The sequence below is a fragment of the Cyprinus carpio genome, chromosome A16 (genome assembly GCF_018340385.1).
Source record: "Cyprinus carpio isolate SPL01 chromosome A16, ASM1834038v1, whole genome shotgun sequence".
Taxonomy (NCBI): Eukaryota; Metazoa; Chordata; class Actinopteri; order Cypriniformes; family Cyprinidae; genus Cyprinus; species Cyprinus carpio.
Genome location: NC_056587.1, coordinates 10,847,897 through 10,919,985, shown reverse-complemented (window position 1 = coordinate 10,919,985; position 72,089 = coordinate 10,847,897). Strand labels below are relative to the sequence as shown.

At 37.2% G+C, this 72,089-nt stretch overlaps 4 protein-coding genes and 1 long non-coding RNA gene across 12 annotated transcripts in view; 2 read left to right on the top strand and 3 right to left on the bottom strand.

The window, feature by feature from the left end:
• Positions 1–2,277, bottom strand: part of invs (inversin) — a 22,558-nt gene extending 20,281 nt beyond the window's left edge. The window contains exons 1-2 of the mRNA XM_042771905.1: positions 2,074–2,277; positions 917–1,027 (exon numbers count right to left, since the gene is read on the bottom strand). Coding sequence (XP_042627839.1) covers positions 917–919 — 3 coding nt within the window. The 5' untranslated portion in view covers positions 920–1,027; positions 2,074–2,277. The remainder of the gene's footprint in view (positions 1–916; positions 1,028–2,073) is intronic.
• Positions 2,278–2,382: 105 nt separating this feature from the next.
• On the top strand, positions 2,383–19,057 carry LOC122148001 (endoplasmic reticulum resident protein 44-like). 2 transcript variants are annotated; one of them, XM_042772595.1, is made up of 11 exons: positions 2,383–2,577; positions 6,921–6,993; positions 7,162–7,201; positions 8,237–8,352; positions 10,416–10,600; positions 10,735–10,850; positions 11,791–11,965; positions 12,457–12,568; positions 15,838–15,979; positions 16,593–16,695; positions 18,191–19,057. In XM_042772595.1, the coding sequence occupies exons 1-11, from the start codon at positions 2,398–2,400 to the stop codon at positions 18,293–18,295; spliced, it is 1,347 nt and encodes a 448-aa protein (XP_042628529.1). In that variant the 5' UTR covers positions 2,383–2,397; the 3' UTR covers positions 18,296–19,057. The 2 variants fall into 2 exon arrangements, with proteins under 2 accessions (XP_042628529.1, XP_042628528.1); XM_042772594.1 differs by having other exon boundaries at positions 18,188–19,057.
• A 3,151-nt stretch (positions 19,058–22,208) lies between these two features.
• LOC109104922 (syntaxin-17) lies at positions 22,209–34,946 on the bottom strand. 2 transcript variants are annotated; one of them, XM_042772596.1, is made up of 8 exons: positions 34,823–34,946; positions 34,017–34,209; positions 33,648–33,713; positions 31,017–31,239; positions 30,805–30,914; positions 30,668–30,718; positions 24,912–24,998; positions 22,209–23,237 (listed from the first exon to the last, which is right to left on the bottom strand). In XM_042772596.1, the coding sequence occupies exons 2-8, from the start codon at positions 34,140–34,142 to the stop codon at positions 23,001–23,003; spliced, it is 900 nt and encodes a 299-aa protein (XP_042628530.1). In that variant the 5' UTR covers positions 34,143–34,209; positions 34,823–34,946; the 3' UTR covers positions 22,209–23,000. The 2 variants fall into 2 exon arrangements, with proteins under 2 accessions (XP_042628530.1, XP_042628531.1); XM_042772597.1 differs by lacking the exons at positions 24,912–24,998; positions 34,823–34,946.
• A 7,188-nt stretch (positions 34,947–42,134) lies between these two features.
• Positions 42,135–66,571, bottom strand: LOC109105384 (nuclear receptor subfamily 4 group A member 3-like). 5 transcript variants are annotated; one of them, XM_042772589.1, is made up of 9 exons: positions 66,169–66,571; positions 63,327–63,479; positions 62,374–62,455; positions 58,652–59,493; positions 53,390–53,519; positions 52,375–52,538; positions 51,789–51,985; positions 47,376–47,554; positions 42,135–43,991 (listed from the first exon to the last, which is right to left on the bottom strand). In XM_042772589.1, exons 3-9 carry the CDS (start codon positions 62,435–62,437, stop codon positions 43,720–43,722), a joined length of 1,848 nt encoding a protein of 615 aa, XP_042628523.1. In that variant the 5' UTR covers positions 62,438–62,455; positions 63,327–63,479; positions 66,169–66,571; the 3' UTR covers positions 42,135–43,719. The 5 variants fall into 5 exon arrangements, with proteins under 5 accessions (XP_042628523.1, XP_042628525.1, XP_042628524.1 ...); XM_042772591.1 differs by having other exon boundaries at positions 58,652–59,490; positions 66,169–66,570; XM_042772590.1 differs by lacking the exon at positions 66,169–66,571 and adding an exon at positions 64,352–66,119.
• On the top strand, positions 61,607–70,360 carry LOC109104952. 2 transcript variants are annotated; one of them, XR_006161982.1, is made up of 3 exons: positions 61,607–61,682; positions 70,077–70,191; positions 70,313–70,360. It is a non-coding gene; the product is annotated as an uncharacterized LOC109104952 (long non-coding RNA). The 2 variants fall into 2 exon arrangements; XR_002020325.2 differs by lacking the exon at positions 61,607–61,682 and adding an exon at positions 67,293–67,538.
• The last annotated feature ends 1,729 nt before the right edge of the window (positions 70,361–72,089 follow it).

The following is a 72,089-nucleotide window of genomic DNA, read 5'->3' as shown; positions in this document are numbered from 1 at the left end:
AATTATAGCTGAAAAGTGAAATTTGCCAAAAGCTGAAATCTTAAAGTTCTGGTATACCTTTTAATTAACAGCTTTTTACATTCACACCTGCTATATTACTGTGTGAAATGCATCTTGTTAATGTGACAAAATATTTAAAAAGAGTCATTTTTAGCTTGGAAATCTCCAAAGGCATTAATGTGTCAGTTATATACAAGCTTCTACTCTCAGCAAAGTTTCTTTTTATAAATTTAGCAAAACTTTTATGTCAATATTAATTATATAACAAAAAATGCAAGTATACTTTTAAAGGGGTCAAATGATGCTACATGCACTTTTACAAGTTGTTTGAACTGAAATGTGTGTTGGCAGTGTGTGTACACAACCACCCTAAAATTATAAAGATCCACCCGGTGTTTTTTTGTTTGTTTGTTTTTTATCTGCTCAAATCTTTTCTCCTTTCTCAAATCGAGCCGATCTCAGATGCCTGTCTGTGTGACGTCACAAAACCAGGCCCCTCCTTAGATAGTTTGATTGACAGTAGCAATTCTAAGCAATTGAGGTATTCTGTAGTTGGATGTAATAATGAACATTGCAGTCGTAATTTACTCCCGACATCTGAGCCGCTGAAGACGCAGTGGATTACGTTTGTTTCTGAAGGGAATGCACCCCGATCTACATAAATGCATCTATGTTCGTGTGAATCATTCGTGATCCAGCTTCACCAACAGAAGAAGTGAGTGTAAGGTTTTTTTAATGAATGGTTTTTTACACTACCATTGAGAAATTTTAACCAAACTATGTTACAAACTTTTCATTAAGACCCTAAAGAATCATATCAACTTGTGGAAATGAGCATCCTATGACCCCTTTAAAACTCCTAATACGTAATACAATACTTATACTGATACAATACATATTCTGACTCGTCTCTTACCATGGTGAAGACCGGAGGCAGGGAAGGCCTCAGCAGATGTTACCCAGCTAAGTGAAGCCTTGCTGGGCTTGGCGTAGCCACAGATCCCCCTAGCAGCTCTGATCTAGCCTTCTGCAGAAGAGAGAGCGGATCACTCACACACAGAGCACAAACCACCTGCTCTGACCTACTGTGCCAAACATTACTAGTGCTCTATGCCAAAGCCGACTTACAGGAGTGCACTGACATAAAACAGTCAAACAACACTGGAGTCTTGCAAAAAACTAAAGCCCACTTTGACTTTCTGACACATTGAAATTTTATTTTTTAACTAATTACAGCTGACAGCTATGTACGATTATATGATAAGATTAATAGAAATTGAATCTGCCATATTAATTTTTGACACATCCTGGTAGTCTGTTGATGCACACCCTGTTAAATATATGCTGTAAATAGCTGACAAACTTAACGGAAAAAGGTAATTAAAAATTTAATAGAAGTTCTCTGTTGTGTGTAATTTAAATATCAACAATCTCAGATTTTTCTCTTAAAGCCATTCAGAAGAAATCATAACAGGCACAAATTAGCTGATGACAGAAAGTGACACTATGATGCTTAATCTGGATAACAAAGCTCTAATATTTACATTTTGGGTTAGGGTTAGGGGACATTTGTTTTAGTTCATAATGATATCTAGAACAGTGGTAGCCTACCTTAGCAAATCTGAGCGCAATTTGAGACATTGTATATGCACATATATATAACAAATAGAATCAAAAACTGTACAACAATAAGAAACCATTCTACCAGCTCACACACTTTTTTCAAACTAATGCACAACGTGCCTAAATTAACTGTGTTTACCGTTTATTTATTTAGATTGTACGTGGTGGGTTTGGATTGGTAGATAAATCACTAAGTAAAGTATATGAATCAGCTGCAGTATTCACTGACATCTTCATGAACACTTTGTGTCCAAGCTGCAAATAATTAAACAATTTTAACAAATGCAAACAGTTACATAACTGCTATAATACTTTTACAACAACAAACGACTGTGTCAGCGATTCATACAATGAATACATGTATAACTTTGAATGTGTTTGCATTTTAGCTTGATTGCTAAATACTATAAAATCCCCGTTATACAGTTGCGAAACGATGATGCAACTTACCACATTCAAGGTGAAACAATTAATCTGATACGTCCATCTCTGACTTTAAACGTCACAAACTTTTCCAACGCACTGCAGGGGTTTCGCAGTTTTCATGCTTTTTGGGACTTCATTCCCGCTCTTGGTCAATGATACTCCAAAATAACTTGAGACCGCAAACACATCTGGGCACGTAGGTAAATAAAACTACAAATACCATAGGTCACGTTCTCGCCATACGGTCTTTAAAGGGATTTGTAGTTTTTTAATAAAAAAAATCTAGTTGACTGAACGACACCCGTCCCAATATGAAACTACATTTCCCACAATTCTCTAAAACCCGGAATGCCAGTTCCCGTAGTCCTGGCCGTATGTACTGCCTGTTTCCTGCAGCAGAGGAGAAGGAGGTGGTGTCGAGAGACTTGCAAGATCCAACAACGTCGCAACCTCAACCAACATCACTGTACAATGAAACTGTCATCAATAATACCCGCTCCCGAACTGCGCTACTTCACCCTCCTGCTGGTATGTGGCTGAGTGATCGCGTGCTCTTTTAGTAACACGCTTCTCGCAGATTTACTTCGGATAGCTAGCTCATATAACGCTAGCTATTGGAAAGGGTTTATGGACTAGGATGTGATGCTCTTGATTTGCACCGGTAATTAACGGGTGGTGATTATGAGGTCTTCAGATTTACTTTTACTGTGTCATTTCTGAATGTGTCAATAGGCCTATGATGAATGTAGGTTAGCAACAGAAAGTGCTAAACAGCTGGCTAGTGTGGCTAACCAGCTATTAGAGTTACCGGGCTTGTACTCATGATGCATCTGCAAGTATGGGACGTTTTGAGAGTTTATACAATGTTGGCCATCTATTCCCATTTAATACACAGCCACACTCGCACATAAACACGCCAACTTTACATGGCCATTTAGAGTGTTTGTAAGCAAACTAAGGGTCATTCAATCATACAGCATCTATTTTTAGCAGTTTCAAATACAGTATTGAAAGGTCCAGGAGAGTTTTGCTACCTAGTGACGCTAATATAGGAGTTTTGGATGAATATGACACCATGTCACTCTCAACGCAAGTTTGGGAAAGTCCTTCAACAAATGAATTATGCACTTGAAATCGGTTTTTAACAATTGGAGCCATACAGTTTTCAGGTGTCAACAGTGATCTTTATAGTCCTAATGTAAAGGGATATTTTGGGATTCATTTCATCCGAGTTTACAGTGAAGAAACCGGCTTGTGAACTTCTCTGTTGTGGCCGAATCCTATTGGCTGTCAACCCGGAAGTGACCCGCGCTGATGGGCTCAGCACAGCATGATGTGAAAACCACAGCAGCGGTGTTTTTGCTGCCAGTGTGGTGCATTTTAACAAGCTTTTAATTGCTTTTCGATTGAATTTTAGCAGGGCAAGTATACCGGTTCATGATCATCTATTATGACATTTGCTGTTTTTTCCTTTGTGAAAGTAATATCTATCACCCCAGAGCAGAGGTAACTAGCTTGAGATTGACCTTTAAGCTTCTTTCAGTGTTTTATTAATCATGTCAATAACATGAGTGAAAATGCTTGTAATCCCATCACAGTGCATACTTGTGTGACATAGTTTGTACCTCACTCTGATATTGTTTAATACAACGTGAAGCATTACATATTTGTTTATGATTTTAACCAATGTTTCCAGGGTTATCACAAGTCATTCTCCCAAATGTCCGCTAGCTACATAACACAACTTTGATTACATATTGGAGGTTACAATAAAACATAAGTTGCGACAGATCATTACTTCCACATTGTGACATACACTTGAGTGTAACAGATTACCAAAAAGAAAAATATCTATAACATGCATTTAGAAAGTAAATTTTCATTTCATTTTAATCGTGAAGTCCACACCACAGCTGGAACAATATAGTTGGGATCATTGTCAGAGCAATTTTTCTTTTTTCAGCTGATAAATGATAAAAATTGGAATCATCCAACTTTAAAGAGCTCAAGCATTTAAAGCGGCAGATCATCTGTAGCGAGCGCTAATATTAAAAAGAATTGTATTGTCTGTTGGTGTGGACACTAATATAGTTTTTATAATTCTTTCACCAACCCTGTGTTTAAGCCATGAACTGAGACTGCAGCATACAATAGAAAAATACTCAGGAACTTTAGGATGTGAAAAATGTGACCCTGTAGATTGTAGAACCTGCCGATCAAACCTTCCTTTGTTTATCTGAGTAGAAACTGCCCATATTAGAGCTGGGAAAGTCTTTGTGATGAATCTCATTAAGAAATGCATATGCAGTGACCAAATTTGTTTACCGAAAACATGCCATATGTTGGGTCTAGCTGTGATTTTGTACTTTGTGATCTGAGCGGTTGAGATCATCTCATGTGGAGCCGTGTGTTTGTTCTGTTTCTGTGGCTGTGTTGTGACAGTTGGAGACTTGAGTTCTCTGAGAGATTAGCCATTGAATTTAGGCAGTGTTGTTTAGCAGATGCCAGTTTTGTTGAGGAGGATCACATATGCCGCAGTGTGTGTGTTTGAAATTATTTTAGTCTGAGCGTTTTTTTTCTTAAAATAGTCTTATTATTTGATCATGGACTTTACGACACTAGTGTGAGGAGGTCTGCATCTTATAATTTGTGCCGTTCAGTGTTTTTTACTTGTCAAGTAAGTTTGTTTCTCAGTGTTTATTTAAGGAGGGGTGAAGATGTCTTCAGACTGTCTTTGACACAGTGAGTCAAACAGGATGTAGTCAAATGTAGCAACAGCAGACTCATCCATCCAGCCAGCCTCTGTAACACGTGACATTATCAAACCATGTTAATGGTCTCTTTTGGATTTATCACATATGTTAGATAGCCACGTTACTTGGCTTCAATGAACTTTGGTAGTGATGTGATAATTTCAGAGTAATAACACAGAACATTTATTTGCTAGATTATTCATCATAGATTCATAGAATCAGCCAGACTAATACCAGACTAATTATGCAAATTGCTGCAATTAATTGTTATGATTGACAAATGAATTGTGTGTTTTTCTCATGTCAGTTACACCCATCTTAAGACACCATTTATGAAGATTTATAATTAAGCCAGTAAAATATAGTCATATGTAATTTAATTAATATAATAATTAATTGATAATAATTGTTTAAATTAATATAATAATTGATACTTTTGACTTTTGAATAAATTTTCTTAAAAATGGTTTTAAAAACTAAAAACTTGTTTTTGTGAAAACCTGTATCTGAATTCTCTATTTTGAGTATGGTTTCACTAATAATAAACGTACATTTGTATAAAGCATCCATATTTGTCCACGCCTATGTTAATTAGAGTATTAAAAACTTGAAAAGTATTAAAGCTACATTTAGAACAGATAAAAATGTGCAATTAAGATGTGAATAATCACGAGTTCACTCATGACTATCATGCGATTAATCGTAATTAAATATTTTAATCGATTGACAGCCCTTATATATATATATATATATATATATATATATATATATATATACATGTGTAGAATCAGCCAGACCAATGATATGACATGGCTTTATTTTTTTATATATTTTATGTAATTGTATCAAAATTCTCTTATTTGAGTGGTAGTATGTGATTGGAAGTTAAAGAACACAATGATCACGGTTATTTTAAATGATCACAGATAGATTAGATAATGGAAATTTATTGAGTCAGTGAGGCCTAAATGTACTTTCCTGTTAAAGGGGGCTTTTGGGAAAGAAAAAAAACCAAGAAGTTAAAGAAATAGAAAATGATTGTTTTCTTGGTGAGACATTTGTGTAGTACATTCTTTCTTATAGCTACTAGACACTAGACTTTAATCTTTAATCTAATAGTCCAGTGGTAAATCCATAAAATAATGAATATGATAGATCATTAAATATAATATATGATAGATAATTAAGATGGAGTACAATTCAGTCGAGGTTAGCGATGGAGTAACACTCTTCAAATGAGCTTTACTAAGAAAAACAGGTCAGCAAAGACTCACTTTCCATTCGTCAATTAATATCCCATCTCTCTCAGAAATGTTTTGCTATGAATGACATGTTAGATCTTTAATGATTTTGCCTGAACTGATAGCATCAGCTTTCCTGTTTGTCATTCAGATAAACAACATCCTAGTCTAACTTTTCCCATTTGCAAATGTGTTCTGTTTAATGCTAGTAATTTGATGGAATAAATAAGAAATATATATGAACCTTCTTGGTACTTTGCTCTGTTATATATGTATGAACATAAAAATATTTAACAACCGAGACATAAACTGAACAAGTTTCACAGATATTTGGTGGACAGAAATGGAATAATGAGTCCCTGAACAAAACAGGGGTCGAAATCAAAACCTTTTGACCTATATTGTTTACTGTTGTAAACGTGTAAACAATAACATCATGCGCCTTGTTGTACCCATAGATGTATAGGTAGATTCCCAATTTGATCTCTCCAAGCACGTAGACACGATCCGCGATCTAAATAATAGGGAATCTACCTATTCATATCTATGGCTGTACATGGGTTTTAGGTTGTGTAGTGTAAACGGAGATTGTTTCTGAAACGCAGCAGTAACGCCAGTGTAGACGAGGATCATTTTCATTCTAAAACGCCGTTTTAGTTTGAAAAGGAAATGGTGTAGTTTGGGAGTGGGTTGAGGTTGTATGTCTACAATTGAATCGCTTACATCACTTACACCAGAAGATCAGATTGTTGTTCTTATAATTCAACTTATGATTATAGATTATGAATACAACTGTCCAAAGATAATGATTTATCACTGTTACTACTGACATGCACACATAAACAGTTTACCAATGAACCACCTCTGTTGTTGGCAGGTAACGGGTCTATATACTCCAGGAAGAGGAGAGATCACCAGTCTGGATGCTGGAAACATCGATGACATCCTTAGTGAGTTCTCACCCTGTTTATTTGTGTTTTTGAAGGAGGCTGTTTCATCAGTAGTTTCAATCAGACAGTTTACTGCACCTGTGTCGTGCGTGTGGGTGCGAGTTATCTAATGACGCTTTGTCATTGTAGTAGATCAAATGAAATTAAACCACATGCTTTTCTCCACAGACAGTGCAGGGGTGGCTCTAGTCAACTTCTATGCAGACTGGTGAGTGTTCCAGATGTGTGTTTGTTAGAAAGGGTAATGAGAGTTCCCCATATGGGTAGATGACATGAATACTTAAATAAGTTGAGGGATAATGATAAACCAAAAAGCATTAGGCTTATAACCATATACGATTCAGTTCGATACACAGTACTGAGATCACAATACAATACTCTCACAAAACCAATAGAGTTCTTTGATTATTACTTCTATGACGTATAATAAACAGTTAGCAAAAAGTACTGTTCATTAACCAGAATAAAAATATTCCTGATTCTGCTTAGCTAAAAACACTGAATTATGTTAGACTTTTTTTTTTTTTTTCATTTATTAGTAATACATTTAATAAGCATAGAATGTCTAAACTTTAATTTTTGGGGGTGAACTACACACAATACGTATTGTCGTTATCCATGATACATATTATTGCATTTTTGCATTGCGATATATTTTGACACAATATCTTGTTACACCCCTAGATTGTATTATTATTATTCAAATACCTTTATTGATCAGTCATCATTGATTACTAATTAAGAAACTACATGGGATATTGGTAACATATTTCTACTTAAAGATGTATTTTTTATACAACAGAACCATTTAAAATGGTAACATGACAAAAACAATTTTTCAAAGAAATTGTGAGCATTTATTGGATCTTAAATATTAATAATAGTAATAATAATATATTATTATTATTATTATTCATGCAACTTTAAAAATATATATATTTGTTAAACCATTTAAAAAAGTAAAATGGTCAAAAGTGAATAAAAATCAAAAACATTTTAAAAGAAATTGTGAGCATTAATAGAATCTGAAATATACACTTTAAACAAAACGCAAAGTAGTGGGATCTCGTATCACCATGCAGAGGTTTATCTTATGCCTTGCTTATTTTATTGTACAGCTTATTACATGGAATGATCAGACCTGAAATATCCCTTTAGGATGAAAAACTTGCACTAGCATCTCATAATTTAAAGTATCTGTATCCTGTACTGAGCTAATTTTTTGTGCGTGTATTTTCCACAGGTGCCGTTTCAGTCAAATGCTCCACCCCATCTTTGAGGAGGCATCGAATATAGTGCGGGAGGAATATCCAGACACTACACAGGTGGTGTTTGCCCGGGTGGACTGTGACCAGCACTGTGAGTTTATATACATTTACACACACACACACACACACACACACACACATTGGTTTAGCCTTTGAGATAAAGCAAATTAAACAGAATTATTGATGTCTTGTAAAGTGTTTGATGGTTTAATGACAAAACTGCATCTTTTGTGAAGTCAAGGCGGCTCAAAGATACCCCACAGTGTGGGTGTGTGTGAGCGAGAGAGACCGCGCATGACTGATTCCAGCCGATCGGCTTTGGAGTATTTACCCCCCACATCGCTTGACTTTCATGTCTCGGCCCCTCCCCCTTTCTTTCTTGCCTTCTCTCTTTCTCATTTCTCTACTTTCTTTAGTTTATTCCCTTTTTTATCTCTCTTCAGCTCTTTTTTGGCTCTGTAGTTTGACTTGAGTCCATCTTTCTCTTTAAAATGAAAAACGAACTCTGACCTTTTGATATTTCCGTCTCATAACTTAAAAAACAAAATATTCATGGATTGACCCTTTTTTTTTTTTTTTCAAAGAGCAAAGCATCTCCAAGGTTGAAGTGTTCTTTTACATTTGGGTCCCAAACTTGCTGCCTTTCAGAAATTCAAATGACATCTATAAACACTTCCGTTCAAAAGCGTGGGGCCAGTAGATTTCTTAGAGTTGGTAGTACTTTTATTCATTGATGATGAAATAGATTCATCAAAAACGACATACACGAGTGGACATGCATTACGAAACATTTTTATTACACATAAATGCCATTCTTTTTATTCATCAGATAATCCTAAAAAAACAACAACAAAGTTTCTACAAAAACATTAAAGAATTAGTTCACCCAAAAATGAAAATAAGTCCATAAATTACTCACCCTTAAGTCATCCTAGGTGTATATGACTATATGACTTTCTTCTTTCAGACGAATCCAGTCGGAGCTGTTTAATGGCACTCAGCGGGTGTTGCCATGCATCAGTCCAAAAGAAGTTAAATAAAAAGCCCCCAACCATAAAAAAGTGTCTCACACGGATCTGGGGGGTTTAACAAAGTCCACCTGTAGCGAATCGATGCATTTTGTAAGAAAAATATCCATATTCAAAACGTAATAATCACTTTAATGTAGCTTGCAACAAGATGTACATGGAAGCAGCTCTGGGAGGTTGACGTATGAGGTCAGCGTTGCGCATGTACCGGTGAGTCTCGTGAAAACCACCGTTTGTTAACAGGAGCAAAGGAAGCAAAGTTACCTTCCTTAAACTCCTCTTGGCTTATATCGAAATCCTCCAACATTCTTCTTTACAAACCCTCTTTTGTACTTCTAATTAGTGACCGTTGTTTTGTTTTGATCTCTCCCCTGCGCTTCCGCGTTCGTCACTTCTGAGCAGCGACCTCCATATGTCATCCACCCCGAAACGGCTTCTGTTAACAACAGTGAGCGCAAGCTAGATTCAATTGATTATTATGTTTTAAATATGGTTCTTTTTCTTACAAAAACGCATCAATTCGCTACAGGAGGACTTTGTTCACTCTCCGGAGCCATGTGAGACACTTTTTTTTTTTTTTATAATGGATGGGTGCTTTTTATTTCACTTCTTTTGGACTGATGCATTACAACACCTGCTGAGTGGCATTAAACAGCTTGAAAGATCAAAGACCATTTTTAATATAACTCCGACTGGGTTCGTCTGAAAGTGGAAAGTCATATACACCTAGGATGACTTGGGCTAATTTTCATTTTTGGGTGAACTAACCCTTTAAGCAGCCCAACTGTTTTCAACAATGATAATAATAAGAAATGCTTCTTGAGCGCAAATCAGCATATTCGAATGATTTCTGAAGGATCATGTGACACTGGAGTAATGATGCTGAAAATTCAGCTTTGCCATCACAGGAATAAATTGTATTTTAAAATATAATAGAAAATGTTGAAAAATATTTCACTATATTACTGTTTTTACTGTATCTCTGATCAAATAAATGCTGACATGGTGGACATAAGAATTTTGTTTAATAAACTTAAACAAAATCTTACCGACCTCAAACTTTTGAACTGTGGTGGAGCCGATAGAAAAGAGTTATAGATATATTTTTCTTATGTTCCCCTGATAGCTGATATAGCCCAGCGCTACAGGATAAGCAAATACCCCACACTGAAGCTGTTCAGGAATGGGATGATGATGAAGCGAGAGTACAGAGGTCAAAGGTCAGTGACCGCCATCGCTGATTTCATCCGCCAGCAGAAAGTGGATCCAATCAAAGAGATAGAAAATCTGGAGGAAATCAGCACTGTAGATGTGAGTATTTCACAATCACAATACTATACAGTTTTATTTCTGTAGCACATTTGAAAGGTCTACCAAAGTACTTTTTAGGTATAGTGACTAAGAATGATTGCTGTGTCTTCTTAATGTCCTTCCTTCTCTTTCAGAGGAGTAGGCGCACCATCATTGGTTATTTTGAAAAAAGGGACTCTGACAATTACCATACTTATGAGAAAGTGGCCAACATCCTGAGAGACGACTGTGTTTTCCTGGCAGCTTTTGGGTAAGAGAAGCACTTAAGATACTTAAAGTCAGCCTGACATGATAATTCACAGAATCTGTTTTCTAAATGCATGTTATTGATCTTATTATGAATGATTCACCCATGCATATGTTTCCTGTTTTATTTTTTTTTTTTATTAATTTGTCATAACTCAATCTTCCAGCAAATTGACACTGGAAGTCCCTTGGGCCTCAAAAGGGATAAAAGATACAAATTCTGTTATCATTTACTCATCTTCATGTCAAACCTGAGTGCAAATATTTTTTCAGTGGAACATAGGAAGACAATTTTTAAGTCTTCACACAGCCCTTTTCCACAGTACAGTTGTGAGTGACTGTATGGCTTCAGAAGACATGAAATATGATCAACAAATCATATTAATTACTTTTATGGTTCCTTAATGGTGCTGTTCAGTCCTTTTTGGTGGCTAAATGGTTTTTAGTCCTTTTGTATTCACCCAAAAAAATAATGTATAGGTTTAAAATGTGGCATATGGTGCAAGAATAAATAATGACAGAATTTTCAGTTTGGGTGAACTAATTCTTTAAGTAATGACACTATAGCCAGTACTGATCAATTTTGAGATTTTGGGCTATTTTGCTTCCACAACATGTATTCTTTCAGGCTAGTGGAAAGAAAACATATAAGTGTTTATTTTAGTACACATATCTTTTTATGTCTGTAGATTTCAATTTCAATTCATATCTTTAAAGGCTCTTTTCTTAAAATTAGTTTTTCCTCTGCACTGTGATTACAGAAAACTTGTAATATAAAAGTTGTCTTAATGCACTGTGACTAATCATCTGAGGAAGTATGGTGATATTGACTAGTTAAAATGTTTACAGTATTCACCTGTAGCGTCTTACCTTAATTCAAGCCAGTCTGGTTTTGTTACCATAATTGTACCTTATTTTTTCTAGTCTTTTCTTGTTTTTTACAGGGATGTTTCTAAGCCTGAGCGGTTCAGTGGTGATAATGTTATTTATAAGCCGATGGGAGAGAATGCTCCTGACATGGTCTACATGGGTTCACTCACAAATTTTGACCTTAGCTACGCGTGGACACAGGACAAGTGTGTGCCGCTAGTCCGAGAAATCACATTTGAAAATGGAGAAGTATGCTTTCCTTTCTCAAAATATATATGTTTTATGTGTGTATAAGAGGTAGTGCATGTACTTTTTGTCTGCATTTGCTATTTGTGTACATCTAACAGACATAAGAAAAGTCCCCTCCCCCTCAGTGTACTTTTCCCACACTCGAGCACATCTGACTGTGTACGTTTCAAGTGTGTTTGTGTTTTAAAGTCGTCCGCATGCCATGTACTTTAGTGGGTGTGGGTTTTTTCTTTGATTTACTTGACCGCATGTTTTGAAAAACTTCGGACTGTGTTGCTTGGTGACAGGGCAGATTCTCCACCATCTGCTCCACTGACCCACCTCTGCCCAACTGCACTTCACCTAAACATCCTACACATTCTCAAACTCATTAGACTGCATTTAGTTTTGGCCCTCAAATCAGAGCAACGTTCCTTTAGTCCTAATATTGTATCTCTGCTTGACTGTATTTCTTGTCTGTGATTAGAATTTTTTTTTGTGTGTGTGTAAAGGAACTGACAGAGGAGGGCATCCCATTCCTGATCCTCTTCCATCAGAAGGACGACACAGATAGTCTGGAGAAATTTCAGCAAGAAGTGGCTCGCCAGCTTATCAGTGAAAAGGGTATGCATAGGGATGAGAAAGGGTCATGGGCGGGTCATTTTTCATATTTCATGGATTAGATACCGCTCATGTGCAGGGATGCAAACTATGAGAATTAATAAAACCCACTGAGAGAACATGCATCTTTAGCACTGCATTTCCCAAAAGCATTGTAAGCCAAAGCAGATCATTCAGACCACTGGCACCAGTAGTTTGTATGTGATACTCCGGTGTGAAAATTTGGCTTGATCTAACATTTTAATTTCAGAGTATTTCTGCTGTTCTAAAAGTGCCACCTATGCTAGAGAATGATTTTGCAGATTCATTTAGTCATTTAGTCAGTCTGCCATTTTTTTTACACTTTGAATGCAAGATGTCCAATGTGAGCACCTAATCTAATCAGGGCCTTCTTTAATGGGATACGCCATCAAAAAATGAAAGTTCTCTCATCACATACTTACCTTCATGCCATTCCAGATGTATATGGCTTGGTTTCTTCAGATGAATGAATATTTTTAGAAAAATAACCCATCTCTGTGACCCCATATAATGCAAGTGTATTGGACCTTCTTAAACAATAAGCTATCATTTCCAGTCATCTGTCGTTCGCAATAGGGTCTGGCTGCAGACATGCACTAGCACTCTCAGACACCTGCGCTTTTTTATTTATTTTTATTTATTTAATTTCTCAACATTTTACAAAAGTAGCCAGGTGGTGAAGACAAGAAAAAAGAAACAATTACACCTGTAGGAGAAAAAGACAAGACCCGCAAATCTGTGGCCACAAAACAGCAGAATATGAACAGAATGCACAAAGTCTCTCATTAAGAGTTTTCCTCCCCTGGAAAACCATAAACACTTATTATGGCTTAATGTATTAAGACAGTGGTATTAAAAGATCAAATTCGATATACAGTTTATTAATATAATGTTCTACAAGGCAAGCAGATGGCCAGTATATGCAAAGGCGTACCTTAATGAAGTGGGGGCCCAAGGCAAAATTAATCAGTGAGGCCCTTCTAAAAGATTTTTTTTTTTTTTTATGTATCTTTGTTACCTAGTGATATAATTACAACACATGAAATGTGGACAAAACACATCTAACAGTATATAACGCACAAAACAGGATGCGCACTCTCTCTTACTCAGATGTATATAATTGTCTTAATTAATGTTGCCAGAAGCCCATCAACCACCAGACTTTCATGACTGAAATAACAGAGTACCTTTCAGTTGTAAAAAACAAAAACAATGATGGATCCATCTTTGTTAGCATTTTCAAGCTGATATTGGTCAGTGAATTCTCGTAATTAATTTTATTATTTAGCCTAATAGTTATTTGAATTAAGTGACTATTCTAAATAGGAATTTATTGAATTATTTTATGTATGTGTTATATCAGCAAGTGAACGAGTTGCGGCGAAGCTCCTGAAAAGAATGTTTTGTTTAGTTGTGTATTTGTAGTCTGTGCGTTTCTCTTCGCGAGACACAAATAATATATTTTGTGTAGCCTAATGAATTCAAGCACAATATCGAACGGAGAAAAATATATTTCTCATATTTAATTAGGCTGTAAAAAATGGGAATGTTAAAATATTCAAGGCACAATTGTTGCATGACAACCTCATTTGCTCATGGAAACAATGATGAATAAAATGTTTTATATTTGATTTGGAGTGGAATAGAGTGTGGGCAGAAACATAAATAGGTGCCTATGCTTACTGTTGTTCTGTTTCCTCTTTTCCTCCTCTTTTTTTTCGCTTCATGCTGCCTGACAGATTTGTCCTTTTCTTTGTTGAACATGCGTGTTCGTTTGTGCGTGCAAACTTTTTCAGTTCATCCGTAAGTTGCGCAAGCTCAACTTCCATATGAAATGGATTAAAAACTCTCAGGTCCCACATTCTGCTCCACTCCAGATCATGCATTTCTAATCTACAGCACCACGACGATGTGCTGCACCTGTTTGAAAAAGGCGGCCGAGGCAGCAAAAGTATAACCAGTGTATCGAGAGAGGGGGCCCCATGGGGGGAATCGAGAGATGTCGCTGCATGTTATAGCTATTAATATTAATATTCCTGTTGGTTTAAATGGTCGGCTATTGGGGACATCTTTAAAATGCGGTGCCCCAGGCATTTGCCTGCCCCATTGCTACACCTTTGAGTAAATGAACACAATGCACAAACTTCCACTTTTCTACCCATACAGCAAAAAACTTTAATGTGGCATAATGGATGATAAACATGATAAAGACCCAAATTCAGTATAAGTCTTATTGTTGATGCAAAATATATACCAAAGACTATAGAATACCCAAGACATGTCACTCGTATAGTTTTGAATGGGGAAAAATGCAAAGCTCCATATGGCTGCTCAATCGCAGGAAGCCCCGCCTTCTGAATGAAGGAGCCAGTCGCTAATCGGTAAAGTCAGCGTGTCACTGCAGCTGCCGTTAGAAGCGTCCCGGTTGTTATAGAAACAGTCAGCGTTCTGAGACGTGAGCTCAGGACTGTGCATGCGCTATATAAAGTTAAGCAGATATGGACTTGCAATAAGAAATGCAGTAAGAAAGTGATATTAAAAGGATCAAATCCATACAAGCAAGCAGATGAGCTCAGAACGCAATGGATTAAATTGCTCATTAAATGTTTTCCTCCCATGGAAAATCATTATAAGTAAAACACATAAAGTAGCTTAATGGATGAAGACTGATATAAAAAGACATTATAATTTTGTTTCTTTTTCTTGTCTTCACCACCTGGCTTCTCTTGTAAAATGTTGAGAGATTTGATTAAAAAAAAGAAAAAGAAAAAAGTGCAGTGCCAGTGACGTCACTTGTGGAAGAGCAAGTGTCTGAGAGTGCAAGTGCATCTCTACGACCAGACCCTTCTCTTCATACGTGCATTCACTTAACGTAACTGCAGCATGTTGAGAAGCATGATGTAAGCTCATTGTGAAAGTGGTGGTTTTTAAAGCATCAGCTTCGGAGGTCATGTAGAGTTGCATTATATGCAATATAATAATGGATTACTTTTTTTCTACAAATATTTGTGTTCAGTTGAAGAAACAAAGTCATGTACATCTGGGATGGCAAATGGTTGAGTAAAAGATGAGAGGATATTTTAGGGGAAGTATCCCTTTATGATCAACCAATTAATTAATCATTCAGGTAACCCAATAGCAAGTCTGTTTTGAAAATGTGTTTTGCACATACCTAATCCAAATGCAGTTTTGATGGCCAAAAATGATGTTAACAGTATCTATAACACCTCTAAATTGACCTTTTCTCTCAGGTTCGATAAATTTTCTTCATGCCGATTGCGAAAAGTTCCGGCACCCTCTGCTGCACATTCAGAAGACCCCCGCTGACTGCCCTGTAATTGCCATTGATAGCTTCCGCCACATGTATGTCTTCCCAGAATTCAGCGACCTTGCGTAAGTATTGCACTTGTCCATGTGTATTTATTGCGGAGATTCTTTGAGCCTCCTCTCTGCAGGTTATCTCTTGTTCCAGACACCTACCAATTAAACGATTGTAGACTTTGGCCCCACAGCAACACATACTGTGTGAGTGATAGAGAATGGGCTTTGAGCTTCATCTCTCAGCCAGTTCTGCCAATTAATTTAGCAACACCTGCATGATAGTTGTAATGTGTATGAACATAGTAGCTTAGTTTTCATAGGTTTATAACTATGTTATTACTACTTTATTACAGCATCATAATTATTTATGACACCAGAGGCCATATATGATAGAAAGCATCATAATTCAGCGCATGCCTTATTTTATTAAGCACTCTGTGTATCCTATTATCCAATAAGGGCCTTATCAGCCTGCCTCTCGTCAGTCTTTGATACAGCTGATTGTCCAGGGGGTCAGTGGCGTCTGGGGCAGTACAGATGATGTCATTATCTTGTTAAAATGCTGTGGTTTTGGAGACTGTCGGCCCTCTCGGGGTCTTATCTGTTCACTCATTAAATCAATGATGCTGCTCGTGTTGTTGTTTGTTTTTTGGACTGTTTCATGATGCCTTATGTCTATGAACAGGGTTCCAGGAAAGCTGAGGCAGTTTGTATTGGACCTGCATTCAGGAAAGTTGCACAGAGAGTTCCATCACGGCCCGGACCCCACAGACAGCACTCCGGAACAGGTCAGAGTTCACCACAGCTTTTGGATGGAATTGCTTTGCAATGCTTGTAATTTCACGTTCTGTGATTAATCACGATTAATTGCACACTCCATGAAATTAACCATAGACCATTTATCTTGTTTCAAATGTTTATTTTGTCATCATTTGCTATATCCAGTAAAGTAAACCAAAAGATTGAAGGGTGATTCTCAAAAATTTGTATTTTCTGCAAGTTTTTTTCAAGATAAATTTAGATGTCTTTCCAAAAAAAGACACTTAGAAACTCCAAAAGGACACCATAGAACCAAATGATATAAGGACCCCATATATGAAAGAAAAAAAAACTGTACAGTGCAGTACAGTTTTTACATTTTAGAGAAGTCAAGTTGTGATACTGAACAGGACCACATGGAGATGCCAAAAAAAAAAAATCCTAACCCAACTGCCTGCTGACTGCATATATCAACTACAGTACACGGATCCATTCAGAATAACTAAACACAGCAACATAAACATGACAAATCAAAACATTATCGTGAATATGTGTGGAAACAACGTGAATGTATGGAAATGTCTGTGCCTGTGCATAAATACAATTCAATACAACTCAAGAGCACTCATACACGTATTATTATAACGGACTCACGGGTGCTTACTGTACGACTCCTGTACGCCACCACAATCGTCTTTAACTTGATTGCAGTCTTCAGCCATCAAAACTTTACTAGCGAGATTGGTTATCCAGTCGAGAAAGCGCAGTTTGCATCTCATCTGGGATGTTGACAGTCCGTTCAATCTGTACATCACACAGCGTGATGTGTGTGAGTGCTCGTGCTCTTCAGAGACAATCACTGAAAATTCACTGAAAATGCAATGCAAGTCTCTGTTCTTTCTGCAATCTCTGATGTAATCAGTCTGGTTTTCTTTATATTAGCACTGTTTTGGACAGATTATTTGAATGCATTTGCTTACTGGATTATTGGATCTTTTTTTTGCATTAATTGCATTAAATTATTTTAACACGTTAAATTAATTGTATGCGTTAACGTTGACAGCACTAATTATTAACAAATTACAGATTGGATATAACAGCACATCATTATGTGATGTTAGTTAATAATCAGCTTCTGCTTGGCCGGTACATATCAAGACATTTTGCTCAAAATCAGTGTTGTCCAATTTTCGGCTGATTAAATACCCCATTATGACAGGCACTTTACTCGGGTTGTGAGTTCAGCACACTTCCTGGTTCAAATCTCTGAAAAGAATATGTTCATCTAAACTAAACGGATGCAGGCGTACATTAATTAAGAATATGACTGAATGAAATGCACGTGCTGACATTTGAATGCGTGTGCAGCAGAATGAACCCGGTGGCCTCGGCACAGAACAGTCTGCTGACAGGAACGCATCCGTCTATCTGTGGTCTCAGTATTATGACTGTATAAACAGTCACTTTACAGATCCAGGTGATTTGTGGTTAATTATTCGCCTGTTTGTGTGTGTGTTCCAGCAGGAGGAAAATCAAGAGGTGGCCAGTAGTCCCCCAGAGAGTTCCTTCCAGAAATTGGCCCCCAGTGAGACGCGCTACACCATCCTCAGGGACCGGGACGAGCTGTGATGTCACAACCGCATCGAGACCCAACCCAGAACCCAGCAGTCAGCTGGTGCCTACCCAGCACTGCCGCTGCCTGCGCAATGTCTATTTTCATAATTTTTATTTTAGATAAAAAAAAAAAGTGAGAAGGTGAGCCCCTGAGCTTTTTTGGGGTGGGGAATGAAGAGGAGCGTTTTTACTTTTGTTTTTGGAGCTTGTAAATATGTTTGTGCTCTGTGGGTCTTGTCTAAATTAAAAACATGATTTTTTTTCTTTTCTTTTTTTCTTTTATTTTGGCCTACATTTTTGTCTACCCAAGTCCCTTTTTTTGTAGAAAAACATTGGTATATTGGCGGTCCTCTTTGTTGGGAATGCAACAATTGAGTTTCTTATGGATCTTAAGTGCAGGCAAGTGGAATCATGGGGAAAAAAGAACAAACCTGAAGTCAGCCCGTGGTGTTTCACTCCAGTCCTCAACGGAGCGTGCCCAGTGTGTGTGTGTGTGTGTGTGTGTGTGTGTGAGAGAGAGTATGTGCACATGTACATTACATGTGCTTATTAGTCTGTATTCGTATGTACTGTACTGTTCCAGACTTGTTTAAATTCACGCTCGCATAGATCCAGACTCGGTAGTCTCATATCATCCCATTCCACCAGGGGAGTGGTCAGGGGCAGGGTTATGTGGGGGTCGGGTTTAAAGGGGTGGGGATTATTTGTAAATCTGTCATCTCAGAGGGGACAAAGAAACCAAAAAAAGAAAAGTAAATTAAAAAACATTTTACAAGATTCTATGTTGTCTGTTTCATTAAGTGGCTTTCAATTTTGTAATTCATATTTTAACTACTTTTGCACTTACTAGGTCACATTACATCTGTACATTAAAGGGATAGTTCACATAAAAATGTAAATACTGTCATTAATTACTCACCCTCAGGTCATTCCAAACCCGTAAGTTCATCTTTGGAACACAAATTAAGATATTGTGTTTAACACAGATATTTTGAAGAATGTTGGTAGCCAAACAGTTTGAGTTCCTTTTGACTTCCGTTGTACTATTTGTCTGTACATTTGAATTCAATGGACCCAAAAATGTTTAGTTACCAGCATTCTTCAAATTGTCTTTTTTTTTTTTTTTTTTTTTTCATTCCGCATACAGGTTTGGAATGACACAAGGGTGAGTAATGATTTACTAACAGAATTTTTGTTGTTGTTCAGATTAACCTTGATCTAAAAGATCATGCATTTTAATCCAAATGTTCTGTCTTCGTGATCTAAAGTTGGGAAGCAATGACACAAAGAGGAAATATTGCCTTGTGAGCACCTCATACGCCATCTGCCCACCAACAGTGGGCTACCGCTTAACTGTGGCAGACCCAGATGACTAAACTGAGATGATAAAAAAAAAATTTTTAGGGTTAAGATAACAAATAAAGTGAGCCTATGGTTGCACAAAGGATGTAATTGCTCAAAAAGGCCTGATTTAATCAGTCATGTTTTCTTAAAATTTGTCAACAATCATTTGATTTTAGTGTAACAAAACTACATATATCCCAAAGTCAACAGGTTACATAAACACAGACAGTATGTCCTCAATGTACTGCAGAACCATACATTAAGGGTACAACAGCTTGTCACTATGGCAGTATCCTCAAAGATACATCTTTGTCACCTATCAAAATATTCATATTAGTGCCTTACTGTAAGACAAGATGAAGGAACAATTTTGCATTTCTGTCTTTCTGAGAGTATGGGGGCAGCAGCAGCATCTAAATGTCACTGACAGAGCTCATAAACAGACCCTACCTGAAGAGTGCATGCAGCAACATCTGCTACTTTAATCATAAACAACTAGATTCAGGCTGCAGTTTAAAAAAAAATTGCTACTTATAAGTGGCTTCTTTGAAAAATGAACTGATTACACTTCTTGAATGAAATTATTGGAAATGACCTACTGTTCATTGTTGTTATTGTTAACTAAAAGTATTAAATTCACTTTTAGTAATTGAAATAAAGCTGAAATTAAATCAAACCTAAATATTATATGAAGAAAAAAAAAGAAGCTTTCCATTTATGTATGGTTTGTTGGGACAGGACAATATTTGGCCGAAAAAAGCACAAAACTAAATTACTAAAAATTTAAATGAAAATTGAAAATGTAAAACACAACTCAAAAAAATTATAATAGTATATAAATAGTACTAAAATAAAACTGCCGTACACTTAAAATGCAGGTAAATTCAGTTTTCAGTAACCTTTTCAAAAAAGTTGATCTAATTTAAGTTACAATTCACCAAAAAATGTAAATTCCATTTACTTCAAAACCTGACTTACTTTCTTCTGTGAAACATAAAAAGACAAAAAAAGAACAAAAACAGATAAAATATTGTTTTGTGTGTACCACAGAAAAGAAAAAGTCATACAGGTTTGGAACGACAAGAGGGTGAATACATGGCAACAGAATTTTCGTTTTTGGGTGAACAGCAGAGAGATATTTAGGCCACAATCGTGTAGGGAAAACAGCTTTTTATATGTAGAATATTCAAATGACAGAGTACAAACTCTTAAAGCTGTCTTTCTACAATTTTTTTATTCAATATTTTGCAACTATTTCTAATTATAAACTTCTAGGGAAGCTGACCTAATGTGACTACAGTTTCCCCTCCACTATCCTTATCTTCAGACTTCAAAGAAGACTTTTATCTTTAGCTACGTCTTTATAGTAAAATGGAAATGATCTGAAGTGGGTGTTTAAAGGAGACGCAAGAAAAAGGGTCTCCGATGTCATGAAACATCTTCCCGCCCACAGCAGGAACCCATGACATCACACCTATGTAGATTACATCACAGAGCACCACAGATGGCCTGCCATATTTTCCATTTGAGTGTGCGAGTGTGTTCACACAGAATATGGAAAGCGCGACGTGTCTGGCACTCGACTGTGTGCAGGTCAGTCGCCTGGGACTTTCCCTCCCTGAGCAGCACAGCCGAACACATGCAGAGCTCAGCACTCGGGCTATCTCACTCGTGCATCACGCACAGGGTGGCTTGCATGTGCTGCTGGAGACGTTCATTCGCCCCTTCGTAGGGGAAGTCCAGTGTGTTGTGTTATGAGGAAGGCGTGGGGGCCAGTGTGTTTGTGAGGGGATCCCCCTGCTCACCCCAAAAAACAATGCGTGAGATTGGGAGAAGCAGCCGATCAGGACAAAAACAGAAAACAGATTTACCATTATTTTTCAAAAATGAGAAGTTGGTTTTTAGACTGCTTTTCAATGGCGCTGAATCTTTTGATAAAGCATACTTTGTGGTTCCTACAGACCATATAGTGTGAATCAGTACTACTATCAAATGCAAAAGAACCGAACGAGTGATAACAGACCATTTTTTGACAACTGAAACTAAATTAAGGGTCGATAAACCATAAAAGGCTACTGTTCTTTTCTGCTAGTCATTCAGGAACATAATCAAATAACATTCAAATGTTGTTTGTGCTAAAGAGGTCTCACAGTGCATTGATTTCAGTATTAGATTTCCCTCTCAGAGGTTTGTGTTATCAAAGCCTTCCAGGGAAACCTCACCCAAATCTATCAGCCACCCCAGCAGCACACAGAAAGATACATGAAACACATGAGCAGCCTGGGTAAACCCAGTTTAGCAGGATGTTTTATCTAAACCTGAGAGTTGTTGATCAGATTCATCTTGATCAGATGTGTTAACTGCTAAGAAAAACAGAAAAGATCATAAAGTGTGAAGCATCGGTATTTCCACAATTACAGCATACATCTTCAATGTGCAATTATAATTTATTCATCTCATCTTCTGTATGTATAGTTAAAAGCCTTAAGCTGTAAGTATTAAAGATAAAGATCTATTCTGTTATATTAATAATATTTGAACAAACCATTAAATGTGTATATTAATTATCCATTACAGTGGCTTATTAAGTGTTATTCAAATTTCATTTATTTTTAGCAGCCTGAGACATTATTAGATATCTGAAATATTTCATTCATCAAAAGTTAAGGCAAAGTAAGTATCCATGGTCTAGACACAATGAGCTCGTCAGACTATGGAAACTGTATCATAATTTTAACTTCATAAATTTTCATTGATAATGATGTGTATTAATAGTTCATTCACAGTGTACTGAATTTCTCACTATTGTGCAACGTATCATTTATATCTACTCATAAACCATGAACAGAATTAAAAAGAAATCCATCATAGTTACAATACTGCACAGGGGCATTTTAAGTGTTTATCATGGAATTCTGCAATAACTTTTACAATTTTAGCACAAAAAATTTACATAATTGTAGTAAACAGAACCATATCACCTACTGCAAATCCTCAGTATGCATAACAAATCTTAATGTAATATAGTTGACACTCTTATACAACAATAATCTATGATCTCTAACCACCTCTAACACCTACAGTAACATTACCGCTACAAAGGTTGATCAGCTGATCGGCAGCATGTCAGATGATGGAATAAGGCCTTGTTTGCTTTGGCATAGAAATAAATGATGAATTAAGGCAAAAGGAAAATTAGCAAGTCCACTCGTTGTAGCATGTCGCATATGCATGTTTGCACTGCGTGTAGGAGTTATTCTGCAGTTGTGGTTGTTTTATGTGCATTGAGCGTCTGGTGTTTATTTCAGAATGCGCGTGGGTCGCCAACTCCGCCGTCTCGTGGCCTCCTCTACAAAAACAAATGTGCTTGAGTGTGTCACTGAGTGTCGTTCTTACTGTTGTTGTTGCTCTTAAGCTGTTGTAGCTTCAGGGCGATACTTTCTTTCCTCTTCCGTTGGATCAGGTTGCCTCCGGCAAAACCAAGCAGTCCACCCCCCACGGCAGCAGCGACCCCCGCCATTTTAAATCCCGCTAAGAGTCCCAGCGGTCCTCCTAGCACTCCTCCGACCACTGCACCCGCCACGGGCAAAACCGCCAGCTTCAAACGAGCCGCCTGTGGAAAAAAAGCACACACACACATATATATAACAATTATTATTATTATTATTATCCTAGCTATGACAATTACTTAATTATTAGACAATAATTATTAAATAAAAATTATTATAAATTATTATTCTAATATTATTAGAAATCCTCTTTATTATATCATTTTCAGGTTTTTGTACACATTTCTGCATCTTTGTTGTACCACATGAATTTTTTCAAATATTAAGTAATACAATATTTAAAAAAAAAAAATTTAATATGCTTTTTTTCTTCATTATATCATGACAATTTTCCTCATGATATTTTTGACTTGATGTCTAAAAAAAAATTTAATTCTAAAATAAAATACATGCTCATTATAGAAGAGCTGTGTTCAACTCATTGTGTATAAATTGCATTCTGTATGTATTTTTGAGTAAATGAATACAAATGAGCCTCACGTCACTGACCCACATGCAGTGTGCATGAAAGCATCAAACAGGTTAGAAATGAATCATTTAGGTGGTATCAATGTCTCAAATCGGTGTTTGAACTAACACATTTTTCATGTGCTATTTTTCTGATAACCAAGCAATTATAAAGTCTTTCATGTCCAGTTTACAGCCAAACAGAAGCATATACAGTCATATGTAAACACACGCACAATATTAATCAGAGATCTGAGAAAAGAAAAAAAAAGCCACGATGAAATTGGATGTGTACAGATCAAACCAGACCTGGTAAATTAATTGATATCAGGTAAAAAGAAAAACACCTTTAGCCAGATAATTCTTTAATTAGCACAACGAATCAAGCCCCCCAACATGCGCACACACACACACACAATTTAATTTCCGTGAAGATATGTAAACTTTAAAGGCAGGGTTGGCCATCAAATGCCACCTTCTCATCTCTCCTTCACCCTTTCTCATGCTCTCGCTCTCTGTCATCTAATCATCTTCACAAGGCAGGGCTAACCGAGCAGTTAATTATGTCTGGAGAGAGAGAGATTGAGGAAGTAACTCATGTTATTCGTATACTCCTGAGCCAGCACTTTATGGACTGACTGTGTGTTTGTCAGAATATCTATGTCTTTAGCGGTGTGTGTGTGTGTGTGTGTGTGTGTGTGTGTGTGTGTGTGTGTGTGTTGACCACCCCCTGTCCTTTTCAGCAGTCACAGAGGTGGGTCCACTTTCTACATGGGCATCAAACAAAATGCTCAATAGAACTGCATTAACTCTCAACTCCAAAAAAGAGAAACATTTCAATTGAGTTTCAATCAATAAAACACATACAAACCCTCGATCACACGCAAACACACACGGCCAATGCCTCCATGTTTCACCCTTCCCTTGCGTTTTCTGTCAAAAGTTGGCACTCCGCAGCGTATGTATGTGTGTGTATGTATCGAACCCCCAGCAGGAACTCGAATGCTGTTTATAAACTCTCTTTAACACTCTTTAGACTTCCATGCGCTCACACACACACATCGACTCCCTGTGAGGGGCCAACCAACACACATCGATCCCTCTCCACTCCATGCCTTCCGCCACCATCGCCACCGCTCTCTCCTCTCTCTCTTAATTGTGGTTTCCTTGCGCTCTGAGGAGGATCAATGGGCTGATTGCGGGGTAGGCCGAGTGAAGCAGGGGGGTAGAGTGGAATCGATTCCCTAGCAGGAGTGTCCCTCTCCCCTTACCTTCCCTAGGCTCTGAGTCCCCTCCTCCACATTAGCGGCTGCTATGCTAACATTGGCCTCAATGCTGTCAATCTTCTCCTGCTGAGTCTAAGACAGAAAGTCACAAGTTACAGACTGTCCATACACACATACAAACTCCTTTTTTATTTATTTTTATATATATATTTATATGTTTATGTATGTATAAATAATTTGTATAGTATTTCTAACATTACATATATAACAAACATATGACATTATATAAACTCAACTATAAATTTACTAATGCATTATTAGAATCAAACGTTTGACCTGTTAATATTATTTAATGGACCTAAACTAACATGAACAATGAACAGTTGTATTTTTATTAACTAACATTAACAAAAATGAATAAACACAGCAACAAATGTCTTGCTCAATATTAGTTGATGCATTCAATAATGTTATTGTAAGGTGTTATTTACATTTAACAGAACATCGTACAGTGTGTGGGAAATATACTGTAGGAGTTGCAAGTGGTCACAATTTCCTGTTTTCACCAGTTCTACTTCATTCTCTAGTCTCTATTCATTTTTATAAGAACAAATATTACATAGAACAAATATTAGTTAGTATATAAAATTCAAACTTTACATTTTGTATTGTTTTATACAATATAAATTCAAAATATAAAATATATATTTTATACAAGTGTTTATATCAATTATATTCTAAACTTCTACATAAATAAAAGCTCCATATATAATAATTAAGAATGTACAATATTTAGAAAAATGCTGTTTAAAATAATTTTATATGGCATGTCAAACTGCAGAAAAGTGCTGATCAACTGCCCATATGTGTCTACAATCATTTAATAACCAATAATAAATACATAAATAAATAATTAGATAAAATTAAAACAAATAAATAATCTTTGAATCCCATCAAATATACAAAAAGCTCATAAACAGTAAAAAGCAGACAAAGACATGCTCAGTAATCTTGGTAGTGGGTAGCTGGGGGTTTAAGTGCTGGGGCAGAAGGATGAATGGGAGGGGGCTGGTTGTCGGGGGTAACTGGGTGGTCTGTCGGAAGCTTATGAAATATTCAAAGAATGGCAGCTGTCTCTCTGTCTAAATCAGTGTGCGCTCTAAGTAATCACTACACACAAGTGCATACGTAAACACACACACACACACACACCCAATAGGGACGGCTGGAAAAATCTTCTTTAACTCTCCAGCACAGAGTTACATGAGCCTGGCACCTGCCTCTGTGTAGCATGTGTTTGTGTGAAAAGAAATCTGTATTTGCATTGCTCTCTGCAGCTCATGGCGACTGTAAAGTTAGTGTTCTTCTTCTGCTTCATTTTGAAATAATTTGTGTGTATGTAAATGTGTCCTGAGTGTGCTTTCTCAGGGCTCAACAATAAGGACGGCTTTAGAGAGTTTCAGATCAGTTGATGGACTGGCTCTATCTGACCAGTGTTCCACTGCCATTAAATCTTACATGTGTTGATCCTGAATGTGTTTTTACGCCTTGCAGACTTAAACATTTGGTTTTCTGACATGTACTGTTCCTGAGAATTTTTCAAATGTCACCAAATGTTAGATTTTGCTGTTATTTCAAGATTGATAATCTTGAAAGCATCAGTGAGAAATTATGATATGAAAATGATAAAAAGAATATTAATCAGTAATGTTTCAAATTGCAAACCATTATTCCAGATCATATAATGTATATAAAAGACAGTCAGACAGACAGACAGACAGACATTTCACTATTACAACTGAAATATCGATAAGATTTTAGCTTCAAAAATGGACAAACGATGTGCCTGTGGTACTTGTTACACTGATTCCAGGTATCCTGAAAGGATGGGCAATGGAATTAATTTTATTCTATTTCCTAAACCCAAACAAAACAGAGCAAAATATCTCAAAGCATTCACCACTAATCCCAATGAAGAAAAAAAAAATCATTTTCTTGTTGTCATACGCTCATTAAGTTACAATTTAAATTTTATTCAAATTAATTATTATTACATTTTTATTGTTATGTTGTGCTTCAGCAAAGTATCACTTGCCAAAACTAGCTAACGTTAAAGTTAGTCACTCCATGCTGAGGTACAAACCTAAATAGCGAACTGTTCTTGTGTCTTGTACAGTGTAGGGCAAAAACACATAAACAAAGGTCTACATTTCACTGTCTCTTCATATTAAACTGGTTCAATAAATGTAATTGTACCCTGCTATACATGAACAGTGTTGATCCAGGATGTTGTTATCTGCAATCGTGATGAACGTAACATGAGGCTTCTCCCGCTTGCATTGTGATCTGTAAACCCTCGCTTCCAAATTAATACCCACAATATTTATTTTTTAATATTTTATATATCCCTCCATGGCATATTTAAGTCCCACTTGAATGGTGGTCCTTCTGTGTCCAAAATGTATCAAAAAGATATAGGGAAAAGATCTTCACACTGACAGCTATCACTGTAAGACAGCTAGCAACTGTTTGTCCGAGTTCACAACAGTAACTAAGGGGGGCGGGGCTTACTGATAGGTCAATTAAGCCTTATTTCTGTTGCTTAAATAATGGCACAATTCATCATCATCAGTAGAGGACAAGCCAAAACACTCATCACTAATCAAAATCCTATAAGCATTTATCATTTATAGTCATCTGCACACACCTTACCTCCTAACACTGTAAACAGACTATTTTAAGACACTCACTAATGACTGGGTACCAAAGCTATTGATGGCTTTCTTTATCTCTCCTCCCTCCCCTCAGGAGTAGATGATAATCAGCACCGTCTGCTCGCAAGCAGCATGGATACTCAAGAGAACACACAGTCACACACACAGACCTCCTGGGTTCATCTTTGGCTCAGTGTTAACGGAATAAACTATACTGTGGGTGTCCTCTACAGAGAGGCAAGCGCTAATAAGGCTGGCTATCATATTATACTTAGCACTATCCAGATCCCATCCTCGTTCCCCAAGAGTGTCAAGTGATTACTGACAGTCACGATCAACTGTAACTGATATTAATCTTTTGTTTTGTAGCCATGAATAAGCTTAAAGGAGCTTGCTGAATGACAGGAAACATACTCAAATGCTATATTAAAAGGGGTACTTTTGAAGCATTTTTCCCTTAAGTTCGCTATTAAGCGAGGGCTGGTTTTGCAACAAAAATATCTCATGGTGATGGGGATACTTTTAAAAGTCATGCAGTACATTATTACATTACCTATGCAGAACCTATGTAGTACAATTTAGTTGCCTGTGATATGCTCCTTAAAAGTGATAGTACACCAAAAAATGAAAATTCTGAAAATCATTTGATGGGGTTAGTGTCTTTCCCTGTACTGCAGTATCTTCTGAAGAGGAGGTAAATCATTGATTGAGATTTTTGTGAGAATTATTATGTTGAAACAGTTGCGTTTCCATTGACTTCCACTGTATGAACAAAAAATACGATGGAAGTCAATGGCAATCTATCTATTTGGTCACAAACATTCTTCTTCAAAATATCTTCTTTTGCTTTATGCTGAGAAAAGAAAGTCATTCAGGTTTCTCATAACATGAGGGTGAGTAAATGATGACAGAATTAAACTAAATGTCTCCAAACTAAATGTCTCCAAACTTATCCTGTCCAGTCATCCTACTACTTGCCCACTGGATCCGATCCCCACTCACCTCCTTCAAGCGATTTCTTCTTCAGTCATACCTTCACTTACTCACATTATCAACTCCTCTCTTCACTCTGGAACATTTCCCTCAGCATTTAAGCAGGCTCGGGTAAGCCCACTGCTGAAGAAACCATCTCTAAATCCAGCACTTCTAGAAAAACTACAGACCAGTATCCCTTCTTCCATTCATTGCAAAGACACTCGAACGAGCTGTGTTCAACCAGCTCTCTATGTTTCTTGTACAGAACAACCTCCTGGACAGCAATCAATCTGGCTTCAAAAGTGGCCACTCAACTGAGACTGCCCTGCTCTCGGTTACTGAAGCCCTGCGACTGGCAAGAGCAGCTTCAAAATCCTCAGTACCTCATTTTGCTGGACCTGTCTGCTGCTTTTGACACTGTTAATCACCAGATTCTCCTATCCACCCCTCAGAAAGATGGGCATCTCTGGAACCGCACTCCAGTGGCTTAACTCCTACCTGTCTGATAGATCCTTCATGGTGTCTTGGAGGGGTGAAGTTTCTAAGTCACAACAACTTGCTACTGGGGTTCCTCAAGGCTCAGTACTTGGACAGCTTCTCTTCTCCATCTACATGACGTCATTAGGATCTGTCATTCAGAAGCATGGCTTTTCCTATCACTGCTACGCTGATGACACTCAACTCTACTTCTCATTCCCCAACCAGATGACCCGACGGTAGTTGCTCGCATTTCAGCCTGTCTGAGTGACATTTCTAGCTGGATGAATGACCATCACCTTCAGCTCAACCTTACTAAGACTGAACTGCTGGTGGTTCCAGCTAACCCATCGTTCATCACAACTTCTCTATACAGCTGGGTTCGTCAACCATAACTCCTTCCAGGACAGCCAGAAACCTAGGAGTTGTGATGGATCATCAGTTAAGCTTCACAGACCATATTTCTACAACGACCCGGTCCTGTAGATTTGCCTTATTCAACATTAGGAAGATTAGACCCTTCCTGTCAGAGCAATCCACCCAACTTCTTGTCCAAGCTCTTGTTCTCTCTAGACTGGACTATTGCAATGCTCTCCTGGCGGGCCTCCCTGCATGTACTATCAAGCCTCTGCAACTGATCCAGAATGCAGCAGCGAGGGTTGTCTTCAATGAGCCGAAAACAGCCCATGTTACTCCTCTCCTCATCAGGTTACACTGGCTACCAGTAGCCGCTCGCATCAAATTCAAGGTACTGATGCTTGCCTACAAAACGACCACTGGCACGGCGCCAACTTACCTAAACTCACTAGTTCAATCTTATGCACCCTCCAGAAGTTTGCGCTCTGCAAGTGAACGACGCCGTGTGTTGCCATCCCAAAGAGGTTCAAAATCACTCTCACGGACTTTTTCCTGGACTGCTCCCAGCTGGTGGAATGACCTCCCGATCTCAATTCGAACAGCTGAGTCTTTACTCATTTTTGAAAAAACATCTAAAGACTCATCTTTTTCGCCTGCACTTAACCAACTAATACTAGTACTTACCTTTTTTCTTTTCTATCATATTCCCAAAAAAAAAAAAAAAAAAAAAAAAAAAAAAAAAGAAACTCTGGCTGCGTGTTCTGTACTAGACTAACTGAGACTTGTCATAGCACTTGTATACCGTTGTTGTTCTCGTTGATCTGATTGTTTCTACTGTTCTCATTTGTAAGTCGCTTTGGATAAAAGCGTCTGCTAAATGATTAAATGTAAATGTAAATTTAAACTTTTGGGTGAACAATCACTTTGAGACTGTGAGAGAGAGAGACAGACAGACAGTTTTCCAACTGCACATTGTTCTAATAATGGCTGCTATATCGCATGGCTTCTCATTAATCCTCGCTGGTTAGCACATGGCTGACAGACTGTCACCAATCTCTTTATGTCTTCTCAATCACACACACACACACACTGCTGGGATCAATACCACCTTGTTGGCTCTCAGGAGACAAAGCCATTTGTCTGATAGCTCTGCCAAACCTAAGGATTTTGGTCACCACCTTTTATCAACACACATACCACACATCTCTCTTCTTTCTTTCTTTCTTTCTTTCCAAATAAGCAAAGAATGAATCATTTCCATAGATGTGTGATACTTACATGAACAAGAGTGGCAAACTCATTTACTAAACCATTCAGCTCCAGTAGGTCCTAAACAAACAAACCACAACAGTCACACACACTTAATGTATTTGTATTCAAATATACTTGTGTTTGTAAGTGTTTGTGTGTATTACCTCAGCTAAAGAATCCCAGGACTCGGCAGCGTTCTGTTCTGGAGGGATTTCAGGCAGGAGCAGCTGTGTTTGAGTGACAGGGGAACCGGGTACACCTGTATAACAGTCTCCTAACCCATAACATGAAAAGTGAAAATGTTTGAAAAAAAAACGATAATTAAAACACATCCTGAATAACTTAATAAAACACAGACACTCTCAGAAACACATACTGTGCAACGTATCCGAGGCAGTGCTGGTAGTTTTGTGAAAGTCTTTGCCAGTAGTTGGAGCATCCGGCCTATTGACTGCATTCGAGTGAATCCAAAGGAACTCCTGAATGGCAGTGGAAGCTCGATCTTTGATTGGCTGAACAAGTTTCTTCAGAGCTTCAGCATCAGCACTGCGGACCCGCCCACACAACTTCTCCATCTCCCGCAGGTTCGATCGCAACTGCTGCAAAGATGAAAAGTGAAAGTCTTTGGGATAACAGGATCCATGGTTTCATTCAAAACCTCAATATAGTATTTTTCTTCATACGCAAATGTGACCTGTTCAATTGAACAAAAAATGCATATAAAACAAAATGGAATATATAACACTGTTAATGATAGTTTAACATCTTAGACCCTAAAATTTTCAAATGTGAAACCCAAAATTGTTCACACTTTTTTTCTCTCCATGCGAGTACAACAACACATTTCATCCACTGCCAACATCTCAGTGTTTGTGAGTTTGCAAAAAGAGTTGGTAAAATTAAAAAAAACAATAATTTCCCATTGCTTTTCCATGACCTTTACCGTTGTTCATGATTACTGGATAAGGTTTTTTTTTTTGTTTGTTTTTTAATAATTGTACAGAAATTACTGGGAAAGGGTTGTATTTGAGTTGTTGATCTTCTTTTAAATTATACTGTCCTCTCTTGATGGTCTTCATAATGTTTGACAAATAAAATATTGTTACCAGAAAATCTAGGGGGAAAAAATATATTCATTACAGAAATGCTCATGATTTTTCCCAATACTTTTTAAGGTTGTTTTTTTTTTCCATTATACAGGACTGGATATCACGATTTCAAAATTCTCGAATTTTTCTAGGTTTTCCATGTGCAGAAGCACTCTGTGATTATTTATTTTCTCATTAATTACGAACCAGATTTTGATGAAAACCTGAATCTATACATAAAAAAGAACTGGTGCTTTCCATCAGCTCACGTCCAGAAGCAAACATCTAGCAGGAATTACAGATCAATTCATACGTACTGAATACAGAGGGCCGAGCTAACAGCCGGCCAATCAAAGCTTTCAGCTCAACTGCTCTCATTTCACACTCTGAATAACCACACTCAGGGTCATCCCTCTTAAATGATTCACATACACACACAACACTAAAAGCATTACTAATGAATGCAGCTTGCGTTTTAATATAGGATGGGGACACAAAATAAATCTTAATCTGGGTCAGTCCACCCCAGCCCCCAAAGCTCCTTCTATAGGTGTGAGATGAGAGCAATCTTGGGGTTTTTCCTCTCTTGCTGTCCCTGGGGAGCTACTTTAACAACGTCTGTCTTGTTTCCGTCTATTGTCAGTCGTCCACATCTCGCTGACACAGAAACACTTGCAGGCTCTCACACACTCTCTGCAGTGGTGGACACAGGAAAGCTCTCTGGGATCTCTGGGGGGACCAGACCTGGGTGCTAAGGTCATACACACACACACACCCATGGCACATAACACACTCCAAGCATTGCCCCATGAGAGACCCAGACAGACTCTCAGAAACATTAACACACAGGTTACATGCTTGTCTGGCCATTAGATAGAGAAAAGACATCACACGTACACCATCACGTACACCAGAGACCTGAGTCAAACACGGCACCCATTCACTGCAGAGGATCCAGTGGTGAGCAAGTGAAGTAAACATACATTTCTCTAACTCTGTTCCGATAAGAACTTCATCTACATCTTAGATGACCTGAGGGTAAATACATTCTCAGCAAATTTTCATTTTTGTGTGAGCACTTCCTTAATATGTAATGTTGTGTATAAAAAAACAAGTTATTTATAGTAGAATGTACAAGCTGCTCTTTATCATACAATGAAAGTGAATGGTGACCATGGCTGTCAAGCTAGTTTTTAAGTTAACTATTATTAGCAATTTCTATTTCAAACCACTGTGATTGTATTGAAGGCAGCAGGGTGAGGTAAAGATGACAGAACTTCAATTTTTGGCTAAATAATCCCTTTTAACTGTGCCCATATGATGTTAAGATTTATTATGCAATTTAACCATGGCAACAGTCTGTTACATCACTAAGAATGATTTGTCTGAGCAACATTCCACAGTGCCTTGTGGCACATGGGAATATTTTCAAACCAGGTCACTACCCTGAGAAAACCAACAATAAAATGGAGAGATATTTTTTTGTGAACTGAAACAACACATATGAATCCAAATCCCACTAGTCGTTAATGGTAATTGTTTCCACACTTTGCGACCATGACTTTTCCAGTCATTTGCATGTGGATAAGGATTTTTACATTTTACGGAAATTGAACTCTAAAGAATAACTTATAGACAAAGAAATACTACGAAAGAGCATATCATGTCGGAAACAGTTGTGCTTCTTAATATTTCTGTGGAAATCATGATACAGGGTTCTTTGATTAACAGAAAGTTCAAAATGTATTTTGTAACATTACAAATGTCTTTACAGTCACTTTTGATCAATTGAACACATCCTTGCTAAATAAATATTTCAACTTCTTTAAAAAAAAAAAGAAACAGTGCTATAGTTATCATTGTAATTTCACATTTAAATGTGAATGTAAAAAAAATGCTTTATTACAATTTTGTTGTACCTGGACAGTGCGGCTGGAGTTGATGTGCTCTTGGTGGAGTTTATCCCACTGACTGTTTCTCTGAAACTGTGAAAAGGAAGCTTAGTTAATCTGACAGCTTTATCTGTTTATGTACATTTAATAAAATCTCCTCATGGTCACAACCTTCCCATGGCTGTGCAAGATCCCCCAAACCCTGTTATTCTATTCTATGTTCCTCGAGCAGGCTGACCGTGAGAGATTTCAGATACACCATCAGCTCTTCAGCACTCGACTCCCTATGGTGACCACACACACAGACACATGGCGCTCTCTCTGTTGACCATATGCTGAGTTTTGGGTGTGATGTGCTGGGCTTTGCTGTTGCTGTTCATGTGTGTGTGTTTGTACCTTTTCTATGTTGTGCTGGTGCTGGTGCAATCTCTCCAGGTCAGTGGGAATGGCCACTTTAATGAATTTCTGAATGGGGGGCTCCAGGCGCAGAAGTGGAAGCCTTCCAGCCTCCTCCACCATCATGACCGGCTCTTATGACCTCTTTTATAAGGTCACAGGCTTAACGAATCCATACGCACTCAGTCTTCCTCTAAAAGACAGACAGAGATAATGTGACAGTAAAACCATATATGAAGTTTTTTTTTTTTAAATATTAAAAATGTATATTAAAAGATAATACAGTATTAAGTTGGGGGAGGGTAGTTTGGGGTAGTTTTTCTCTATCAGAAAGTTAAATAAATTAATTAACAGTACTGGTTAGTATCATGGTACAATGATAGCAACAGGTGGTAATATTATGGTACTTTTGATATAGGCTTTTCCATGGTGAATGCATAATTTTGTACCATATTATTTACACTGTACTCTAAGATACTTCACAGAATATAGTCCAACCACATGGTAATGTGGTATTACCATGTTATATGTGTAGAAAACATGGTAAAACCAAAGATACTAAAGAACAAGTGTCACACGTCAACAACATTATGTCAGATGTCAGACTGTTACACTATCAATGTTAGTTGGACTGTGTTCACATTTTCATGCTCAAAATAATACTTTTAATAAGCCTAGGGCTAACAGATGAGTATAAGTTCAGCTAGCTTGCTACACTCCCTCAACAGAGACTTTATTCAGCTCTGTGATTGTAAACCACATACTGAAACTGTCTTTTTTCAGTTTCATTAAAAGTCTTTCCTTACCTGTCGAGAAAAGAGCGAAGCCCTGCTGTCGGTGATTTTAGTCACTGTCGCTAACTTTGTGTTTGTAAACAGTTGCGCTGTGTGCAACTACAAAATGTGTCCGTCTATGTCTCTTTGCGGAACTAAAACTGTTTTTAAAGAGTGAACGTGCTGGTCAGCTTTATCATCCAGGAGAGAACACACTTTACAAATAAACAATGTTTAGTTACGAAAAATGCTAATTGTTGCATATGAAATAGCAAAGGTAAATACTTGAGTTTTTTTTTTCTGGGAGAAGTAAACTATATAATATTTAATGTCTACATTTGGACTTGAAAAGCTATTTACAATACTTATGAAATGTTTATTTTCAAATTTTACCATTTGAATCAGCGTAGAGAGAGAGAGAGAGAAATTTGAAAAACGTGGCATTTTCTCTTTTTTACATTACATAACAATAATGTATAATCTGTCATAATCAACTGTACAAATATATTTTAGACCATTAAAAAAACATAGGCCTACTTCTTATGTGATGTCAGAGATGTGGAGTGTCTTTCTCACATATTGCCTTTTCTAATTCTAAGCTGTCCAAAAATATATATCTTCCTACAAATCATTATGTTCAGTGAGTTATGTAAAAACGTACAGTAGATAAAGTTTGCCATATCTAAAGAAAGTCTAAAACAAATTTGTCCAGAGGATTAGAATGAAGAGGTTATCAGAAAGTCATTAGATAATGTTTACAGAACTATATCACATACTTTGCAAATCCTACTCCAGTTTAAAGCATAGTATGCATATTAAATGTGCAATAAAGTAATATTAGTTACATTATTATGTAAACATATGAGGACTTTGAATGTGTTGGGTATAATTAAGGTTCAGACGCACTGCACACACCTGCTCTTCCCTCAGCGCCACAGTGATCAGTGTTTCCGGCTTTAGGGAACACCAATGGATTAACCACATGTGAGCACTGAGATCCAACCAAAGCCCACTGTGTGCTCTCTCCCTCCCGCTCTCTCTCTCTGGGTATCTTTATTTCTGTATCTCCCAAAGGCTTTTTGTAGGTTTATTTTTCAGCCACACACATATACAAACAGAAAGACACAGAGAGAGATGTAACCACCATTTCGGTTCATAAAGAACCTACAAAGAAATCACCCACACAACCAGCCAACCAGAGTGAAAAGCCACACTGCAGATGACAAGTTTCTAAAGTTTATTTTTCAGGTACAAACCACCATATCTACATGACAGATAATCACTCCTCCGCTCTCCAGATGACTGATTACTATCACAATAAAATAAATAAATAAATCAAATAAAAAGTATGTGTATTTTTTTGTTATTTTCTTTATGTATTTTATATACATATTTATAATAAACATCTCTTTTTTACATTATTAGATTCTTATTATATAATATTATTGTTAAAACTTTGGGGTTAGTAATATTTTTTAAGAAATGTATTTTTATTCAGCATTAAATTGATCCAGTAAAGACATTATAGTGTTATGAAAATATAGCTGTTCTTGTTGTACTTTCTATTCAGCAAAGAAAACTGAAAAAATGTATAATGTTTAAAAATGTATAAATGTAAAATGATAATGTGACACTGTAAGCATACTACAGTAAGCATTTGGTGTTTGAAACACAGAAAGAATGTACATTTCGAAATATATTAAAATCTTTCGATTTGTAATCATATTTCACAATATTGTTAGTTTCTACTGTATTTTTGATCAAATAAATGCAGCCTTGATTAGCATGAGAGACTTTTTTATTTCAAAAACATCCCAACAAAAATCTTACAGACACAAATTCATGATCTTAAAAATCAACAAGACACTGATTGAGCAAGACACATACAAAAGAGAGCGTGAGATACATAAAGGCAGAAAAGAAGGAGTGGGAGGATGGAAAAACTGAAAGTGTTTGTGGTAGAATCTAAAAGGGCTTTTGAGGGGAGAATCTGAACCTAACAACCTGGCAGGCTGCAGTTCATCAAATCGGTCTCAACTACCATCATGAAGCAGAGCTCTCCATCTCCCCAGACTGTCCCTCCCCTACCGCCCTCATCCCTCCCACTGTAGTGGGGTAATACCACATGTCTGTGAAGGGACAAGTCTTCATCAAATCACCATCATCTTCATTTCAACCCTATCACCCAAAGGTAAAACCCAAAAGGCCAGACCACATTATTTCAGATGAGATTAGAATCTGGAATACCCCCTTCATACATCAAACAGGCCAGTGCAGCCTACACCTGCGCTTCATACCAAAACAATATATGCGACTAAAACTAAACTAAAATTCTAGTTTAAAAAATGTTCAAAACTCTAACATTCTCTGAAGAAAATGCGATTGGTGTTTGCCTGTGACAAAAAGTGCTAAGGTGTTTGCCAGGTGTTGCTATGCATTCAGAGTGTTTTTAGCATGTTGCTATGATTGTTTTTGGTGTTCTGGGTGGTTGCTAACTGCTAGCTTTCTGTGATATTCTGCAACTTAAATATGGCTCAGGTTATTCTTTCATCGTAAATCTTTTTGATCTTTCACCCACTTTAAGTACATATTAACAATGGTATCTTTTCAACAAGCCGTGCAAGCTGAGGTAAAATTCAAGTTTGAGCTCAAACAGTGCGGGATGAGTTTTACGTATACACATATGATAAGGGCATTGCTTTATTAAAAAATTCCAACAATGGTGTCGGGGAGTTACTAGTTACATGTAACGGAACTACATAATTTACTAAATAAATGTAATTGTAATCAGTTACAGTTACTGAGAAAAAAATGAGTAATTAAATTACAGTTACTTATCAAAGTGTTAACGATTACAAAGGAACAGATTACATCTGACTTTGTTTTTACACACACCCACATACATATTTAATTGATTTTTATCATAAATTGCAGCGACTGTTCTAAAATATGAGACACCAAGTTTAGTACAGAGAACAGGACACATGTTTATTCGATAACTGTTAAATTTATTATTTGAGCTTATGTATATCCTTTTTTTCCAAGGCATTGTTAGATTCCGTGTTTCCTGTCATAGCTATGCAAAGATTTGATTTCAAAAACTTTATCATAGCTGTTAGACAATTTGATGTTATGATTTTAAATCTGTATTTAACCTCAGAATGATCTCAAAGTCTGAGTTTGTGGTGGGTGTGCTTTAAAATTCAATTATTATAGTCTTAATACAAGTGATGGAGAATTTTGGACCTCTGACAGTAATTACAACCCCAATTTCTAGAAAAGTTGGGATGTTTTGTGAAATGCCAAGTCAAGAATATGTTAGGCCTATTTGTTCATCCTCTTTAAACTTTATTTAATTTTACTAATGTACAAAGACAAAAAATCCAATGTTTTCACTGGCATACTTAATTTCATTTTGTAAATATATACAAATTTTGATTTTTGATGGCTGCAGCAAACTCCAAAAAAGTTGGGACAGAGGCACGTTTACCACTGTCACATCAACTTTACTTTTAATTACAACGTTTAATTGTTTGGGAATTGAGGATACTAATAGTTAAAGTTTTGCAAGCAAATGTTCCATCCAGTCTCGCTTCATATATGATTTCAGAAGCTCAGCATTCTGTGATCACTATTATCTGATTCTCCTTTTCATGACTGGTCATACATTTTCAATAGGAATCAGATCCGGACTGCAGACAGGTCTAGCACACTCATTCTGTGTCTACGAAACCATGCTGTTGTAACACATGCAGAATGAAACCTGGCATTGTCTTCATCTAATAACCATGTGTAATGGAGGCCAGGTAGGTGCTGTGCAGGTAAACCTCACTCCCCTGATCTCAAGATGCACACTGGTGACTGATATTAGAGGCTGCAGTCTTTAGCCTCCTTGTTATTGCTCCTGTCTCCCATTCCAGCGATCCGGGTTCAGGTCCCACTCAGTGCATCTATCGATGATGAAAGTCTGGATGGTCCCTTTGGGACTGAGAAGTCGACATCCATTTTACCCAGAAACCAGTTAAAATGTGGACTCATCTGACCACAGCACACATAGAGAAAAAGCATAGAATTGATGTATAGCTTTCTCCTAGAGTAACAGAGATTCAAGTTGCATTTATTGATGCAGCGGCACACTGTGTTAAGTGACAGTGGTTTTCCAAGGTACTCCTGAGCCCATGTGGCTATATTTAACACCACAGCATGATGGCTCACACATTTTACTGCGATATTTACTATTACTGATTGTTTATTTTTCTGACACTTCTCTCATGAAATTTGGCACAAAGTGATGAGCCATAAACCAGCTTTGCTTGCAAAGACTGAGATGCTCCTTTTATATCCAAACATGACACGCTCACCTATAACTTACTGTGAACTGTTTCAAAACAATTTAATTTGGATATTCTATAACCTTTTCGCTTTTATCTTGCCTCTTTCCCAACTTTTTTGGAGTGTGTTGCAGCCATCAAAATCTAAATTTGTTTATATTTACAAAATTCATGGTCAATGAAAACTTTGAAAATCTTTTCCAAAGTTAAAACAGATTTTTGATTTTATTGCATTTTACAAAACTTTTCAAAACACAACTTTTCTGGAATTGGGGTTGTGGTGTAAACCCTGTCTAGTTTAAATGTTTGAAAATGACTAACAGTTGAAAAAAATAGAAATTTAGAAAGGTATTCAAAAAGTAATCAAATGTAATCAGTTACATTACTTTAATAAAGTAACTAAAATAGTTACATGACTTATTACATTTTAAAGAAGGTAATTTGTAATCTGTAACCTATTGCATTTCCAAAGTAACCATCCCAACACTGCCAACACTAAATAATTAGGGGGACATATTATAAGTAATGAAGGTAAGTGATATGTTGTATTAAAGTTGTGAAATGCATTTAGATTTGAAATGAAATGTGAATTGGCTTTAGATTTGAGTTATTGGCACTTTTGTATATAGTTTTTAACATGTTTAAGCTATTGAATATTAAATATTTCTATATTTCTTTCCTGTTGACCAGCAATCATTTTAATGCAAACTCATACCTGGTTTTAGAGGGTGAATGTTTAGGCTGGGTTAATGGTCAATATTAAGATTCAATTTAGGGGTCAGGTTAGAGCTTTTGTCAAGTGTTTGATTATGTTGTTCAATAAATAAACACTACGTATTAATTTTAAGTACTGTAATTGTATAGATACTGTATATAAAATAAAAGTTTATTAGATACGAGATTTGTCAGGTAAATTTGATTTTATTTTTGGAACAGCTCTAGATCACAGCTAATACAAATGTGCAATTTGGCATTAGACATGATTTGCATGTGTGTGAGCACCAGTCTCGCTCTTCCGCTGAAGCTTTGTTTTCAGTTCACACAGTGTGTGTCCAGCCCTGCTGATCCCCTCAACACACTCACTAACAGCTAATCAATATATCATGAGCCACACAAACACACTACACCATACTTACAGGGAAATGAGGTATGTGTTGTATATGTGTGTGTGTGTGTGCATGCGCCCCTCCCCTGCAGCTCTAATACAGGGTTTTAATGAAGACTCCAGGGGGGTCGCTACCTGTCACTCTGAATCGATCTGGCCTCCCTCAGACTGACAGCTTCACCAACCTACCACCCACCTGTCTAAGTGAGTGTGTTTATAACATATTCTTTGAAAGCTTAATATAGTTAAAAGACACAAAATGACATAAAAAATGAAACAGAACTATCTATCTATGAGACAATCTGTCTGTCATATATATATATATATATATATATATATATATATATATATATATATTATATATATATAGATATATATATATATATATATATATATATATATATCTGTATATATATATATACACAAGATATATATATATATATATATATATTATATATATATATATATATATTATATATATATATATATATATATATATATATCTGTATATGTGTTATTTTAGTACCAATGAGAAACCAGTAGTTTTTAATAATATTTTAAATCAGTTTTTAATTTCATAATTTCCATTTTAATTTTAAAGTTTTAATAATTTTGTTGTGTGTTTTTGTAATTTTTAGTAGTTTTTTTCTTTATGTTTATATAGTCTTATTTCAGTTTTACTTTTAGTTATTTTAGTATATAAAGTAAAATGAAATTAAAATGGGAAATGTTGGCAACTAGCTGAAATAAAAAGTTTTTATAGTTTATTTTATTTCAGTTAATGTTTATTTTTATTTTGAGTATTGCAAATACTTTTTTAATGGTTTTAGTTTCAGTTTTAGTTAACTAAAATAACCCCGATATACACACACCCACATGCACACTCACACCACACGTGCACACACATATATAATTATTATTATATTATTATATATTTCAGTTATAAGCCATAACAAACGCCTTTGAGCTCTAAGTTATTGTCCAAAAAATAAACATTCACTGCATCATGCAGACCAGAAAGGCTCTATGTGAAGCATTTTAAAGTATTTGTGTGCGTGTATGTGTGTGTGTGTGTGTGTGTGTGTGTGTGTGTGTGTGTGTGTGTGTGTGTGTGAGTGTGAGTGTGTGTGTGTGTGTGTGTGTGTGTGTGTGTGCTTAAATATGTAGTTTATGAAGACACAAATGTATGTAATTAATGTGTGGTATTACAATGAAAACATGGTTTTAAAAAACATGTATTACAAAGAAAACTCTTCCTGTGTCCTCAAAAACCAAATGGCTTTTAAAAAAACATACTAAACTATGTTTTGTTTTGTTTTTAAATGAACTTTTCTGTGAGTAGGGTAAGAGTATAGAAAATGTAGTTTACCATTACCATTACACCTATGGATAGTCACCCTAAACCACATAAACAAGTATGTGTGTGTGTGTGTAGATACATTCATATATGCCCATGCATGGTTAGCTTTGCTCTCGACAATCCCAGACAAATTAGGAGAGTGATGGAGGAAGACAGAGAAAGAGCAGCCGTGTCAGTGTGCATGTGTGCGAGTGTGCATCTGCACTGAAATGTCACAGCGTGGATCGATGGGGCTTAATGAGGATCGCAGGCCTGATGTGGTCAGAATCCCCCAAAATGCTCTGAATCTGTACCCCAGCTCAATCCCATACCTGAAGCTCAATGCATTTGGGACCTTGACCAGAATCCCCACCCCCATACACATATTAGGGTACTTAATGGTATTAGGCTGTAAAGACACCTGGCACGTCGATGCTTTTTTGAACTTGACAAAGGGAGAGTCCCTCTGTCTCATCCTGAGTCGTGACAACAAACACAAGCTTCAAGAGAAAAACACTTCTGATGCTTTTACACAGAGGTGAACAGAAAAACGACACACTTTCACTCAAATAATCAGAAGGGTTTTTTTATGATTTCAAAGTGCTGAACAAAGCCTCCAGTGAATCAAAGAGAAAAAAAACTAAACAAACCAAAAGAGACATTGAAAAACATGTTTTTTTCTTTCTTTTTTTGTTTCTTCTCAAAAAAAACAATGCACAACTTGTACCACAAGATTTGAAAAAGCTATCAGATAAAAACACTTCAAAATATTAGTTTTGTATAGTATATATATATATATATATATATATATATATATATATATTTATATATTTATATAATTTGTACTTCCTCATCTGTTCAAACTGCTGCGGTATGATAAAGTAAGCGAGAACGCCCAGTCGGTAAGTGTGTTCAAGCCCTTGTGGAGCCAGCAGTCTTTGCAAAATAAATACAAGCAGAGGCGAGAAGGAAAAAACCATGCATATAATCCATTTTTACTTTTTTTTGTACATATAAAAGACATTTTTTGCAACAATGTCCTCCATATTAATAAATGGCGTAGACAGTATAAACATACAAAAATGAGCATGAACACGGAATGTTTCATTCCTTCCATCCTCTCTCTGCACCTGCATCTCACCTGCCTTATTCTCCTAATCCTCTTCCTGTTTTTTTAAGTGCTCAACGCCAATTCTAGTCTTTTTAGTCTGTAATCCTACCACTAAAATCCCTTGTTTTTATTCATAATAATAATAATAATAATAAAAACTACAGTAATTTCAAGTCTGTGGAACTTCGTCATTAAAAAGTTAGTGCGCAGACCGGGCTAAATCATTTCAATTGAAACCGTTACCTTACAAGGCGAGTCTTAGTATTAAAATAATTTAGAGTTTGAAATAGGACTGGAACAAACACACACACTCTCGTTCTCTCCTCTCTCTCTTCGTTTACAATAGCACTTAGTAAATTGCACTTGTTTGCAGGTTTCTGGGGTGTGATCAACTGTGATTCTGGACATTAATGCACTCTGTCGTTCTGTCTGTGTGGCGAAAGCCTCCCTCAGAGACACTCCTACATGTTTTCACACACACATCCACTTCGTTTCTGCCAACGACAGTTGATATGTCATAATCTGGCATCTGAAGCTGGCGTTTTGGATCTGTGCGTATGTGTGAAAGGACAGTTTGCGTGCACTTGTGTGTTTGTGACTGTATGTTTGTGATGAACACAACTGCTGTCACTGAGGTGGATTGTGGTGGAACTTTTGGACCGCCTGCAAAGGAGCCATTAGGTGTGCGTACTCACACACACACACACACACACACATATTATCGCACTGTAATACTTCTCCTAACGTGGCACGCTGAGCTATAGGCATCACGCTCGTTTCCACTGCGCTTTACGTCAGATATGCTCAAACCCCTCCTCGTATTTACACTTTCAGGCGCAGAGCAGAGATTAAAAGCGCTTATATGATTGGTTTCTCCTCAGACACATTTGTTTCCTGTGAGGATTTGGGGACTCATGGGAAATCGAGTTCAGTGTCACTGTAAGTTACTGGCTCTGTTCCTCCCAGGGTGAGTTTAAAGCCGCTGTGGGCGTGTCTGAGTAAACTTGTGGGCGTGTCAGTGGTGTGCAAAAAGGGGCGTGGTCATCAATAGGGCAAGGTGTCCAGAAACCTATCGATGAGCGGTGGGGGCGGGACCAGGTCCTCAAGCTTCAGGTAGAAGATCCTCTGTAAGCCTTGTGTACGCTGAGTTCGAAGCTCCGTCCTCAAACTCAGCACAGCTCCCACTGGGGGTGGGGCCTCGCCAGTTGAAGCCACGCCTCCTGCGCCTCCTGAGCTCAGATGATCTCGCAGGCAGCAGATTATTTTGGATTGCAGTTCCTCCACTTTTTTAGCCTCCTTCAGACCGGGACATTGTTCTAAAATGAGAGGAAAGAGGCTGAGTGGTTTTCTTTAAACTAAATATTGGTTAAAATGACACTATAACTGTTCACTCGCACCACTGAAACACACACCCAATACACACATCACTTACTCTAACAGTAACAATATCTGCAGTTGGTTTGGGAATCAGGAATAATTTTTTATTCACAACCGGTCCCATTTTTGAAAAAGTAATGAAACCAAATCAATTTTGTGACATTTGAATCACCGATGCTGATAGATCACTAAACATATAGAGTGCCCAGTGCTGTTTTTCAGTATTTGTGAACAAATGACTCTTGTGAACCAGTTATATATATAAATAAGTATTTTGGTCCCACTTTATATTAAGTGGCCTTAACTAATATGTACTTACATTAAAAAAAACCCACCAATGTACTTATTGTGTTCATAATGTATTGCAAAACACTGGTAAGGTTAGGGACAGGTTTGGTGGTATGGGTAGGTTTAAGGGTGGGTTAAGGTGTAAGGGATGGGTCAACATTGTAATTATAAATGTAATTATAGAAATTAATTATAAATGTAATTACATACAGGTATTTTTTAAAGGGGTCATATGATGCGATTTCAAGTTTTCCTTTCTCTTTGGAGTGTTACAAGCTGTTCGGAAATAGATAAGATCCCTAAAATTGCAAAGACCAAAGTCTCAAACCCAAATGTTTACGCAAAGAAAGAAGGCATAACTATGATTCTGCTGTAGTATTTTTGCCGCCGACATCATGTCGTGGAGACGCTGTGTGTTTCGTTGTGAAAGTGAAAATACTTTGTTTGGTCTTCCAAAAGAGGACAGAACTAGAAATCAGTGGTTAAGTTGTATTTACAACACTTTTCCAGAGCAGTTCAAACCAAATATACATGTGTGAGCAACGCATTTTACGGAGGACTGATTCCTGATTCTGGAAGAGTAGCCTACAATGCCATCTGTTCTGACTCACAGTTTGTAAGTATGTTTTCATATTTAAAGATTTGCCACTGATGATTCAAACGCGAGTGTTAAGCAGTGAAGAGCAGGGCTTGTTGTTTGTCGTTTCTCCGATCACAAATGCAGACAAATGCATGGTATTATGTTTACGAGGCGCAATGCAACGTAACACGTAAAAAGACAATATAAGTCATTATAATCAGTAATTATGTTCACACTGGATGCAACAAATGCCTCGTTTGTAATGGGTTTTATTGGTTTTGTCTCATCGCTCCGACCGGGACACGGCATCACAATATGGTAAAGGGCGTAAAATTTCCGTCACACGCTTGAGGCATTCGGCCAATCACAAAGCACTGAACAGCTGGCCAATCAGAGCACACCTTGCTTTTCAGACCAATGAGCTTTGTAAAAATCGACGTGTTTCAAAAAGGCGGGGCATAGAGGAGAAACAATAATGTACAGTATGTGGAAAATAATATGTTTTTTAAACCTTAAAGAATTTCATTACAACAATTACACAAAATAATGTTATTTTTAGCAACGTCATATGAACCGTTTAAATATAAGTACAATGTAAAAACAATATATGTAAACAATAAGTGCATTTTACCAAATGATTAATTTAAATGTATGTGCATAGTAGTTAAGGCAACTTAATATAAAGTAGGACCAATATTTTACTAAGTTAATATGTTTTTAAAATGATATATTTAATTATAAATTGTATATTATTAAAGTAAATAGATATGGATATATAATACATTATATAATTACATTAAATTAATAATAATAATAATATTCCATATTATTCAATAATATTTTCTAATGATTCCCATCCCCAATCAGTTTAGTGTGTATTTCTTTCACACTTCCCACAACTTCATGTTGCCCACAGTATGGTAGAACAGCCATAGAGCGGAAGTGCAAAGGGATGCTGGCTTGCTTTGGACATATCTGTGTGTGCCTAGAGCAGATCCATTGTCACTGCATTCAACCTACGTCCTCTCTCACTCTTACTGTTTTTTCCCCTTGCTCTCTCTGTGTCTCTCCTTCTCTCCTGGGGAATGATCGATGGTGCTCTTTCACCACAGACACTTTTAGAGGGTCGATAGACTGAGTGGAGGAGTGGAGAGAGGGAGAGAGAGAGCTAGAGAGGAGAGGTAGGGACCTGAGCTCTGCTGAGTAGCGCTCAATTTCTCTACAGAGTTAAGTGCTGCTCCATGGGGGCTACCAAACAGACATGCACACACACATATTTACACACAACGCTGTAAATTGTGGCTGAAAAAGGGGAGGTGAATATTGGGCACAGGATGGGCAATTGAGTAAATTGATTGACAGATATATCTCTCTCTCTGTTTCTTTTTGCACACTTAAGTATTCTTGCCATCTTTAAAATTAACATAAGATCAAAATTGTTCCTATCTTGATCTTTTTAAAGTGTTTTCCCAACATTTACATGTTTCTATTTAATTTAAAAATTTACTTTAATGGAAAAAATGTGAATATCACAAAAACTTTTTTTTTTTTTTGCAAATAAAGCAGTGTAAATACAGAAGCATGTGTTTTTTCTTCTCTGAGCAAATTATCCAGGAACATGAGTTGTTGAATTTAATTTATGCGAAAATCTGAATATCGCAACATTTTTGTGAATAAAGCAGTGTTTTTATCCAACTTGATATTTTTTCTTTAAGTGTAAGTCACAATAATTATTGAATTTAATTTACACAAAAAAATCTGTTATATTTACTTTTAAATGCTGATAATTCAGTCACATGACATTTGAGGGCTTTAAAAAAAAAGCATCTATAAATTTATTTAAAAAAAAAATTCCATCATAATTTATGCGCATGTTTTCTTACCCCCCTTTATGCCCATTTTTGAAAATTGATTTGCAACTCTATGTTTTCATCCAGCATTATTTTAGGCAATATTCCAAAACACGTGGATAGAAACCCAGCTGACTTTACTCTCTTAATGTGCCTGTGTTTTTGTGTGTGTGGTGGAAAGTGTGTTTGTCTGTATATAGGTCGGCCTGCTGTTAAGCCTCTGTGTTAATAATGCATGGTAAGACTCAAGCACCTGCTGACCCAAGCACACACACTGTCCTACTTTGTTAACCAATAATCAACTATCTCCACCTGCACTCAAAGAGGAGATGAACACAAACCTCTCACAATCTCTGTGTCTCTACTCTGTGTGTGTGTGTGTGTGTGTTAAATGGGGATTATTTCTGTTGTCCAGGTAAACCTAATCTCTGTCAGCACCTGCCTCACACCTGTGATCACTGTGACGACCGCTAGCAGTGGGACAAAAGATGTGTAAATATACAAATACAAGAGCGACAACAGGAAAAAGCAACCGGGAGGAAGTGACAAGTGTTTGTAATTCATAGAAAGGGATTTCACAGTGTATTTCAGAGGTTGTATGTTACCTGTGAGCAGCACAAGGGCGCACAAGCAGGAGAACGCAGGCATGTCAAGGTTGAGACTCTGCAGGTGAGTGCTGAAGTCTCGGATGGAGTCCAACCACTCGCCGAAGCCGCGCAGGCACTGCAGCCGATGAAGGACCAGGCCTGTGCAAAACACGAACTTCTCATCCGCCAGCAAAGACCTGGGCAAAAGAGAGGGAGAAAGGGTTTAGATGAAAAACTATTGTTATTTATACTGCTTCAAGGTGCCGTTTGAAGCCACGAGTTCAGTCGCAGCCTTTCATCTTTTAATTAATCTCCGTTCTTCTCGTTCCCTTCAGAACAGGTACCTGTTTCAATTTAACAAGCCTCTAATTCTGTACGTAGCCACACACGCTATCAGAGAGCACACAGTCTCTGCTGTGACACACACACACGCTGATTATCACCTCTCTCTGATTCATGTGATGACGATTTGCCCTTCGATTGGCTACCGAATCTGTGTTTAAGGCATACTGCACGGAAACAATTACCATAGCGACAAATGAAAGCCAGTTCAGGGAAGAGCACATCAAAGATAGGAATGGACCTAATTATGCCAAGCTTTCCCAATTAAAGCTTTTAAAACATTCCTGAGATTATACTCTTTATTTCTCTCTCTGTCTCTCTCTCTGTCTCTCTCTCTGCTCTGTCCTTCAGTGTTGGATGGTTTTGGGTCAAAGCAGTAAAGTTTTATCTTCATGGTCTCACTGTATTCTCACGAAAATCGTTTGTGTGAAATTGCAGTGAAACACCCAAACACTCACTCTCCACTCGTCCGTCTTCTTGTTAATCCACTTATCCTCTCTCTCTTTTTCTCTTTTGGACTGTCTTCAGCCCTTCACTCTCAACCCTGCAATTTAGGAAGAAAAACTTCCTCTCATTTTTCCCGTAGAGTGCTGGCTTCTGCTGCGTGAACTGTTCTTCATTAGTCTGCACGAAAACACACACTCGTATAGATGAGGAGATGAGGAGAGGAGGAGTAATGGAAAGGGGATGAAGGGAAGTATGGTGAGGAGGAATATTCAAGAGTCATCTTCCGAGCCCAGAGGGCTAAATAATCAAAATGTGTGCTTCATTAATGCAGTCTAATGGTTTTACACCACTACACATGAATGCATATATACAGAACCCACAGACACGGCACTGGTGATGTTATATTGGAAAGAGAGCAGCATTTTGCCCTATTCACTCCAGGAGAGCACTTGAAGTGAGTACTATGAAGGGCGCAGGGCTCTTGTATGTGGGTGTCTGGAACACCCTACATGAAAACATACATCACTGTTTCTTTATTTTGAAGTGGAAAGCTACCATGATAACATCAGCAATATAAATGCTAAAAACTTTTAGTTTATTGTTTGTTTTCTTATGTATATTTATTGAACATACGATGAATATATGAACATACTTTTTTGACAATAGGTGAACCATCCTTTTAAGATGGCTGAACCAAATAAAAAAATATTGACTCTTTGTGTCTTAAATTAAAATGTATTTTAAGCAGACTATCTTCCTGTCTTCCTGTGTTACATTTGATTAACATATATATATATATATATATATATATATATATATATATATATATATATATATATATATATATATATATAAGCTATATATATATATATAAGCTATATATATAAGATTAATGGTGCTGACAATTCAGCTTTGCATCACAGGAATAAATGACATTTTTAAAGTTATTAAAATGGAAAACAGTTATTTTAAGTTGCAATTATATTTCACAATATTACTGTTTTACTATATTTTCATTAAAAAATGCAGTCTTGGTGAGCATAAAAGACTTTTTTCAAAACTTTTGAACGGTAGTGTAGTAGGCAATACTAGAGAAAGTGAGGGTTTTGGCTATAGGTTTTAAAAAGAATCATGATTTTCATAAATGGCAAAATTACTACCTTGCATGTACCCTTCATTAACAGCCATGCGGAAGGGCCTGCATGAAGGGTTTGCAATCGGTCCATTATCTACCGCTGCCATAGAGAAGGGAAAACAGGAAGTGAACACAAAACGAGTGAATGCTCTTCATTATTACAGAACAAAATTAACAACAGCACCCTTGAGGAGGGAAACACAGGCATTCCTTTCAAATTTGCATCAGAGCTTAGTCGTCTCTTTGTGTCCATTCATTCGTTAGGCTCAGTGCGGCCGCATGACCTAAGAATATGTGCATGTGTGAGCCACATTAGATACCATTCTCTGGTGTGAGTTTTGGTGGTGTATAATCTATTTTCAAAATATGTGAGAACTGTGAACTTTTGTGAGCGGAAAATGTGCAAAATTTGCCCTTATTGTGAAGTCTCCACACATTTACGCATATCTTGTGAGATTTCGAGTGTCTGTGACGTAAGCCCGGATGAATCCCCCCACTTAAATGAGTCAGAACCCAAGTCTGCAGCTCCCTACTGAGGCTGTGACGCCACCACCCACTGCCCTCCCTCCCCGCACCTGCTCCTACACCATCAGAGAGGGAGAGAGAAACACAGAACGAGCACCAGAGCTAGTTAAACAGGGAGCAGCTGAGCTGAGACAAAAATCCACTTCCTGTTAAAGCAACATCAGAATGTCACTGAGTCACTGAAACACATGCACACTTCTACTTAAAGTCAAGAAACAACAGGTTACTTCTTGTCTGGCTGCAAACTGTTTCAGCCTTGCGAGTAAAACAGAAATGCAACATAATATGGTGAATGTAATGTAAGTGATCATCAAAACAGAGTTGTTTCTGCCACACATAATGGCTTGGGAGGGAGAGGTGGTAAGGCAGGGCTGTTAACCAATAAACTTAAATAATTGAATTCCACCGGATCTTCCACACAGTGTCCATAGTAACCTTACAGTGCTGAATAGAAAGCGTGAACTCACACACAGACACACACACACACACACATACACTCGTTGTTGTATAGGAAGTCACAATGTAACTAACAGTGACTGCAGCATATTACACAATATAAATAATGACACTGCCTGAGAATGACTTCTTTCAGTCATAATGATACTTTACAACTCATGCTAATTTTTAAACCAGAATGAAAATCGTAAGAGACTTATGAGACATCACTAATAGCAAGTCATAGAAAAATCTGACAGTTGCTATGAGATATTATGAGTGAGAAGTCAGAGTGTAATCACTATAACTACCATTTCCTCCCACAGCTGTAGCCATTCTGACGAGAGCTGAAAATGTCTAATTAGGATATTATTACAGCCTCTATTCTCTGTACTGTATCACATACAGAGTATTTGCTTATGGGGTTGGGTGATATAGTGAATATGAAAGACAAATTGCTAGTAATATTATATTAAGCAAAATTGTGATGATTCTGATGCACTGTTTGGAGTTTCTGATTAAATTTAAGTAGCAAAAAAGAGATTAAAGTTGAGTTTGATTCATTCCCGTGAATCACTTCAAACTGTTATTTTCAATAAATTGATTCATAATACTGATTCTGTGATTCACTTGTGTCATCAGAAATGTTCCATGAAGTCTCCATGTGGGAGTTTTATATATTAAAATGTTTAAATATTAAATGTCTGATCAAATTTATAATCAAATTAGAATGACATTGAATATCATTCTTCCCTGTGTTCATTTAGCAAAAAATAGTGAAGAAATTTTGGTCATGTTTTATTTTAAGGTCCAATCCTCGCTATTAACAAACCATTAACTATGACTTTTGCCTCAATAAACTCCTAATTTGCTGCTTATTAGTTAGTTAAAAGGTAGTTGTTAAGTTTAGGTATTGGGTAGGATTAGGGATGTAGATTATGTGCTTTATAAGTACTAATAAACAGCCAATATGTTAATGATAGGCATGCTAATAAGCAGCTAGTTAATAGGGAGAATTGGTCCCTATACTAAAGTGTTACTGAAATTTTTTTGGCCATATTTTTATTGCATTTCACATCTTACATTAAACATTTTAAAATCTTGGCTCTTAAAGCCACGCAGGCACTGCAGGCTAGGGTTAGGGTTATGTTAAAGGTTAGGGTTAGGGTTAAGGTTAAAATTATTAAAAAATTATATATAAAAAAAGAAAGTAAAATGATGTTTTCTGATTAAAAAATATATTTATATTGAGAAATTAAATGTAAAAATAAATATTGAGAACGATTATACTGCTGTTCTACATCTTGCATTTTACAGTGTGAATATATTTGGAAATAGTGACTTAAAAATAGCCTTTAAAGCAATATTAGGTAAATGCATAATCAAAGACTTATGAATTTAAGGCGTTTTTTTCCTTCCATATTGCCCAGCTCTATTATTATGAATGTTTTAATGCATAAAGATTGTGTACTTGTCAACTTTTTCAGAGCCCTAAATAATACATGGGAAGAATGTGCAATGTGAGATCTCTGTGTAGCTGCATGTACCTGTTGGCGAGGCGAAGCACAAAAAGCTCAAGGAAGGCAGAGTCAATGAGCAGGTTCTGGTCATCGTGGTGAAGCTCAGAGAATCCAGGCAACCGTTCAGCCCAGCAGCGCGTCACCTCCATGGAGCCGGTTAGCACTCTGTAGAACATCTGGATCTGCTGAGACTCAGATAGACCCACTGGCTCCACAGCACTGAACTACAGAAAGAGAGAGAGATGAGTATGCCACACAAATCACAATCAATAATTTTTATGTGATACCAATGGATGGTGAACCCACTGATGCATGACATCCACTATAGTGGAATAATCTTTGCATTTTATTACCATTCAAGTAAAAGATGCTGGGTCTAAAACATTATGACTGATCGCATTTGACACTTTCTCATTGTTCTAAATGACTGTCCTCTTTATATGTGATTGTGTTGCTCTTTATGACTTTATTCATTCAAAATGGCTGAAAATAAAATTAAATAAATGGATGGTTATATTGTTGTTTTAAAATATAATCCATACATCAAAAGGTTAAATAATGATTTGTTCAAATGATCCTAGACTGATGCAATGATTTCTCCACACTAAGGTACCTGACTGTAGTCTAGTTCTCGTGGTGTAGACTGGGAATAGGCCCGCACTAGTGCGTTCAGCAGGCTGAGGGGAGGTGATGGGGGCGAGGGCTCTGGCTGCAGGGGACTCTTTGGTTTAGACGGCAAGCGACCTCTCCTCCCCTTCAGGTTGTCTGTGCGCACCACTGTGTCAAACACACAAACAAACAAACACGTATTTTAGACAATAACGTAGTTGAAACATCCAAATATTACTATAGATTAATATTATTCAAACCTTATGATGTAATTCCACACATACAAAAATTGTTACTGTGTATTTGAACACCAATGAGCAATATTGTGTTGCTAAATTATACCTCATAGTCATTATACCAATCCCTAGAAAATTAAGAGTATTGTGCACTTCTGCTTTAGCAGTTTTAAATAAAAGTTTCTTTCCTTCTTTTTCTATGCCTCTCAACAATGCTTGGCTGACCAGTAGGGGGCAGCTGAAATCTGCACGATTGCAGGTCTCAGAGGGAAAAGGTGAGCGAAGGTGACAAATAATAAGAACAATGGATGTCTGTCCTAATCTCCGGCCGATATTGATAAGATGATAAAAGGTGTGATCTTTTTAAATCACATGGTATTCATGCTTAAATTCTACAAGAATTAAATGTCCCTGTGAACGCATGTGCCTGTGACTGTCCTGTGTGCTGTGTTATTACCGGTTCTGAAGCTGATGATAGGCCGTGATTACAGAGGCGAAGTACTGCCGGTAAACACCTCCATTATAGTTTAATTCATGCATTCATACTAACCAACCAAACCAGCTACGCGTCAAATCTGCATTAATCCATGGCACTTCTTGAGCGTAGTGTGTGCATCTGCTGGTTTTAAGTCATTAAGATAAAGAGTGTCTATCTCCTATGCATCAGTCTCTAACCAGAGGTCCAGCCGAGGTCATATGCACCAGGGCCTATTGTGTGATAATTGGTTTGAGTGGCTTGGCCAGACATATTATGGTGTTTGTGTGTGTGTTTGTGTTTGATACCTTCTTTCACCATGCCTACACTGAGACACTTCTGGAAGCGGCAGTATTGGCAGCGATTTCTTCTCCTTTTGTCCACAGGGCAGTTTTTACTTGCCAAACACACGTACTTCGCATTCTTCTGCACCGTCCTCTGCAGCCACCGACAATAAAAAGAGTAAAGGAGAGAAGAAAAACAATAAGCTAACAGGTCTAAACATTTTATTTATTTAATTCAATCCTGTTTTTGGCTAAGAATTTAAAAGGAAGTTTGCAGGTCAGATTTTAATTACAATGTGAAAAAGTTCTGGCTCCATCAGGATAATTAGATAAAATTAATTTCCCAACATGCCTTGCCTGCAGGAGGGACAATTTTATTAGCGCAAGCTACTGACAATGAAGATCAGTGCAAAGCGTGCTGAGGCTGCTCCCGCGAGACATCTCGCTCTGCGTGATAAAATTGTTTGTGAAACTCGCGGGTCAGCTCATGGCACCTCAGGGTTTTGGCAGATCGTGCCTCTGCAATAACCCCCCCTGGAGTTGTTTTCTCCTCGGCTGGATATGCGCGATTATTGCTGACCTTATTAAAATGAAATACAAACGATCTGGGAGTACTCGCGCCTTTAAAAAACGTAGCAAAGAGGAAAAAGACTTTGTGCATGACAATGCTAAGGTTCAGACATAAAGTGCAGGTGCTAATGGAAAGCCAAAAGATTAAGCACTTGCGTGAGACTGGTAAGGTCTGTGGTGATTAAGGTAATATCCAAAACAAACAAAACAATGCCTTAACAAGCTACAACTGCAGTCAATTTAATAGCACTCAAACGTAACGTTACATCAACAATGTTGGTTTCATTGTGCAGTTATTAGCCATGCTGCTAGTAGTTACAAATGAATAATAATATTAAAAAATAAAACAAAGCGGGAAACATACTCTTCAAAATAGTAACTAGGTATGACTTTCACTATCTTCTATATATATATATATATATATATATATATATATATATATATATATATATTTTTTTTTTTTTTTTTTTTTTTTTTTTTTAAGTTTAATGCCATCTTTGTCATGTGGCTAGCAGCTAGTGGCTAATTGTGTCCTCCACTCTGATTATGCCTTTTTGCCTTTATTTTTTAATATAAGTTAATCTAACTTTAATTTTTGGTTTGTATAAAGAAAAAATCATAATACACATGCAGCTGTTTCCAACAGGTGTAAATCAATTAAAGCACCTGCGTTCCTATGTCAGGTGAAGTTAAAACACTTACCCACACACATGTTATCCATGTGATTTGCACGGTTTCTCATATTTCACTTAAATTGAACATAAAACTACCACAGCGGCCACGGTAGAGTGGACTAATCTCCCAGTGGGCAAGCAAATGCACTTGTTAGCTAGGGGAGTCTACTCAGTTACAGCTACATTCACACTGATTCAGTATGACTTCATTAAAATACAACCTGTGGAGCACATCATCTCGAAAACACCCTGGGCTTAGTCAGAAAAAAACGCACCCACCACGCTGTTTCCCCTGCACCACATGCACAAGTTATCTGAGTGCAACTCCATTCTATACTTTATAGCCGGTTCAGACTGTGACAGATTCTGTCTGTCGGTCGGTCATTGTACGGTCCACAAAACAGAGGTTTTATTGCTGCAGGAGCTCACTAGATGAATAGACATCTCATGATGTTCATAAAATGAGATAAACTGCTGTACATATGATGGCCATTAAGTGACTGAAACAGTTTCTGTGTGTGTATGTGCATGTGTGTACATTTGTGTTTATTTATGGTCTAAATGATGTCACAGTACAAAACTGCCATGATTAAAACCGTTTTCTGACTTTTTTAAATGGAAAAAGGACATCTTAGGTTATATTGTAACTTTTATGAATATGTCTATCAATTTCTGCCCACATACAAATGGCAAAAAGCTTGAAAAACAAACACTACACTCTTAAAAATAAAGGTTCCAAATGGATTTTTACAGCAATGCCATGGAAGAACCATTTTGGGTGAACAATTTTTAAAGAACCATTTTACTTGATGTGAAGAGCATTTTAATAATCAGAACCCTTTTCCACTATGAAGAACCTTTGTGCATTTAAAAGGTTCCATGGATGTTAAAGGATCTTCATTGAACTATTGATGCCTATAAAGAACCTTTATTTTTAAGAGTGTATGACAAATAAAAAAACTAAAACCTACTACTATTGTTGATCTACCATAATTCTCTCATGCAAGCACACACACACACACACACACACACAGACAGAGTTGCGGTCCAGTGCACAGCAGTTGTGGATTCATGACATGTAACATGTGCTAATGGCCCTGTCGCACATTAAAACCCCTTAGGGAACCTTTATCCCCCTCTCCTCTTCCTCTCCTCCCCTAATCAGAGATTATCAGACTATCTTCTCTCGCCCTCTCCTCTGGGTGTGTAATTAGACGTGTGTATATCTGTTCAGTAGGAGAGGTGAAACTAGGTCACCATTAATTAGTTAAGTGTGTGTGTCTGTGTGGATTGCACACTTAGACTATTATAGAACAACTATGCCTGTGAATGAAGCACATTTTAGTGTGTTTATTACTCTATAATCACTCTATAAATGCCATAATGCTGACACAAATGCACATTTATCTTTGTTGCAACTGATTTAATCAATGTAAGCTAACAGAAAATGCTGGAGATAAGTTTGAATTCAGTCACGAATAGTTAAGTGCTGTTAAACTTTTAGTCCAGTGGAGTGGGTTGAATGTGGAGGTTTTGTGAATGAGCGAGCCTGTCTTGACCCTCTATTAGGAAAATATTCATAATAAATATTCTCACTCGAAGCACGTTATGAGTCACAGAGCAAATTACAAATCAAATAAATGGTGTGAAAATAAGTGGTGTGAGCGAATGAGCAAGACAGAGAGAAAAGATTTTGTGAGCTGAAATTGGCCAGTTATTGACTATTTTTCATTGTGAAACAGCAGAACAGTTTGTATTCAGATGTAAAATAGAACCATAAGTGAAATGATTAAGCGCCTGATAATGAGCATAAAAAATGCATGTACACTCCATTAAAAGTTTATTTTAAAAACTAAAATGTGCATAAATATCACAATGAACTCTATTGTATAAAACACATTTATGAGAAATTTTAAAAAGAGCATTAGCAGTCTGACAAAGGATATACACTGCCACACAGCATTAAAATTCACCTGCTAATATTTATATTGTGAGTTAATGAGTTGCCTGAGATAATTAAATGGTGAGCATGTTTTGTGAGTTGGGGGTGAGTATGAGTGTGTGTATGCATTAAAATAAGTATGCTGATCATCAAAAGCTTGCCAGTGTGCATATGTCATTGTTTGTGGATGTCATTTGTGTGTGAGCATGTGTGCCAGCGTTGCAGTAATGGCTACAAAGCCTCCAGCTTACCAACCCCTGCTTTTATTAATTACTAAATAAAAACTAATTGTGAAACTAATTGAAAACAGGCATAATTTATTTCTGCACCAGACCACAGGCCATTTCCAATTATTTCAGCTCTGCCACTCTTGCTCCTTCACTATCATTGTCAGTCTTTCAGCATAGTCTCTGAATATTTTAAGTCTTCTCGCTGTTTCCGTAATATTAACCTGAGCAAATAAAAAATTAGCTTTATCTAAAAATGTGAAATAAATCTCAAATATAGGTTAAATTCATTGTAAATGTTAAATTAAATCTTTATATGCTAGACTCTCCTCAGTTTCTGTGTGTGTGTGTTTCTGGCTACAGCTCCAAGCTGCTGTATTTTAAGTGTGCGCCGCTGTCACACCTCTCACCGGTCACCGAGGGAAACGACCCTCACAGATGCCGTGGCAACCGCCGCTCAGACGATTTGTGAGAGCACTCAAAGACGCACACACATACACACACACATTCACACTCAGTGCAAACAAGCCAATACTTCCGTGAAAAGGCTGAGCAAACCTATGTCACAGTTGCACCTCTGAAACTGAAATTAAACATTCTTTCCGTTTTTGTGCACAAATTATTTTCTGTACAGCCTCAAATGGTCATATAGACCTTATTCCAACCCCCTCTTCAAATGAAACAACAAAAACACACACAGCTCACTGAAGAACTGCTATTCACACGGTGGGCTTTAACCTTGGTTCAAACGCCTGCGGAGTGCGTTACAATGGTTGGTTAACCCTGAGCCTCACACTCAGAGAATGAGGTGCGATCGGTGTAGAGCAGTGTGAGGCCCTTCAACCAAGAGCTCCTTTCAAACCAAGAACAAAACTAATGACCACTAATGAATACACAATTAACAAACACTACCCTAGCCACACTGCTACATAAGAGAAGAAAAAAAAACCCACTGACCGACACACACTGTACAATAAAGCACAAGTACAATACTCTTACACTCCATTTAATGACAGACACACTCAGATACACAATGAAACATGCTATTCAAATAAGCACACACTGAGGAACACGTATCAATCAACATAAACTGCAAACTCCCACGTCAGCTTCTACAATAATCATATGCAATAATATCCAAATGAGAGATTACCTCCAGCAAGTACTTCCAGTCAGTTTCAGGTGACCTCAGCTTGTTTAGTTCTTTTAAATAGTTCAGTTAATTGTGCTTTGTTTTAAAGAGATAGTTCAACCAAAAAAGAAGATATTGTGAAAGAAGATATATCTTTGTTTACCCCTCAGTAACCGTTCTTGAAAAGATGAATCTTGGTTAAATAAATTAATTTATCAATAATTTCAGTTTCTGTTAATAATACAAGTTTAAAAACTAGCAACTTTGTCATAATTATAACAGAACATATCTTAGAACTACTGGTCTAAAACAACATGGGACCCCTCTAAACTATATTGCATGGACAAAAAACACTGAAACATTTTTCAAAATATCTTCTTTTGTGTTCCACGGAACAAAGTCGTACAAAAAGGAGGTGAGTGAATAATGACAGAACATTCATTTTTGGGTGAACTATCCCTTTAAAGGCCCAAGTACACGTACGTCAGTGTGCAGTGGAATCTTTTAGTTTAAGATATTAACTAAAAGCTCCTTGCATATGATCCTCCTATTTACATTCAACAGAACTTCTTGTATGATTCTTTCAGTGAAAGTGTGTGTCAATAAGGATTATTATGCATTTGCAATGGTACACTCATGTAAATAGTAGTGACAGTGATGGAACTTGGGTGCGTATGTACTCGATCTGATCGAGAGTTATTATAAGAAAACGAAAGTGCTGCTGGGATGCTTAATTCTTACCTTAAAGAAGCCTTTGCAGCCCTCACAGGTGCGCACACCGTAGTGCTGACAGGCCGCATTGTCTCCACACACAGCACAGGTACCCTCTCCAGAGCTGGTGCGACCAGGCGGTGATGGCAAACTCTCTCCCAGAAGCTGCGGGCAAGGGCCCATGCCTAGAGAGCGGAACGCCAGGCCTCCCGGCTTACCAATGTTCAGGGGGTACATGTGTGAGTGCGTATGGGAGTGCACATGTGAGTGTGTGTGCGTGTCCAGGCTGGGTGGCACATGTGTAGATGAAGAGGATGAGGAAGGAGAGCGTTCAGGTCGCAGCGGAAGGCCGATGGTGTTGTCGTAGCCGCTGGTGGAGGGTGGTGCCGTCTGCTCGTAGAAATGAGGGAAGCGAGGACTCTTCAGTGGGCCTTCAATCAGGCAGGGCTGGGGCACAGGGGGAAGACTGTGTTCATCCCACAAGAAAGAGCTGCTGGGTGGGCCTGAGTGAAGCGGTGTGGGGGGCGTTGAAGGGGGTGACTGCTTAAAGTACATGGAACTCCCAGCTGTTGCTTCATCGGATGGAGCCATGGTGGGGTAAGTCTCCTCCTCCTTCTTGATAGGGCGTTGAGGAGGGAGTTGATACAGACAGGAGGGTTTCGGCTCAAAGCCACCCTCTACAAACACATTAAAACTGGGTAGGGAAGTGGTGGCAGCCGCCGCAGAGATCTCCCCCCCACCAAGCTCACACTTTGTGTAGTCTGTCGCCATGAGGTCAGCACTGTAGTCACCATGGTAACCAAAGGACTGGGCGGAGTAGCTGGACCCATGAGGTGCAGGGCCGTACTGGGCCTGAACGCAGGGCATTTCTACTGAGACAGGAAGAGAGGAAGAAAAAAACGAGAGACACTTATCATGTTGCCTTTGGCTCAATTTTGTCTTCAGGTGTACAGAGGATGTGATGTCAAACATATTTCAGTACTATTTTGTTAGTGCCAAGTTAGTAGAAAAACCATTCACCTGGAAACATGGGTTAGGTTGTGAGCTGGTGGGCACATGTGCAAAAAATAAATATAAAAAACACACGTCTCACTCCTGGCTTGGATTCTCCAATAATAAAACATCTGAATTAAAGGAAATTCTGTCATCATTTACTCAAAGTTATTTTTGCTAAGTCATGAAAGTGACATCTCCACTGAAGAAAGAAATTCCTACCAGTTTATTACAACACAAGAGTGAGTAAATAATGACAGAATGATCATTTCTGGGTGAGCTATCGCATTAATAATGATATAAATTATTAAAAATGTTTCCTTAATGTCAGCAGTTAGTTTTCTTTCAGGATTTGAATTCCATGCAACTCTTGTGAGCAAACACCGTCCAACCCATCTAGCACATATAGCTACCTACACTTGACTAACAAATCATTCAGTGAGTTTATCCATCATACATCATCAGTCCTTATATTTCATAATTATAAATATTCATAGATGTAAACATGCACAAAATAATGTGCACAACTTGTTAAGACAGAAAAAGATGTGTTTAGTCACTTCAAAACATGACGCCTAAAAGTTGTAACCAAAACGCTTTTAGATAAATATTCATGATGGTTTAACTCTATTAATTAAATGTGCACCAAGCACCTGTTGAAATGATCTTATTAAAAGCCACGAGAAACTCCTGTTAATAGTAGTAGTCTGTATCTTGAGCCAGCTCTGCGCTCCAGGAAAACCATATTGCCAGCGCGGGCTCTCAGAGTTATATAACCTACAACTGTGCGTCTTGACACAGCTGTTTATAAGTGCATCTGTGCAGAGCTACCTGAGTCCGTGAGGAGATGTGTGTGCGTGTCCTTTGTTTGCTTATTTTCCCTAGGTGGGGAAGTGTACACAGACCCGACGTCGGATTGACGCTGTCGTGTAGTGACTTCGTAATCTTTGTGCCTCCAACACGTCATGTGTGTTTAGTAAAATCAAGAGGCTTATCAATTATGAACGCCTCTTTACCCGTGATGACTCGGACCGGTGCGCGCGCGTTCCGTTTCCTACGCACGTCGCTGGCTATGCATACAAACGCATATTGTGGCATACAGCATCACGGATAATAGTGAGTTTAATGTCAGCAGATATTCTGTCACACCAGTGGACTCATATGCACATGAGCAGAGAGGGCTTACCTTAAATAAACTTTTTCCTCAATTCAACTTGTTTTGTTTTGTTTATTTTTTAATTAAAACAACTGTAAAACTCCTTGTTGTCCAGCTTACTTTATTAATTCTAATAATAAAAGTTTATGTTGCTATATTATTTTTCTCCATGTATTAGATTACTGAATTTTGAATTATAATAAACTTGCTCATTGTAATCCAAATTGGATGTCAAGAGAAAGTAGGCAAATCTATATATAGTACATATTTCATTGCGCATATTTTAGAATTTTAGGGGTGTAAAGTAAAAAGAATTTCTGTCACATTTGGCCTGTTCTCGCGCGAACCAAATAGTGTTTTGCTCCCATAGCTAGCCTTCAAATATATTATAGATGTTTTAAACAAAAACGATTTTTGTGGTATATTTGAGAAATCTAGGAATCTAAAATAAGCCAGATAAATACTGTCAGTAGTTACATTATGTGTTGTCCATGTAACGTTCGCTACAGTTATCGAGCAGCTGTTGCTATGGTTACATCCTCACGCACACTCGTATCTGTTTGCGAGCGTATACATTTGGTGCACTCTGATTAACTTGTTATCTAATAATCTAACTTGTACATAGGAAAGCCTATTTGGTGACACTTATATTAAAAGTAACAACATTCTATAAAAAGAAAAAAAAAACTTTAGGCTAGTTTTAACTTTATTAGGGAGGTAAATTTACTTGGATAATTTATAATATTCCAAATTCGCAACTTGACATAGGCCTATACATAGGAGGAGAGTTTTACGTCAAAGTGAGTGAGTGGGTGGGTGGGTGGGATAAGGTGCGACCCCTTCATCGTCATGGATAGGCTACCAGAGGAATGAATGGTTTGAGGTCAATCTGTCCCGTGCTGGATGGAGCAAGTGAGTCAAACTTTCTTATAGCCTAACATTGATATGTCACCACACTTGAGATATTACACTTTCTTCTTCTTTCTTTCTTTACACTATAACCTGTTTTATTCTCATTTTAAATCTACAATATTTTTAAACGATACCAATCCATTTTAAACTAAAAACACTTAGTAAAAATCTGTCAGCCAGTGATATAGGCCCAGATATGCTGATAAACGTGCTTTTTAATAGTTTGGGAATTTGAAGACTGCAAATAGCTACAGCATTTATCCAATCAAGGTTTGGGTGTATTTTGACACACTTTGGGCCAGCTCAACTTATGTAAGACTAGACAAATCCTTATACAAAAAAAAAAAAAAAAAAAAAAAAAGCAGGACTTGACTTTCTGTCTGACTCTGTATCTCTCGTGTGTATCGGTTTATGGTTTGTTTGTGCACGTGCAAACCCCAGAGCACGTCGATTTTCTACCTCAGCTCCACATTTCATCATGACACGGATAATAAAAATGAAAACGCAGCCAACCTAACGTAAAAAGTCGAATTATTAAAAAGGTCTAGACCACATAAAGTCATACTGAAACGATGCTTTACAGCTGTGTATGTGTGTGTGCGCGTGCGTGCGTGCATCAGACAGAGAGCCCCACACAAATACACACGCAGGCTTATAGAAAGCGCTTTAGAGGGATGAAACAGTTGCTAACCTCGAGGTGTGCATTTTAGATGGACAAAATGCAGCTGTTCCAATAACTGTGATCGCTTGTTCATTGTCAGAGTGCCATAGATCTAACAAACAAAAACATCAACGACATATAAATAAATAAATAAATAAATAAATAAACAAACATGACACGCTAACCAGTATGAATTTGCTCTTGAAACAAACGGGCATCAGCAAAACACAGGCGGCACAAATACAAACTTTCACTTTCCATACAGTAAGACAACAAAGACAGTGTATGCTAACAGCAGCACACGAGGTTTCTATGATCATGAAGAACAAAGTGTATTGTGATGCAATTGGTAGGGTGCAAATATATAATGTAAGAGCTATAATATAGATTGCGCTCGCTCCATGAATTGGAATAAATGCATGCTTTTTCTGCCATATAAATGTACAACGACCATCTGCGCGACTCATGCTTTAAACAGAATTAAATGCAATTTGCTGAGGAATGTTGTACAAAAAAACGACAATGCCTTTAAAAACGAGTTATTAGTCCGGTTATTTGCATTTATTTTCGGCACAAACAAAGCTCTCAATTACAAACAAAGCTCTCAATAAAAAAATAAATAAAAAAAAATTTAGTTTAAACTTTCAAAAATTCTAGCCATATGATTATATTGTTGCTTTAATTATACAGCTCAAAAACTTTGTTTTATTGTCATTTTAACAGATACAAACTGTATAAAACATTTCACAGAGATTTGCTGAAATTTCCAAGTTTCCAAAGACAAACCAAGATGATATAACAGCAACAAAAACTTTATCTTACTACCAGTCGGTTTACGTTGAGTAAAGGTGGAGTTGTTAAAACTACAAAATTATTATAGTCTAGATTAATATAAAAGGTTTTGAATATGCAATCGTTCACATAAAGTATGTGTGGTAAAGCTCTCCAGAGTCAAGAGAGATTTTTACAGAGACTTATGGTACCTGATTGGCCTTTTGCTCGCTGAATCGTGGTCGGTTTCTCGAGTGGAGGCTGCACGCGTCTGGGGTTCGGAGCTGCTTTAGCACACGCGGCGGGTGAAGTATCCGGTAGCCGGGACTCAGACCTGGGCTGCAGGCGCTCTGCCGAACCGGTGTCTGAAATCGGGAGCAGAATGATTTAGTTCACAACTACATAAGTCACACACACGCGCGCGCGCGCGCACACACACACACACACACACAAACAGGGAACTGACAAAATAATAGAGAGATTAGGTTAAACTTATTTTTTATTATTTGCAAGTGTGCAAACTATTAAACAAGGGTTAAAGGTTACAAGAGCCTTCAGGCTCCACTAATACACCCAAAATATAAGCAACTAAGTTTATATATATATATATATATATATATATATATATATATATATATATATATATATATATATATATAAAACCCCTTAAACATTTGCATGAAAAAAGTAAATGTGTTACATAAGGTCATACAAAATTCGTTCACTGATATTTTGTCTCACTAAATATAAGGAAATGTTCAGAGTATGTTACCTGTAAAATGCTATTCACAAATATTGAAATAATATTTGGCCAAAAGAGCTGTGGATTCTTTTTTATATAGAAATAATAAAAATAAAACGTTGACAACGATACAAATTGCAGCCTTTGGAAACAAACCAACATTAATCAAAAAAGGAAATCCCAAGGAGAAGCATAACATGACAATAGTGTCTTGTATCACACTCGATGGAAAAGCAAATAACAAGTAAAAAAAAAAAAAGTCATTAAAGTCAATAGGTAATATGCATTCTTTAGGCACAAAAAATAACAGAATCTCACACATGTCTCCAAATACAATATATAATGGAATAATTCATTTTCCTTCTGTTCCTGCATGCGAGCATGGGAGGAGTAGATTTCTGGGCGGCTCATAAAATATATTTTCTTGCAGTTTTTTTTTTTTGTTCCATTAGCTCAAAATAATGACAGTCTCAGTGACAGTCGGACAATATTCACCTGGGCACTGAGCGAAGTCCGACTATCCCCTTCTTCGGTTAAATAAACCCAAACTCGCCACCGAGGAGTTTTTAAAAGCGACTAGCGCCCCCTCCCTGACAGAGGCGCGCTCACATGAAGCCAGCCCTTGACACTAGGTATTGAGCACTTTCTCGATCCTCAAACTACTAAAAACGAATCCCAGAAAGTTTCATGGTCTGCATATATATAGACTACATACATTAATTTTTGATTTAATTGACAGCTGTAATATGGACATAGAAACACAGGCGAGAAAAAAGAGAATTTTGAATGGCCTTATAATTAAGCTTTTTCACTTCACACACATGCTACTACGAAGCAGCAGGCTTTTTAATAGCTTTATGTTCATGTTGTTGTTGTTTTTTCCCAGTACAGCCATTTGTCTTTCTGAGGTTATGTGTGATTTTGACAGAGCGCGTTTCAGTGTGTACGCATGGAGCCGCCGGGTCCGCTTGTGCCCCGGTAACCTAGAGAACCGCGAGAGAGCTCTGAAGCACGCGCTTTGTAGAGGCGCTCCGTTCTGCGTTCAATAAGCGCGCGAGATAGAGGCTTTCCAGTAAACACACAAAGGGAGAGAGTGGAGATAAAGGGATGGAAAAATACAAGTACAGTAAATTAGCTTGGAGAACGGGATTTGACACCCGACGGGGACAGGGACCTTAGGGAAAGAGATAGGCTCTGTACTCACTGACCCGATCTCGCGTGCACGGCAATAAAACTTTAGTATAACAACTTACTTGGATGGTTGCGCTGATCAATATATTGTCGTATCATACTCTTATTAGAGACGGTTCTGTCCTGACATGACGCCTATGAAATAATCAGACTGGTTATATAATCTTTACATTGTCATTGATTTTTGATTCTTGCTGACCTGAAATTCACACCATAAACTATAGTGAAAGAAAATACCTTTTAAAGCACACCAGGAGCGCGTTGCTTATGGGTGTATCGGTGTCACTTCATAACATTAACAAGAATGAAAACACCATACAGTTACTCACAGTATACTCAAACACATCGATTGAGTTTTTATTGTTGTCTGTTCAGAAATTAGTCTTCTAATAGCAGGAACACACTTGCTTCCCTGACGCTATAAATATGATAATATTTAGCTTCTCATAAGAACACTGGCGACAACAAGAGTCAGAGTGGTTAATATGAAAATAAATTTGAGTTAACTCGACATTTATATTTGATTACTGTGCAAATGTGTATTCCAAAGTGTATGTTCGACTGTAGTCCTTCAAGACAGAATGAATGAAGCTCGTGTTGTCATCTAACTGAATCGTGAAAAAGTAATATTGATGTTGCTATAGACGAAATTACTGAAAGTATTCTTAACGCAGATACTGCTACAAAAGAATAAACAAACTTTCGCACACAGTCACGCTTTTGAGAAACGCGGAGCACTAGGCGCATCTCACGAGACTCCCTACCGGCCCCGCGCGAGCTCACAGCGGATTCACCAGGGTGAGGAAGAGGCATCCCATTTCCATGACAACCTGAGAGAATATCATACGTTTCGCAAATTAAATTCGGATTCAGTCCATCCATCTAAAAAAGACGTCGCACGCAACACAGCTTGTTTGTCTTTACGCGGTGGCGAACATTCAACAGGTCCGGACCAGAAAGTTCTTTATAACATAATGCCATGCAGAAATATATGAATGGAGACCGCAGTACAAATGACAAAAATAAGCCACAGCATGTTGTCAGTATTTTAACATTTCAATACGTAGCATATGTGTGCTTTTTCTATAAAGCGTATTAAATATTAGCGTATTTCCACTTACTTGGTTTCTGTTGAGGTTCCGTCTTTACATATGTTTGTAAAGCCCTAATAATTCCTTGTGCATATCCAACAGAAATTAGTAAAAAACTGAAAACAGTGGTTGAGTGGAAGTTGGTTTCAAAGTCGCAAAAGTTGATGGTTTTTCATTAAAAAACTATTATTTGACTGATTTTCCTTTTAGCTAAGAAGAAAAAAGTACTCCGTAGTTCTGTCAGCTCCACTATAAGAGTGTCGGCGTTAGTAACGGAGAGGATGCGCTGAGCGTAAGTTGCAATGTGCCTTTGTTTATGTGGCGCGCTGAGCGAGAGAAAGTCTAATAGCACATTTATCCGTCCCCGCTTCTACATAGCAAGCCTGGAATGCGTGACGTCAATGTGACGCCATGGGAGAGGTGACGTCGAGCACTAGCTCCCCGGCCTCGCTGGTACAGTATACACATAAGCCTTACAGTCCTTGCCAGGAGAGAGAGAGAGAGGGAGGGAGGAGGGTTGATCTTCTGACTCTTTGCTAGTAGTTGTTTGAAATCGCGCAGTAGGCCTCGTGTTATGTGGTCGACTGCTTGCTAGACTAGAGGAAAATTTGTCAATAAATGTATTTCGTGTTAGAATAATGAAACTATTTTAAATGTTTTTATTTTATTAGCAGGTGATAAATTATATAACAATATAACTGATGAATGCACAATACACATACGTGTATATAGTAGTTTTTTCACTATATGATTCACAGTCTAAACCTATTTAGTAGTTATAAACGTTTATTAAAATGTGTAAGGATACTAGACACATTATGGATGATGTTTTTCTAAAATGAAGACTGGCATGCAAGCTTACAACGAAGAGGAGAAAAACCATTTTGTTACTGTCCAAATGACAGTCGCCTCAACGCAAACAAAATATCATAAAATGATCACATATAAATGATAAGGGTGCGGAGTTGGTTGGATTTAAATCCTCAGTGTGCTTCTGCTTCCGCCGTGCACACTAAACAGATTATTAAATCCAGCTCGCGTTCCCCATAGTACAAAAAAGTCAACAATAGCCAATCACAAGACGCGTAATCTCTTCGCCACGTTCTAATTCTGGCCAATGATCAGCTCCCGGAGGCGGGGTGAGGGCTTGACGCACTGAGACTCGTGATTGACGCAAGCGATGTTACTAAATTTAGCAGCTGGTTGCCCCGTGGTTTGAGATAGCAGATCCTTCATTCATTGCGCCGGGGCGGGTCCGTTTATTTTAGACATTTGATTGTGTTCCAGCCAATCCAAATATAGTCGTAGACAGGTATTTTTAGCGGAAGCGTGTCCCCGTTACCTCTTACCAAGGAACAACCTTATGATATCCCCATACTGTAATGGGAGAAAGTATAATGGTAAATTCGCCCGTTGGCTGAGAATGAAGCCTTTTTTCCCCTGCCGGTCTCTCCATTTTAACCATGTTGTTTAACTCGCTTGGCTCTCTGGAAAAGCAGGATAGTATTAAGTGTGGACGTCCCGAGGACACTAAACAGGTTTCGGTTGTTGTTCTAACTGTTGCTGTACGTTATACCGAGTGTGCTTGAAAGGCAACCGTTAAAAGAGACAGTACAGTCTCTCGACTAAATATCGCTAAGAAACTCGATACAACAAGTGTACTGTCTGTTAGGTAGCAGTAATAGACACTATTACAGGTCATTTTTTTTCTTCCACAACTCATGAAAAGCTGTTGCAAAAGTTGTAGCCTAATTAAGGCTGAACTTGCGAAGCACAGTCATCAGGGTCCATTTCTGAAAGTAAATAAATGCCTGGATGTATATTCTTTCATTTTGGAGCGAGCTTTTGCCAAACAAACAAACAAACGTACGTTTATATTTTGTTTATTTTCCAACTTCAAGAAGTCCAGTAGTGTACGAGGTGGTCTGTAGTTGTGGGGAACATGTTCCGCAGCGCGAGGCGTGGAAACGGTGCGCGCGCGGAGGGAAACTAGCTTTTAGCGCTGCTGCGTTGCCGTCACGGGGAATCCCCTCTCCGTGACCTTCTCCCGCCTCTTTAGACGCTTAAGGAGGGTGAGGGTAAACAGGGTCAAGTGATATTAGCCTCGTTTGTGACAAGACAGGTTCAGCTTGGAGTGGTTTGAGACAACTACTTAAATAACAATTGGCACATCTCGTAAAGAACCAAGAAACACCTTTTTAAGTAATTAGAAATATCAGGAAATTTGAAAATTGATATTTCCAGGCTCAGAAAAAGTAATGGAAATTTATTAAAATAAAACAATGCAATACAAAAAAATCCTATCCTTTAACTATGAATGACTGCAAAGGTCATGGAAATGTCATGACAATTCATTGTTCCAAAAGAGGGGGGATGTTCTGTCTTGTGAAGGCACACTTCAGACATTTACTTTTTGTTTTTTTAACATTCGCATTGATCTCTAGAAAACATAATATGGCTCCCCACTGGAACTAGTAAGCACACAATGATAACATGATGACTTTATACTTTTTATTATAATTATTTGATTATTTGATTTTTATTTTTTTGGGGAGGGAGGCCCTACACAAACCTCAACATCTGTATGTTATGTTTGTCGCAACAGAAATTCATGTTTGTTTGTTTTTTTTTTCGTTCTGAAATCAAAGTGATCACACCTTCACGTCACCCCTATCCATAAAGGATGGCTATTTTATTTTTTCACTCAATGTGGTTGCAAAAGTGGATTGAAACCATAAAAATCAGTAAATGTTTAAAATAAGAATTAGGAGAAGTACTTTTTATGAATAATATATTTATTATTTCACAAAAATGAATATATAACTGTTTAAAGAATATAAATATTTAAGAGCACATTTGTGAAGGTCTTGAACTTTGCTTTATTACTTAAACGCCCACGTTTTCCGGCTGTGACTTTATAATGGGTACATCTATGAGTGACAGATATCCAGATGGCTTTTACAGCACTGACTCATCAAAAGGGATGAGAAAAATGTCTCCCTAGTCTGAGGTGAACGCAGTAATAGTCACATGATAACTACAATCATTTACGAAAATCTTATATTAGCATAGTCCAGTAGTGATGGCTCAATTATGGCTTACCTTAAGCCATGCTGAAAATGAGCGAGAATGTGATTTTTATATTCACATATTCATGCTTAAACAGGTAATTGCAGAGCAGCTGAGTGTTATTTTGTTGTTAAACCAAGCATATCACAGGTTGACTAGCTGAAAGGTCTATTTGTTAGTTTTTTGTGTTAGTTGTTTGTGAGTGGACGTTTGTACTTATGTTGAGAACACTCAAGCAATGACCTGAATGTGAGAGAAGTCCTCAAAGACAGTTTAAAAAAAAAAAAAAAATTATTTAGTATGAAGCATATTTTGTAAAATCAGTTTTGTACACAAAGGCTTAATTCTATGATTTGTTTCTCTCTCTCCCTCTCTCTCTCTCTCTCTCTCTCTCTCTCTCTCTCTCTCTTTTTGGGAAATGTGAGTCACTCTTCAAAATTATTTAAACTATTGAAGCAGAAAAGGGCAGTTTCAAGGAGTGGATATACAAGTTTCATTTTACTTTTCTTCAATGAACCCATGTTCATTCATGTTTTGGTAGAAGAAAAAAAATCAGAGAGGAAGAAAAAAATCAGAGGGAAAAAAGTAAGAACAAATGCGTTTGCCGATTCTTTCCAAACTTGTTGGATGATACTAATGTGAATGAGCAGGGAGGAAAGAGGGCCCACTTTCATACCTGTTTCATGCAATTGATTTTTAAGAATTTGTATTAATCTTTGTATGTAAATTTGAGTTTACAGCATTTATTAATCCTTGTTGCTGATAATATATATATATATATATATATATATATATATATATATATATATATATATATATATATATATATATTTATACATAGCTTATAATAGTTTTACTTTTTTATTTAGACTTCTCAAAATGGTACGTGTATGTGCTTTTACTGAATGCACCGGCAGGAAATGTTGCTCTCAAGCAAGCACCCCAACATAGTCATGAATATGCTACAGAAGAGCAATGGGCGAGGTAAAGATTTTTGATAAATGCTACAATACATTTTGCTTTGTTTCTCAGCATACCTACTGAATATTCAGAATCGAATGGTATTATTTTATGACACTTTTGCATCTTTTTTTAAATCTTGAAGGAGGTCACCATCTCCTGCTAATATATGGACATGCGTGAGCGCCACGGTGAGTAAAAATGAATAACTTCCAATAAATGATTACTACTGTTATTATTGTTTTGTCAGTTATCCTTTTAAAGGTGTAAATTAGAATGCTTTAAACACTATTTTGCTCAATTATTAAAGGTGGTATTTGTGGTATTTATTACAGTGTGGTTGTATTTAGAAAATACAAGCATATATAGAACATTTTAATGGTGAATTAAGCTGTTTTTGGTAGGTCAGGATTGGTATGTTTACATTATATTAATTACATTATACACTCTAAAAAATAATGTGTTGGCTCAAAAAGGAAAATAAATAAATAATGCAACTGTATGCATAAATTTATCTGAGTTGACAACTTGTAATGAAATTGTGTTCAACCAACAAATTACACTGAGTTAGAGGAACTTAATTTATAGCATAAACACACATTTTTAAGCCCCCCCCCATAAAGCAAAAAACAAAACAAAAACAAATCGAACGATAAAAAAAAGATAATGGTGTTGTTGCCCTGGAACCCATTAATTTGACCTTTTTCAGTTAAAAAATCAAATGTAACTTATGTAGCTTGTAAATTTAATAAAGAGGTAAGAAATTACCTGTCACTGACATTAGCGTCGTCATTGCTAATAGAGTCAAAGTAGCATCAGCAGAACTCATCAAAATAATGTTTGCAACTTAAAAGGTTTACCCAAATCAATAAAGTAATTGCAACCACGCATTATTTAAATGATCAGGTCAGCAAAATATAAAGGAACCAAAAAGCTATCTTGTAATGTAATCGTATTTGTTTTGTTTACAGTGAATATCTGGTAGCCACACCTGTTAGTTTTTAACCATGAATTGAAGAATTGTCACAGTGCATGAAGCATGTGGGTGTATGTATGCATCTCTTCCTCTTATCACTCCTCAGTATTTGAGTTGCCCCCACTGTGTGGGGCGTCAGAACAATTGGACAGGAATTCAGACTGAGAGTTTAGCAGGTGTTCAGAGGTGAAATATGCAGACTGCTTTTGTTTTGAGCATGCCATTGTGACAGTAGAATAAATAAATGGAGAACTGAAACTCATGAATCATGAATGTGAGCACTTATTATTGATCAGTATTTATCAGATGTATTTTGTAGTCCAGTGCCACCGTGTTGAGATTCATCATAGTCTTGAATATTTGACAGACAACAAATGGGATCTTCTAACTGCAAAGACATATTCATATTATTGAATATTATAAAAATTTGTCCTGTCATAGTTTTTAAAATATATATTTTTATTTGCACCCTTGCCCTAAATGGAGTGCTTCAAAAACATTAAACAAATGCACTAAGCTTATGAATGAGGCTTTCCCAGTGAGTAAGCAATGGAGAGTTGATTTGCTAATTTAAAGTCTTTGCAGTATATTGTACTTTGCATGTGAGCATAATAAGGGATACCCATGTGTAAACCTCTTGGAATGCGTGCATAGTATTTTTTTTGTGTGCATGTTTCTATTGAACTTTTCAGAGGACTAGACCGTGACTTGCGTCTGTTAGTCAGATAAACGAGTTCCTGAAAGACAAGGTAGGCAAACCTTAGTTTAAGGAATAAGGAATGAGAGAGAGTGTTCACAGAAAAAAGGCATACTTTCTCTTAAGATAATAGCTGTAGAATGTTATCATCACCTTGTAGGACAGCTCACACAGATAAACAGATTGATGCATGTTGCAAGGTTTAGTTTAAAATGTCACTGCGTTGGTGTTCTTCACCTTTATAAATAG

What these genes read in the sequence shown, in the direction of transcription:
- LOC122148001 (XM_042772594.1), top strand. Translation starts at nt 2,398, where the DNA reads ATGCCAGTTCCCGTAGTCCTGGCCGTATGTACTGCCTGTTTCCTGCAG. An exon ending in AAACATCGATGACATCCTTA is followed by an intron (nt 6,994 to 7,161) that starts GTGAGTTCTCAC and finishes TTTTCTCCACAG; the next exon opens with ACAGTGCAGGGGTGGCTCTA. An exon ending in CCAGAATTCAGCGACCTTGC is followed by an intron (nt 15,980 to 16,592) that starts GTAAGTATTGCA and finishes GTCTATGAACAG; the next exon opens with GGTTCCAGGAAAGCTGAGGC.
- LOC109105384 (XM_042772589.1), bottom strand. Translation starts at nt 62,437, where the DNA reads ATGAACAAGCGATCACAGTTATTGGAACAGCTGCATTTTGTCCATCTA. An exon ending in GCTGCAAAGGCTTCTTTAAG is followed by an intron (nt 53,520 to 58,651) that starts GTAAGAATTAAG and finishes CGGTGGCTGCAG; the next exon opens with AGGACGGTGCAGAAGAATGC. An exon ending in GAGAACTAGACTACAGTCAG is followed by an intron (nt 51,986 to 52,374) that starts GTACCTTAGTGT and finishes CTCTTTCTGTAG; the next exon opens with TTCAGTGCTGTGGAGCCAGT.
- LOC109104922 (XM_042772596.1), bottom strand. Translation starts at nt 34,142, where the DNA reads ATGATGGTGGAGGAGGCTGGAAGGCTTCCACTTCTGCGCCTGGAGCCC. An exon ending in ACTCCAGCCGCACTGTCCAG is followed by an intron (nt 31,240 to 33,647) that starts GTACAACAAAAT and finishes TCATCTTTGCAG; the next exon opens with CAGTTGCGATCGAACCTGCG. An exon ending in GGACTCAGAGCCTAGGGAAG is followed by an intron (nt 23,238 to 24,911) that starts GTAAGGGGAGAG and finishes TTTTTTCCACAG; the next exon opens with GCGGCTCGTTTGAAGCTGGC.